Genomic DNA, 72,089 nt, shown 5'->3' with positions numbered 1-72,089 from the left:
GATGCTGAGTTACCCCAGCTTTTTGTGTCTATCTATGGAGTCTGCACTGACCAGCGATTCCCGTACACCAGTATTATCCTACACACTAGGGACAATAGACAATAGGTGCAGGAGTAGGCCATTTGGCCCTTCAAGCCAGCACCGCCATTCATTGTGATCATGGCTGATCATCCCCAATCAGTACCCCGTTCCTGCCTTCTCCCCATATCCCCTGACTCTGCTATTTTTAAGAGCCCTGTCTAGCTCTCTCTTGAAAGCATCCAGAGAACCTGCCTCCACCGTTATCTGAGGCAGAGAATTCCACAGACTCATCACTCACTGTGAGAAAAAGTTTTTCCTCATCTCCGTTCTAAATGGCTTACTCCTTATTCTTAAGGACATTTTACAATCTTTACTGAAGCCAATTAACCTACAAACCTGTACGTCTTTGGAGTGCAGGACGAAACCAGACCACCCAGGAAAAACCCACCTGATAATGGGGAGAGCATACAAACTCCGTACAGACAGCATCAGTAGTCAGGATCGAACCCAGGTCTCTGGCGCTAAAAACCAACAACTCTACCACTGCCCCACCCTGCCGTGCTTGTTCATGTATTTACATGTCTCCACCTGTGTTGAGGATACATCGATCAACACTATGCGGATTTGCACATTCAGTGTCGGCATCTTCACTGAAACATATGAGAGGACACCTTTGGATTAAATATCTGAAATGTAAGAATCATCTATCTGCCGTTGTCCACCAATACTGCTCCAGACAATTAATATCCATAATATGATGTAACGGTGGAACCACTTGTCAGATTATTTGAGGCTTTGTAACTATTTACGATATGATACGATATGACAGAACTTTATTCATCTCAGGAGGGAAATTGATCTGCCAACAGTCATAAAAGGGAATTAAAAATTACTAATATGAAGACAGGCATTTATGACAAAATGTACCATCAGTAACCAGCACAACCCTTGGCTCAATTAGGAAAAATGTGTTCAATGGCCTAGACCTCAAATGTCCAATTTAATAGTCTACCACGTATCAATGATCCAGGTTCTGGTGACATGCACAGTTTAGAACAGATGCCTCAAAAAAACTAGAGAAATACCATTAAGGCAGCAGCGGCAAAATCCACAGATTGGTTGGGTAAACCAAAGTCAACATTCTCTCCCAGGTCAACATTTCCACCATGGAGGTACCATATGCACCTAACGGCGGGACCTAATCAGTCGGTCATACCATCCCCATGACTGGCCTCAGACCCACAAAGTAAGCACTCTGCTCCAAGCTCAAAGAAAATGCCTCAAAGTCCCATTGAAAAAATATCATGTTTTTGTGTGAATCCTGGCGTGTGACTGTACACAATGGAGAAGGAATGTACCTCGGATCTGTATGAGAGGAAGCTGTGTGCAAACGGTGGAAGGAGCGCTCAATGTCCTAAAACAGAGGTCATCTACCCCATCAAGGACCAACTACCCACACGTGGCCTTATCTACAGATTCCAGCCCTCTAAAAAGTCACAGAACCACTGATTGCCACACCTCCTCCTCCCAAGACTGAGCTGCCGGGACAAGCCCGAGATCGCCAGCAGCTCCCAAGTGGCCCTGGACTTTATTACCACTGCCATTAAAATAAATCATGTGAGTTCATCCTGTATCGGTGTCGGTGTGGTCACTGCCGAAGCCGGTGTCGTCCCCGAGGCCACAGTATAGGGGGGTTGCACGGAAGGTCACTGGGTCATAGGGTTCGACGCAAGGAGCCGCTAAATCCAACTGGAAGACATCCGTCACTTCCGGTATATGTTATTAATGCTAGAAACGCGTACTTTCCTACCTGTTAAAAACCGCCAAAATTTTGACTTTTGGCTGTTGTTGTCCCTTCAGCTCTTGTTTCTATCTACCGTCATTTCTCCTCACTTTTGGAATTCTGAAGTATGCTAAATGTCTCTCACGCTTATCCCGATTTCCATAATTATTTGGGTCGTGACCCGACTGCCGTGAAACCTCCCTATATAGATGTGATTGTGTCTGTATCTGTGAATACAGTGTATGCGCATTTTCCTCTGTGTAAGTGTGGAATTGAGATTGTCTTTATCTATGTTATCCTGATTATATGTATATGTGTAGATGAGATTGTGCGTGTGTGTGTGTATAGGGAGGTTTCACGGCAGTCGGGTCACGACCCATGACCCGTACTGTTGCTACGCTACTCCAAATGGATTACACGCGATGTACTGCAGGTAGGCACTTCCCATTGTTTCCAGCGTAGCGGGCCCGTTAAAACCCGCTGAAATTGTCAATTTTTGCGCTGTAAATAATTATGGAAATCGGTTTGCTCACTGCATTTCATCAAGTAAGGCATTATTTGTGTTTTTTCTTGATTCCTTTGACATCTAAAAAGTTTCAGAAGTGATAAATCTGGCTGTAATTTTTTTAATCGCCCATGGTTCTCGTGGGTTTTTAAATACAAAATGAAAACGCATCTGAAGAAAAATTTACAGGCAGATTTATCGCTTCTGAGAATTTTTAGATGCCAAAGGGATCAAGAAAAAACACAAATAATGCCTTGCTTGATGAAATGCAGTGAGCAAACGCGATAATTCCCAATATTTTCAATGTTTACCAAGCACTTTAGCTGCTGTAGTCCCTTCAGTTCTCGCTTCTCTATACCTTCATTTCACTTCACGTTTGGAATTCTAAAGTTGGGTACATCTCTCTCACACTTACCCCGACTCCCACAATTTTTTTTCAGCGCAACAATTCAACATTTTGGCGGTTTTTAACAGGTAGGAAAGTACGCGTTTCTAGCATTAATAACATATACCGGAAGTGACGGATGTCTTCCAGTTGGATTTAGCGGCTCCGTGCGTCGAGCCCTATGACCCAGTGACCTTCCGTGCAACCCCCCTATAGATCTCCCTGTGAAATTGTGTATCTCTGCCTGATATTGTAGATGTATCTCTTCAGGTGTATCGAGTTAATGTGTCCCTGTGTGGCTCTGGCTATGTGAGATTGTGTACCAACCTTTTGGAGTTTATTTGTTCGTGTGCGTCTATGTAAGATTATGTATCTGCCGTTTGTATGTATCCACATTTATTTATCACTGTCAATGTGTACCTCTGTCCATGGGAAAGTGTGAATGTACTTATTTATGTGTGTCCAAACCTGTGTGTGATTCGCTGTTTGTGTCAACCTGTGGATAAACCTCTTTGTGTATGTGAGATTGTGTCTGTGTTCATGTTTTACTGAGTTTATGTGTGCAGTTTGTGTGCATGTGTGTACCTGTGTGGCTGTGTATGTGTGTGCATGTATGTACCTGTGTGGCCGTATGTGACCGTGTATGTGAATATGTGTGTACCTGTGTGGCCGTGTATGTGTGTACCTGTGTATGTGAGTATGCGTGTGCATGTGTGTGGCTGTGTATGTGAGTATGCGTGTGCATGTGTTGGTCGGGCTGCTTGCCTGGGTGTGTGACTGACGGCAGGCAGACAGGCTGTGGCGCTGGGCTGGCTTCATCTCAGCAGCGACTGAGCCCGGGCGTGGCTGTGGTGAATCGGCCGGGGACAGGCTGCAGGGAACAAGTGCGTGAGCAACTGAAGGGAATACCGTGGGCGGGGGGAGATTAAAAAAAACATGGGGAAGGAAGCGGGACCAGGAGAACGCGGAGTCCAGTATGAAACTGGGGATCTTCTGAGATCCGCCAAGTTGTTGCCCGGCGGGGGAGAGGAGGAGCCGGAGCAGAGAGAGCAGCACAGGAGAGACCCCGGCGGACTCAACACTCACATCAAGGTGAGACAGCAGGCACTGGGCTACGGGGGGGTCCCCACCGGCTCGCAGTGTTCCCAGTCTAGCGTGGCATGGTGGCGGAGTTGCTGCCTCACAGCGCCAGAGACCCGGGTTCAATCCTGCCCACGGCCACTCTGTGTGTACATACTTTATACATTCTCTTTGTGATCTGCGTGGGTTTACTCCGAGATCTTCGGTTTCTCCCACACTCCAAAGGCGTACAGGTTTGTAGACGAATTGGCTTGGTGTAAATGAGTGTAGGATGGTGTTAATGTGCACAGATCGCTGGTCGGTACGGACCCGGTGGGCCGAAGGGCCAGTTTCCGCGCTGTATCTCTAAACTAAACTAAGTGGCCAGTGTGGGTCGGCAGCATTGTCAAGGGACGGCAGTGCAGGGTGAGCCGTGTACATGTCACTGGCGTGAAACATACAACAAGGTGAGTGAAGCAGTGACAATGCGGTGTATGTATCCCGGGCTGCCGGGGAGGTGGACGGATCTAGTGAAAGCCCTGATGTGCCTGTCTGTTTGTGTTCGCTCTCTCTCTCGCCATAGGTTTCCTTCGAGGATGTGATCGCCGAACCTGCTGCCACGCAAAGTTTCGACGGCATCTGGATTTGTAGCATCGCCTCGTTTGAAGTCAGCAAATTCCTGCTGTACAAAGTCCTCACTCTCTTCCTGGCCATCCCGCTGGCCTTCATCATTGGCATTCTCTTTGCCGTCATATCTTACGTTCACATTTGGTAAGCGCCTGGCTGTTCCCAATCTCGAGTTGGCAGTCTGTGTTTTTGCTTTTCCTGTCTTGCAACCACGATTACCATACATTGCATGCAGGGCATAAGGCAATACTTGGTTAATCTCCGAGATAAATCGGATAGTGACATTTTTTTAAATCCTTTCCTGCTCAAACAAAAAGCATTCAGGTTGCCAACACAAACTAAATGTTCAATTAGACGCTTTGTTAGGACAGAAAACATTGGCCTTGAGTTTCCTACATCAATGCCATTTCCACACCCATTTTCCTAATCTGTGCCCATCTAAGGAGAATGGATTGCAAGTGCAAATCAACAAAGCTCTGAACAAGTGCTACACTCGGATGGAGCTGTTGCCTCACAGTGCCAGGGACCCTGGTTCAGTGGGTGCTGTCTGTGTGGAGTTTGCACCGTTAACCTGACACCAAGTGGGTTTCCTCCTACATCCCAAAGACGTGCAGGTGTGTGGGTTAATTGGCTTCTACAAATTTTCCCCGTGTGCAGGGAGTGGGTGAGCAAGTGGGATAACATTAGAACAGGTGATCGAAGATGGCTTTTTTTCAATGCTATAGCTCCAAACTAAACTAAAGTAAACCAAACTCTGACATTTGTTGGTGTGAAACACCCTCTGATATCCCTGCCCTCTTGAACATTTGCCATCATAATTCAGCTCAAAACTACCATTTAGCCGCCCACGGTATGCATGCGATCCAATCAGTTCAAATAATATTATACGTAAATACAATCAAGCCAAACTGTGTGGGAAGAGAAAAAGAGTTAATGTTTTGGGCCAAAAACTGCATCTGTGGGAATAGAGACAGAGTTAACTTTTCACCCATGTCTTTCCCTGCAGATGCAGCCTGACCTGCAGGGTAATTTCCAGTATTTTATGGTTTATTTTAGATTTCCTACATCTGCAAGTTTCTTGTTAATTTTTTAATGTAGGTAGTTCTGCTATAACTTGACAGTTGTGTTGCTAAGAAAAGTTGAATTGTAGAAACATGCTTAATAATGACCATTGTGTCAATGGGGAGAAAGGGGTTAAAGGTTAGAAAATTTCAGACACAATAGATAATTTATTTTTCCCACAGGATTTACAAAATTAAAGGCCATTTCAATAGCAATAAGTTTAATTGTGTTACTGTAAGCTAAAAATACTAAAGGCTGCATAGTACATTGTTTAATTGTATAATTCCAATAAGAATCGACAGAGGCAATTGCTTTTTCAAGTTGATGTTGGTCACAGCAGCTGTGTTCTTGAGATAACATGGTGTCTGATCATTGTGTGGAGGTTAGATAGAAACAGTTTTCTCCCCCTACACTGAAAACATTCAAGACAGCTTTTTTTATAAGTTTATAAGTTATATTTTTTCTGCTTGTCAATGCAAGTTATATAATGACCAATTCAGCCATTGTTATGTAAATAGTGTTCCCTAATTTATCGCCCGTGATATATACAATTTGTGTTGTGGAACCACATATTGTATCAAAACTATCTGCGTGCTTATTTTTAATTTTTAAATCTCTACTATCAACTTGTTCACTGTTCGTAAGAATGTCTGCAGTTTAACATTCCTTTTTTGGGCTGAAGTGATCATTGGCATTGCAGGAATTTAAATCACCTGATTAAAAAGACATGCTGTTAAATACAAGCTTTTTCTGCCACAGGTTTAATAGTCTCTGCAATTAGAAGCAACAACCTAAAGCTCAAAGCATAGTTTGGGGGGAAGGATACCGTTTCCATTAGGTTATAGAGAGTGTGGCGTTGAGAAGGACAGAACAAAAGTGAACATTATTTTCCTCACCCAAATGATCATAAATATTGGGAGTGTAGGTTTAATTTGAAGACTCACAAAATGCTGGAGTAACTCAGCGGGTCAGGCAGCATCTCTAGAGCAAAGGAATGGGTAACACAAAATGTTGGAGTCACTTTTTGAATATTAAATATTATTCAATAAATTGAATAGTAAATGAATATTGGGAGTTTGGGGTCTGGACCAAAGAGGGTTGTGGCAGCTCAGTTCTCTTCAGTATATCTAAGTCACGTTGATTAGATTTTTAGATATTAAGATGTATGAGATTCATGCAGGAAGTTGATATTGAGATAAAAGATGATCTTATTGAGTGGTGAAACAGGGACTTGGGCTGAGCAACCTACCCCCTTACTGCCATATTCATTCTTTGTCCTTGCTGCAACTTACTGAAAGAGTTATATATTTTACACATTTGAAGTTCAGTTTTGGTCAGCTAACTATAGGAAAGATGCTATTAAGCTGGGGATCTTGTAGAGAAGATTTACAAGGTTGTTGACAGGACTTGAGGTTCTGTGCTACAGGGAGAGGTTGGACAGACAAGGACTTTATTCCTTGGAGCGCAGGATGCTAAGGGATGAAGATATAGAGCAGGGCTCTCACTTAACTTTTTTCCCCTGTTGCCAGCCGGGCAACCTTGGCAGCTTTTTAGGTTGCCAAATGACAGTTTAGGTGGTCATTTAAGATGGCTTGCTTGACGCGTGCTCGGACGAAGTGCGTAGTTACCAGTCGGAATTATGCTCAATGAAGCATTCACATATTATTTCTGCTTCAAATAAAGTCACAAACTAACATATTCACCAATCAAGACATGATATATACCGCAATGACATGCAGCAAAATTATAATACGGTATCTCAACTCTTTACACATTGCAATTAATGCAATTTTTATTATTTCTTTCCACTTCCAAACAAAAACGTGGTTGGATTATTTAGCGTATGATGAACTTGTGTCAATAAATCCTGGACCATGATAACATATATGCTTAACCATGCACACTACAGATTGATGCAAGCATGTTTTCTGTGAAGGACTGAAAATTATCATGATATGGCCATAGCATGGGTCGTTATTGCTGTTGGTACAGAAACACTCTCGCTTCCCACATAATTTATCCACAACAAAATATACAAGTTGCAAGGAATTTTCTAAAGGCATTTTATGATAATAGCTGTTAAAACTGACTATACCCATCTGACTGGTTAAACATTACACTAACTGACAAGAGATGGCCAAAGGACATAAATGCAGCAAATGTTCTTTTGGTAATATATTTAAAGGTGTCAAGACGCCACATTACCGGACATTCAGATTAGATGTATGTGGCAATGAAGATACCCAATTTGTAAGCAACAATTTTTAAAAAAATTGTTGATCAATGCTTTTTCCATCATTCCCACCATCATTCCCACCAGAATTAACGTTAAAATTTCAACTGAAATATCTCCTGACCAAATTTGTGATGTATATGACTGACTGTAGAAGTAAAACCTGGATAAATCCAACGTATAGTTGAGAATGTTGCTCATTAAATAACTACAGTACTGATACTCCTTATATAGAGCATTGATTTGTCGTTAAAATGAATTCTGTAATAACGTGTCAGTGACAATCGAACACTGCAGTTTTAATGTTTCACGTGTTCACAATTTAATTAATCCATCTTTATGGATTAAAACAAATAATAACATTGCGAATTAAAACATATTTGATTGCATTCCGTTATCAAACATAGTCAATGTTAGCTCTGAAGACATTTCCAGCACAATAGGGTCGGGAAGGGGGTGGGGGGGTGTATGTATCAGTGCAGGATGGATAGATGGTGGTGGTGGGGGGGAGGGGGAGGGCTTGAGAAGGCAATCGGTGCGGATTGGATGGATTGAGGCAGGGGAATTAGTGCGTGTTGGTTGGAGTAGGTAAAATTGTGAGGGGAGAGCACGGGGGATGTCAGTGGGGTTGAATGGGGGTATCGGTGCAGGATGGATGGGGGGAGCAGTGCAGGATGGATGGGAAGGGGGGTCAGTACAGGATGAATTGGGGGACCAGTGTAGGATTGATGGGGAGTTGCAGGAGAATCAATGCGAGATGGATAGGGAGATCAGTACAGGGGTGAATAAATGGGGGGGGGGGGGGGGGTAGATGAGATGGGGAGGGGATAAGGGGAGGGGAGGGGGGCGTACAAGAGAGAGAGGGAGAGGAAGTGGGAAGGAAGGCCAGCGCTCCTCAGACAACACCTGTCAGGCACGGAAATCGCAATCAAAATATGGAGGGGACCGCGGACAGAATATCTTGGCGGCCGCGCACGCACGCGCACACACACACGCACGCGAGGCTTCGGAGGCTCAATCCAGCGCTAAATGCAGCTCAGCTGCCTGTCTAGCCCAAAGATACTAGAGGAGCTCCTCTATAATCTCTGGTCTCGCCTACTGCCCCGTCTCAATCCAGACAGGGACAGGCAGAGTTGAGCAGCGCTGCTTCTCTGCGCTAGCTGCGGGCCTGGGGGCACCGCGCCCGTCTGACTCCCGACGCCTCTGGCCACCCGTGGGCGTGGGGACGGGGATGGTCCAGTGGCGGTTCGGCAGCGATTGCAGCGCCGGAGACCGGGATCTATCCTGGCTGCGGCGCAGGTCTGCCGAGAATGTTTTGGCACGTCTCCCTCCTCCAATCACTGCGCTCTCTCCTCAGCCCTCCCGCCCTACTCTACTTCCACCACTGACCAACACCACCCTCCTCCAAGGGTTTGTTTTGAAAGCGCCGTTGGCGGAGTGGCAGCAGCGGCCGTTATCGGGCCGGGCGGGGTGCGGGCGGCCCGTCATTTGCTCCGACCCTCCGTCACGCCGCACTTAGCATCTTTCCCACAACCATCGCCGACACAAAACGTCATGTTCCTTTTCTCCAGAGATGCTGCCGGACCCGTGGAGTTACTCCAGTTTTTTGTATCTATCGTCGGTATAAACCAAGTTGCCAAGCCGGGCAAAATGACTCGCCGCTTAGGTTGCCCGGCGGCGCTTTGAGTGGTCAATGGCACCCGGGCAACTGTTAATTTCGAGCCCTGTAGAGGTATAGAAAATCGCGAGGAGCCTAAAGAAGGTGTATGTACATGATTGGTTTCCCAGGATTTGGGTAATCAAAAACTAGAGGACATTGGTTTAAGGTGAAGGGGGAAAGATTTGACGGAAATCTGAGGGGCAACATTTTCATACAGAAGGTGGTGGATCAAACAACTAAACTGGTTGATGCAAATAAATAACATTTAAATAACATTTGTACAGATATGTAGGATGGTTTTAAAGGGATATTGGCCTAATGCAGGAACATAGCATCAGTTTGATCAGCATCTTGGTTTGCATGGATGAGTTAGGCCACAGATGCAGGATCTCTGCTGTATAAGTCCATGACACCATTAATGTGTCAATTTTAATGGGCAGTGAACTGTGGGCCATTAGATTTTTCATGTTAAAGTTTCAAATCATACCGTAAATATAAGTTCATAAGTCATCGGAGTAGAATTAGGCCTTTTGGCCCATAAAATCATGGCTGCTCTACCTTTTCCGCTCAACCCCATTCTCCTGCTTTCTCTCCATAACATTTGACACCACTATTAATCAAGAACGTATCAATCTCTGCTTTAAAAATATCCAAAGACTTGGCCTCCAAAGCCATCTGTGGCAATTAATTCCATCTATTCACTATGCTCTGGCTAAAGAAGTTCCTACTCATCTCCTTTCTATAGGTACGTCCTTTTATTCTGAGGCTGTGTCCTCTGGCCCTAGACTCACCCACTAGTAGAAACATCCAGTCCACACCCACTCTATTTAGGCTTTTCATTATTCGGTAAGATTCAATGCGGTCCCCCCCATCCCTTCATCCTTCTAGATTCCAGCGAGTACAGGCCCAGAGTCAGCAACTGCTTATCGTACGTTAATATAATCATCCCCAGCATCATTCTTGTAAACCCCCTCTGGACCTCTCCAATGCTGGCACATCCCTCCTCGGATAAGGAGCCCAAAACTGCTCACAATGTGGTCTGCCCAGTGCCTCAGCATTCCGTGATCGCAGCGTATTAAATGCGTTTTCAACTTGTGATATATTCGATTTAAGGGCCTGTCCCACTGTACGAGGTAATTCAAGAACTCTCCCGAGTTTAAAAAAAAATTTGAACTCGTGCTAAGCACGTAGAATGTACGTAGCGTGTACGTCGGAGCTTGGGGACGTCTCTTAGCGGCTAGTAACGCTAACGGCAGGTACTCGGGAAATGCGGTAAGCTCGTGAAGACTCGTGAAGATTTTTGAACATGTTGAAAAATGTCCACGAGAGCCCCGAGTACCTACGAGCTGCCATTACCGTAAATCTCCAAGTTCGAATTAGGGGAAACTCGGGAGAACTCTTGAATTACCTCATACGGTGGGACATGCCTTTTACGATGGGTTTATGGGAACGTAACCCCGTCGTAGGTCGAGGAGAAGCTGTAGATACAAAGTTGAGAATGTAGTTATCAGCAATGTAGTGCACCAGTTCCAAAGATAAAGTCCAATGTCTGGAATGGTTTCCTTCGTTTGTCTCTTATTGTTATGAATCTGTGTGATGTTTGTGACTAATTAAGTCCACACTTTAACTTCAGGTTCCTGATGCCCGTTGTGAAGACCTTAATGATGATTCTGCCCCCCATTAAGATCATCTGGAAAAGTATTATGGACATGTTTGTTTCTCCTCTGTTCGAGAGTAAGGGCCGGTGCTTCTCTGCATTCAATATCCGCTTCTCTGAAAAATAAAGAAGAAAGCAAATGGTGGCATTCACAGCGAACAATCTGAACCCAAAAGGATTCCAGACTTTATGAAATAAGTAGCATTACCTATGCTTAAACTTTTCATTCCAAATGCACTTTGAGAAAGTATCTGACAGTTTTTAAGTATCTACACATTTTTGCATAAAGTCCATTTAGAAATAGGCATACATATAATTGATTTATTTTTATTACAAGTCAGTAAGCATCCTGGTGTTGATTAAGAAAGTTTGCACCAAGATATTGCCATGCAATAATTAAATCCTGTTTAATATTTTGACAAATATTCATAAGAATTATGTGGCACTATGAGGCCATTCGGTCCATCAAGTCTATACCATCTTGCATTGCATTCCAATCAACCACATTCCCCTCCTGTCTCCCTTTAACACTCTCTCAAGGGCCTATTCATTTATTTTTTGAAGGCACTCGTATTTCTTCCAGCTTGATCAATTGAATTTCAGATCCTTGCTATTCTAAGGGGGTTGACCCCAATCCCCTCTGTGCCTAACATTTTAAATGCATGTCCTCTGCTTCTTGAACTAGTAGCTAAAAGGAACAATTTTCCTTTATTTACCCTCCCTGAAGATGTCATGACCTTTTCATGAAATGCTCATACCTTTAACTCCTGTAGATATATCTGCATTTTGAGGGACCTTCACATCCTTCCTTAACCTTCTGACCAAAATTGAAAACAATTTCTGACGCCCAGCAGTGTTCAGTGCCATTTCACTCCTTTTGTAACTGAGCTTCTCCTAATGAATTCTCACATCCCACTTGTGTAGGGAGGAACTGCAGATGCTGGTTTACACTGATGATAGACACAAAATGCTGGAGTAACTCAGCGGGACAGGCAGCATCTCTGGAGAGAAGGAATGGGCGGCGTTTCAGGTCGAGACGTCACCCATTCCTTCTCTCCAGAGATGCTGCCTGTCCCGTTGAGTTACCCCAGCATTTTTTGCCTATCTTCTAGCATCCCACATATTTTACTAAACACTCTCTCTACCTGCTGTCTACATTCATGGATTATTATACACGCGTGTCCTGCACAACATTCGAAACTGTACCACTTAAGTTATATTGTCTCCCCTTATTTATCCTTCTCTGTATTGAGAGATATCATGTGCCGTGTACCTCGCCATTCAGATAATCTCTCCATGGCTTTATTAGTTCTCCTCACTGTTTACTACATTGCCACACTTTGTGTCACCCACAAATTCAGAAACATAACATTGCACAACAATGTCTAGGAATTTAATAAGCATTAAAATACAATGACCACAGCACAGGGAACAACATTCTCCATCATCCTCCATTCTGAAAAGAAAACATTTAATAATCACTACCCTGCTTTCAGCCTATAAGCTAATTTCCAAGCATGTTGATAGTGGTCCTTTCGTTCCACGGAATTCAATTTTACCAACCAACCTTTGTGTGGGACTTTATCAAGCAAATCACTGCATTCCCTTCATTTATCTTTATCACTTCAGCAAAATATTTAGTTGAGTTAATCAAATTCAAAGCTCTCTTTTATCCACTCTAAATTGCTCACATGGTTATTAATATTTTCCCTTATTATGTCACAGTGATAGAGATATTCGGCTCGTCGGCCCAACTTGCTCACACTGGTCAACATGTCCCCGATACACTAGTCCTACCTGCCTGCGTTTGGCCCATATACCTCAAAAGCTTTCCAAAGGTTTCCCCTCAACCAAGATGAACTTGACTGGCCTGTAGTTGCATGGCATGTCCTAGCACTGCTATGTGAAACAAGGGATGTTGCATTTGCCATTTTACAGTTCTCCAGTAACTCCCCATTATCTAGGGAGAATTGGAAGATTATGACAGGAACCTTAACTCCATCAATAGAAAAGGATGCATCCCATCCAGACATGGTTAATTGGTTTACCTCAATCATGTAGGGTTCTGCTGAATCCATAGAATGTAGAAATAGTACAGCACAGGAAGAGGCCCTTCGGCCCACAATGTCTGTGCTGAACATGATGACAAGGCCAACTTAACTGTCTGATATCTCTCCATTCCCTGCATAATCCATATCCCTCCTTTCCCTTCATATCCAAGATCCTTCATATGGAATATTGAATAGACATCGGGTCCATCTTCTAACAAAGGATATCCTTGTGATAGAGGAAATCTGATGAAGGTGTTGATCCCTGGGATGATGGATTTGTTACAGGCAGGATGGTGCAATTAGCCTCCTGTGCATCTACCTTAAGCAAAGCTAATCTACCTAGTAATTCTGATTTTATGAAATGTTCACTTTTGTGATCTTGAATTGGCACCATGCCTTCTTTTACTACCTACATTCTATTTACATACAGATATGGCACATTGATGCAGGAAAGTTGAAGTTTAAGTTATGATTTAAGAAGAAACAATTCTGAAGAAATGATGGGCTTTCAGAATTGAAACTACAGTATGTTAGGTTCAGTTATCAGAAACCAATGGCAAGCAAAATCAAATAAATTGCATTAAAAGCAAACAATGTCTTCACAATTGGCAGCAATTACAGGATATATGTAACAATATGAAAGTAATATCCAACCATAAATAACAATTTACATAGTGCATTTTCACAACTTGGATCTAATTGACTAAATTATGGACTAGTTTCAGCAAATCTTCCAATATATTTCTAACAGTCTCCCACTGTCTATGTATTCCATCATTATTGCGCTTGCTGAGCTGCATTGGCTCCCAATCTCCTAATTCGTTCAGTTTAACATTATTTGTCTTTCTATCATTCCCCAATCTTTCATCCGTACAATACAATACGGTTTTATTCGTCACATTGCACATAAAGTGCAAGTGAAATGAATTTGTCAGCAGCGGTACAATGATAAAGAACACACAATACATAATAAAAATGTAACACAAACATCCACCACAGCATTCATCACTGTGGTGGAAGGCACAAAAATTGGCCAGCCCTCCATTTTAGGATTCCCGGTTTTATAATTCCTTGAGCATCTTTGATCCTCCAGGTCGAGCCATTCCATCCTCAACTTCCAAACCATTTGAGGCAGAACATTCAGTCACCTTCATTTGACTCTATAAACTGCTCTCTCCATCTAATTTTGCTGATTTTATGAAATGGTCACATTTTTCCAAACTGTCAAAATCCATCCTTTCAATTGAGCTTTCATTCAAATCGTCTTTCATGGGTTAAAGTCCAATGTTTATCACTTTTATTTTTGCTGCTTTACCATAAAGTATGTTGTGCATGTGACTGATGCTAAGGGGTTTATTTAGATTCATGTTATAAGTTGCTATTGAATCCTCAATCATTAATATTAGGATTTTAATTGATAAAATGAGAATCAATAAGTTCTGAACTGTCTTAAATTATTGGGTTCTACTTTAACTTTTCATTATGGATATCAATGATTCAAGATCAAAATATATACACACTGATATAAGACTATGTTGTGACTTTGGAGTCAAGAAAAGTGTTCTTGTATTAACATACTGTGGACTTGCAAGTTTTTTGATGCTCAATATTGTAACACTTGAAACACTTGTGCACTGCACTGATGTGATGGATTCTTATATTACTCTGGTTGTATAATGTTTGCACACAAATGTATGCTTTGGTAGGCTGAGGTACTATTACAAAGTTATAAATAAGAAAAAGTTAATGCCTGTATTTTTTTTTTTTTTTCCTTTCATTATTTTGTCCAATATTAACATTAAACTCACACTCTGATAAGAATTTAAGCAGTAAAACTCTAATGATCTGGAAACTTTGGGACTTTGGTGCTGAATAGGTTGATCCTCTGCACTATTAAATGTTATTTCTATCTCCATCCCAATGTATTTTTAGTTCACATTTATGTTTGGATGTTAGACAATTTCATGATAATTTTTCCAGTGAACCAGGTACTGCCCCATAGGGAAGATTGACACAAAATGCTTAAGTAACTCTGGCATCTCTGGAGAGAAGGAATGGATGAAGCTGTGGGTCGAGACTCTTCTTCAGGCTCCAGACCTTTCTTCAGGTAAACCAGCATCTGCACTTCCTTCCCACACATTAAGTTTAAAAAGATTCAGGAAGTGGGGCCCCAATGAGTGAGATGAGGATGTAGGAACCGAATGCCAATGAGGTGCGATGAGGCATTTCGTTGTCTCTGTACTGTACACTGACAATGACAATTAAAATTGAATCTGAATCTGGAAGGTAGGATGACAAAACATCAGCTGATGAGCCACGTGACAAATATCAGGATTTCCATACAGTTGGATAGTGGATTTGCAGAGATTTACTGTCGTGTCAGTTTACAGTGAAGACTGTGCACTTTGAAAATACAGCAACTGCTGACCCATCTTTTCTTTTGTGTTTGTGAGTTTTCAAAGCAGCCACTCTGATCTCTCTAACTGGGTGAAAGAACCATCCATAGTATAAAACAAAAACTCAAAGACTCAAACTAATTTCTTTCTGCAATGAGTTAACTGACCACAGAAAAGGCTATACTTAAACTGACACGATTGATGTTGATCCACTTGAGCATGGGAGAACTCACTCCTGACACCTAGAATTTTGCAGTAAAGTCAATCTGCTGGAAAGGCTGGCTTGGTACATGTAATGTATTCATACATATTCGTGTATATGTTAATGAGTTGGTGTTCAATATAAGCAGGGAATGTTGGGTAATAAATCTCTCGTGATCCAGGCAACCTGTGTGTAAGTTGTTATTCATTCTGCCGTCTGGAATATTACAGTACATAAAGCTGACATACTGAGGAGCACAAACTGAAAGTGCAGCCTTGTTAAAATGTATCATGATGTGGGACTTTGAACTTTGCATTATCCAGCAAACAAGACGAACTGATGGTGGTTGAGATACTGCACTATGTAGTTATGCCGATCTTGATTCACAATCATCTGATTATGAAGCTCAACACAGTTTGTAACAAAGCACATCTAAATTATTAATTATAAACTCAATCCTTGAAACTAACTTCACTCCTAAAAGTCAAAATTAAAACGTTCTTGTGCAAATCTAAATATCCCGTGTAATGACGATATTTAATCTTATGGCGATCATGCCAAGTTAAATTGAACAATTAAAAAATATAAACATTGGGTTGATATCAAAGCAGGAAATAATTTGCAAAGGAAAACAAATCACAGTATCTCTAGAAATCAACATCAGCTGCTGGTAACAATTCAACTTTAATTAGCCTGCCTAGACCCCTTGTAAGATAGATACAAAAAGCTGGAGTAACTCAGCGGCACAGACAGCTTCAAGGATGCTGAAACTACTTACATAGATACATAGAAAATAGGTGCAGGAGTAGGCCATTCGGCCCTTCGAGCCTGCACCGCCATTCAATATGATCATGGCTGATCATCCAACTCAGTATCCCGTACCTGCCTTCTCTCCATACCCCCTGATCCCTTTAGCCACAAGGGCCACATCTAACTCCCTCTTAAATATAGCCAATGAACTGGCCTCAACTACCCTCTGTGGCAGAGAGTTCCAGAGATTCACCACTCTCTGTGTGAAAAAGTTTCTTCTCATCTCGGTCCTAAAGGATTTCCCCCTTATCCTTAAGCTGTGACCCCTTGTCCTGGACTTCCCCAACATCGGGAACAATCTTCCTGCATCTAGCCTGTCCAACCCCTTAAGAATTTTGTACGTTTCTATAAGATCCCCTCTCAATCTCCTAAATTCTAGCGAGTATAAGCCAAGTCTATCCAGTCTTTCTTCATATGAAAGTCCTGACATCCTAGGAATCAGTCTGGTGAACCTTCTCTGCACTCCCTCTATGGCTATAATGTCCTTCCTCAGATTTGGAGACCAAAACTGTACGCAATACTCCAGGTGTGGTCTCACCAAGACCCTGTACAACTGCAGTAGAACCTCCCTGCTCCTATACTCAAATCCTTTTGCTATGAAAGCTAACATACCATTCGCTTTCTTCACTGCCTGCTGCACCTGCATGCCTACTTTCAATGACTGGTGTACCATGACACCCAGGTCTCGCTGCATCTCCCCTTTTCCTAATCGGCCACCATTTAGATAATAGTCTGCTTTCCTGTTTTTGCCACCAAAGTGGATAACCTCACATTTATCCACATTATACTGCATCTGCCAAACATTTGCCCACTCACCCAGCCTATCCAAGTCACCTTGCAGTCTCCTAGCATCCTCCTCACAGCTAACACTGCCCCCCAGCTTAGTGTCATCCGCAAACTTGGAGATGTTGCCTTCAATTCCCTCATCCAGATCATTAATATAAATTGTAAATAGCTGGGGTCCCAGCACTGAGCCTTGCGGTACCCCACTAGTCACTGCCTGCCATTGTGAAAAGGACCCGTTTACTCCTACTCTTTGCTTCCTGTTTGTCAGCCAGTTCTCTATCCACATCAATACTGAACCCCCAATACCGTGTGCTTTAAGTACTTCAAACATACAAGACGATGAATTTTACTTTTGAAATCATGGTATTTTCCCTTTTGGACCCTGAAGCTTTGTCCCACCATCGCCACAGAAATCAACGAATCTTGGATGCTGGCAGGTTTGCCCTGCAGTGCTCGGTGCAATGATATCCCAGCCTAGTGCCGGCCAGTCCCGGCAACACTGAGCTTCCCATTCTCGCAGCTTGCCCGGCAAGAGTCCGCGACTCCCTGCACAACCGGCGGCTGCATGCAATTTATTCCAATCCGATCTGCCGCGACAAGCCAACACGTTGCGGCCTGGACAGCTGAGACGGGGACTGGGTAGGGACTGAATGGATCAAGAAGATGCTGTCTCAATATTTAGCTGCAGGAAACGAAGACTCGCCCGGGCTTGTTAATCGGAGAGGCGGCTTCAGAGCGCAGAGGCAGTTGAGGGGTTAAGTCCTCAGGTTGTTACAACGTGCTCTGTGGGGCGGTCCGTGTCTGCATATAATATTGTCAAAAGGCAGAGCTACAGAGACGATACGATAGAACTTTATTGATCCCAGGAGAGAAATTCGTCTTCCAATAATCATAAATCACAAGACATGAAACATGAAATTAAAGTGAAGAGTGGAAAGGATTGGGGGATGTGCAAAGATTGGGGGGGGGTCAGTCTACCCCTTGACAGAAAGGGGGAGGAGTTGAACAGTTTATTAGCCACAGGGAAAATGGATCTCCTGTTGCGTTTACTCCTCAGGTTGACCAGTGTGTCATGGAGGGGGTGGGCTGTATTGTCCAAGATGCTCTGTAGTTTGAGGAGCATCCTCCCCTCCAAGACCATCTGCAGTGAGTCCAACTCCGCCCCCAGGATGGGGCCAACTTTCCTGATGAGTTTGTTGTTTAAGAAAGAACTGCAGATGCTGGAAAAATTGGAGGTAGACAAAAAATGCTGGAGAAACTCTGAGGGTGAGGCAGCATCTATGGAGAGAAGGAATAGGAGACGTTTCGGGTCGAGACCCTTCTGGGTTTTTGTCTACGTATTGTTGATCCTGTTGGTGTCTGCGGCCTTCGCCCTATTGACCCAGCACACGATAGCGAATAAGATGGCACTGTCTACCAAATGTCTACCACCGATTGGTAGAATATCTGCAGCGTCTTACTGCAGACGTTGAAGGAGTCTCAAAACGCATCTTATAGCAGGACATTGAAGGAGCGAGGCCTTCTCAAAGAGTACAGCCGGCTCTGTCCCTTTTTGTACAGGGCCTCGGTACAGGGCCTCGGTTTACTGTCCAGGTACATACCAAGGTATTTGGAGACTGCATCTGTCCACTGTGACAGTGGTTGTGGAGACATTGGCAAAAATTTTACTTCGGAGTCACGTGAATGACTACGTGAAGAAGAACCCCGCCACGATGCATGTGTGTCATATCGCTTCACGCTTGTGAAACGTCAGGCGGGGGGAAGCGTTCCCCCGCAGCGGTAAGTTTGAAACCGCGACCTGCAGGTATGAAATTTACTCTGCGGTAGTTTTGTTCCCCGTGCTGTTTTTTCACAGGGGGGGAAGCTGGACAAAATAGTGTCCACAAGTGCTGCGAGTGAAGCTGGCTGGGGAGGACCGCGAAGTTGCGGGAGCCAGCAGCAGCTGAAGGCACAAGCACCGTAAGGGATCAGCTGTGCCGACTTTTGGTCCCGCGCCGGCCAGAACACCACGGTCGGGTGGGAGACTATTCAGAATGGGGCCGTCGACTTTTGGACAAGTCAATAACGGCAGCAGACGGGGTGGAACGACGTTCACCCATAGCGACAATTTAAACCTGGACCTGCAGGTAATAGCTGTGGTCTTTTTGTGTTTTTACCATGCTGATTACAGGTGGAGAAACCGAGGGGTCCGCAGAAGGAAAGACAAGTGTGCAAGGGGTGCAGGAACATGATAACCTACTGGGACCCACTACAGCCAAAGACAGCACCCCCACGCACCCACCAGCAGAACTGGTGAAAGCTCGAAGGCCCGGTACTCAAAACATGAGTCTTTTTTAGGCCATGGCCCAGTCCGGCCTTCTTGGAAGATGCGGGGACCTCCAACGCCAACCAAACCGAAAATCCAGACACCAGCGCAACAACAGCAGCGAAGAACCTACAAAAAGAAGTAAACCTGCCACTGGTAACTATGGAGGTAGGTGGGTCTGGTTCCCTACAAAATACAGGGAGCATGGAGGTTGGGTGGAGATTTCGCTCTTTTCTGAAGGCATGGAGCATGTTAACAACCGATACTTACATCTTGAGCAGTATCCAGGGATATACAATAGAGTTTATACACAAGTACAGCCCTCCAGTTCAACATATACTGAACCGAATGTTCGTGCCTCTGATAAAGAAAAATCAAAAGCGCAAGCTGAACTGGAGCGGCTTTACATAAAAGGTGTAATTGAGAAAACTCAACACGAACCATTAGAATTCGTGTCCAATATATTTATCAAAAACAAAAAAGATGGTGGTTGTCGCATCATCATAGATCTGACAAAATGGATACTTTTGTTACTGCTAAACAATTAATTTCCAAAGGTTACTTCATGGCCAGCATCGATTTAAAAGATGCTTACTATTCAGTGCCTATACGAGGTGACCACAGATGTTACTTAAAATTCAACTGGATGGGACAACACTAGCAGTATAAAGCACTGCCAAATGGGTTATCATCAGCCCCAGGCTGTTCACAAAAATTTTGAAACCAGCCCTAGCGTCTCTACGGAAACGTAAACACATGGTCATGGCATATTTAGATGACATACTCATTGTGGGCAAAACTTTGGAATTGGCCAAACAAACTGTAACAGCCACAAAACAGTTATTTGAAAAACTGGGATTTATTATCCATCCAGTTAAATCTAAACTAACGCCTTCCACTACTATGGACTATTTGGGGTTTCACCATTGACTCAGTTCACATGTCGGTGACTCTGCCTAAGGGAAAGGCTAGAGATTTATGCAATAACCTCATTGACATCAGCAAACCATCCATCAGATTGATAGCAAAAGTAATTGGCAAAATGGTGGCTGCCTTTCCAGCCACACAATTTGGACCTCTACATTACCTAAACTTACAGAGAGCAAAAATACAAGCACTCTAAATTAATGCAGGTCACTTTGACAGACCTATGAAACTACCAATCAAGCTAAAATGGAACTAAAATGGTGGATAGATAACATCTGGCTTTGTTCCAATCCAATCATTGTCAGTAACCCTTCCATGGTACTACAAACTGATGCCAGTGCACTTGGGTGGGGAGCCACCAATACCATCACCAGCTGTGGAGGTAGATGGATTGCTCAGGAGGCATCATTATTACTCACACTGGGCATAAACTACCTGGAAATGCTGGGTGCATTACATGGCTTAAAGTCATATTGTACTGGGTCATATCACCAGCATGTTAGACTACAGATAGACAATACCACCGTGGTAGCATACATTAACCACATGGGTGGAAACAAATCGACATCATGTGACAATCTGGCTAATACAATTTGGCAATGGTGTATCCAGAGAGATATTTGGATATCAGCCACTTACCTACCAGGAAGACTAAATTTAGTGGCAGACACCAGGTCACGCAAATTTAATAAAAACACCGAATGGATGTTGAATAAAAAAGTATTTGCTGATATTACAGCAAAATATGGAACACCAGATATCGATCTATTCGCATCCAGACTTAACCACCAGTTATCAAATTATGTTTCATGGGAACCAGACCCTGGGGCAGCGGCGACAGATGCATTTTCACTGCATTGGGGGGGGGGGGGGGATTGTTTATTTACGCATTCCCTCCTTTCTGCCTCATCAATCGGGTATTAAGGAAAATACACAAGACTCTGCGTCTGGTATTGGTAGTACCCGATTGGCCTACTCAACCATGGTTCCCAGTGGTATTAAACATGGTATTAGAACCATGTATCACCATCCCACATAGACCAGATTTATTGCTACATCCCGTAACAAGGGATAGCCACCCATGCCATAAACATTTGAACTTATTAATTTGTAGAGTTATAAAAACACCTCTACTACAACTGGGACTGACGGACCGAACAGTGAACATGATCTCGGCGGCCCAAAGACAGTCAACCAAAAAACAGTATCTGGTCTATATCAGGAAGTGGGCGATGCACTGCCATAAAAACAACATCACCTACAGAGACATGAACATCCTGTCTGTTCTGGAATATCTGGCAGGCCTCCACTATGATGAGGGGCTCAGTTACAGTGCCATCAACTGCGCCAGAAGTGCCCTATCGACTTACCTATGGCAGGGGACAGAGCGTTACTCTGTTGGGACTCACCCACTGGTAACAAAACTTATGAGGGGAATTTTTAATACTAATCCCCCAAGAATCAGGTACTCCCAAATATGGGATGTAATTATTATCCTGAAGATGCTCAGGAATTGGTCTCCAGCAACAGCTCTGTCCCTACACAGACTGACATTAAAAATAGTCATGCTAATGGCATTGGTCACGGCACAAAGGGTACAGTCACTGCATAAACTAAGACTGGACAACATGACTTCCTCAACAGAAAATATTACGTTTCATATCTATGAGTTAGTAAGCAGAACAGACAGGGATCAGCAGGCCTCAATATACAATTTAGGTCATACCCAACAGATGACCGTCTGTGTATAGTAAGACATCTGTCGTTATACATGGAGAAAACGAAAGTCCTAAGAGGCAATGAGAAGGCACTTTTTGGTCAGCCACTAGCAACCACACAAAAGAGTGACGGTCCAGACCATCTCAAGATGGCTGAAACAGGTGCTAACACAGGCTGGGGTGGATATTAATATTTTAAATCTCATTCCACCAGGGCTGCAGCTACATCGGCAGCGATACAGTTGGATGTACCAATGGACCAAATCCTCAAGGCAGCAGGATGGTCTGGGGGGAAAAAAAACAAAAACATTCCAATTATTTTACAATAAACCAGTAATGAAACCTGGAACGTTTGCAGAAACAATTTTAAGTTCTGTAAATTAATTTAAACCCATAAAAAGGGGTTATAAATTTGTGTTAATAAATTTTATGATTTCAATGTCGAATTCATGTCCAAATTATGTTAACACAATTCCTCCTACAGTCATCAAGGCAGACGTGATGCATGGACTCGTTTCCACGGCATGAAATCACAGAGCTTTAAAATCTTCACGTAGTCACTCACGTGACTCCGAAGTAAAATAGTAAGATTAAGCGAGAACTTACCAGTTTGAAGTTTGATCTGTATTTTATGAGGAGTTACGATGAGGGATTACGTGCTATCCGCTCCCACCCTTGATCATATGCTTAACTGGTATCTCTTCTCTAATCTTACTATGTTTAGTCATTACAGTTATCTGTGATTTCACACCGCTGCTTTGAAGAATGATACGCATGCGTCCTGGCGGGGTTCTTCACGTAATCCCTCATCGTAACTCCTCATAAAATACAGATCAAACTTCAAACTGGTAAGTTCTCGTTTAATCTTACTATTAAACCACCTTGCCTCCAGTCACAGAGAACTCGGTGGTAATGGGCGGGTGTCTTATCCACGCTACTGGGGGAGGTTTTAACCCTATGAGCGGATCACTTTATTCCATAATGTCTATTCTGGTTTGGGGCATCACGCTTTTATCCCCCAAGCCGGTACAAAACCAAGGGGGCAGCAAAGATTCAGGTAAAGACCTTTTATTGACGGAGTCATTCATGCAACTGACAATCCCACGAGATGTATGGAGTTATACAGCACGGAAACAGGCCCTTCGGCCCAACTTGCCCATGCCCACATCCTTCACCACACAATCTCCACCTTAAAAATGTGAACAAACTTCCACTTCCAGATGTGGGGAGGAACTGCAGATGCTGGTTCTCACGTAGGATAGACACAAAATGCTGGAATAACTCAGCGGGACAGGCAGCATCTCTGGGGAGACGGAATGAAGAAGGGTCTCGATCCGAAACGTCACCCATTCCTTCTCTCCAGAGATGCTGCCTGTCCCGCTGAGTTACTCCAGCATGTTGTGTCTATATTCGACTTCCACTACCTAGCTGCAAATCTCCTTGACATGAAATATATTTCACCGTACAGGTGACAGTTCCCCTATCCACTCATACATTCGTCTCTATATCTGCTGAGTACCGCTCGCTGCTTTCCCGGAGTTACCTCAGCTCCGAAGCTAGACACAAAAAGCTGGAGTAACTCAGCGGGACAAGCATCTGAAGGAAGGGTCTCGACCCGAAGCGTCGCCCATTCCTTCTATCCAGAGATGCTGCCTGTCCCGCTGAGTTACTCCAGCTTTTCGTGTCTATCTTCGGTTTAAATCGGCATCTGCAGTTCTTTCTTCAGCTCCGTCAGACACGTTTCGCCTCTCGCACACTCTCTATCTGGCTGCCTGTTTAACCCCTGCAGGCTGCAGCTTCTCTCCGATGTGTCTCGCTTTATGCCATGGGTCGCTCTCACTGCCTCGCGTAGGTTGTACCTTCCCCTCACATCCTTGGCAGCAGACCCTGCCATTGGCCCGAACCAGCAGCTCTAAAGCGTCTATGATTCATTGGATATGAATGCGCGCTTCCCGTCGTAACTGGAAACTTCAAACCGTCTGCATGAAGACTGAAATCTCCAAACACAGCCCAGAGTCATTGGCTCCCCCCCACTAAACCCAGCGATCACAATCTCCTTCAGAATTACCTTCCTCCCACAGGCTCCCACTTTAACCCGCCAGTCTCTGGAATATCCAGCTGTTTGGAGAAGTTATGTCTGGTGAGAAGAGTGGAGACTTTGAGGTAAGAGAGAGGATGCATCCGCCTTCACTGCTAGAGATACCGGCCCGGTGCTAGCAGGTTTAACGTGTCGCTCCTAAAGCAATAGTCGCGGGTCAAGATTGCGGGAACGGTCCAGGCTTGGCTGGAGAACGGTGCGCATTTGGCAGGGGACGCGGGGTCTTTATCTGCGGCGGCCAATGCGAGCCGATCACCCGGCGATAGCGGGAACACAATGCGGGATAACTCAGCCAACTCCAACTCAGAGACGAAATGGCCTCTACCTAAAGGTTGCCATTTCAATGCATTCCCTAAATTCACAGAATGTGCCGTAAAGCTATCGCCTGAAAATGAAAGGCTTCTCTCCAGAGATGCTGCCCGACCCGCTGAGTTACTCCAGCATTTTGTGTTTATCTTCGGTGTAAAGCAGCATCTGCAGTTCCTTCCTACACAATGAAGGACTGAGGGCTGAAACTCTTCAAATATGCGATTCACGATTCTCCCGAGCGGTTCATGGGTGAACATCTGTAATGATGTTGGCTCCTTTTACTGATTGAATCCCAAACATATCTTTTTCTATATATCCTGCATTTATTTTGTTCGAAACTAGAGTTGCTGGGAGAAAGGAAACGTGGAGTGTGTGAGGATCCCGAGGCAGATGCTAGAAGATCTCACCGCAATAGATTGTTTGGGAGTGTACTGGACTGGTTCTGTACTCGTCCCAATATAACCATATAACCATATAACAATTACAGCACGGAAACAGGCCATCTCGGCCCTTCTAGTCCGTGCCGAACACTTACTCTCACCTAGTCCCATTACCCGCACTCAGACCATGTGTGGCGAGTCCAGAACCAGGGGCCACAGCCTTAGCATAAAGGAGAGGGCATTTAAGACTGAGGTGAGAACAAACTTTTTCACCCAGAGAGTTGTGAATTTGTGGATTCCCTGCCACAGAGGGCAGTGGAGGCCAAATCACTGGATGGATTTAAGAGAGAGTTAGATAGAGCTCTAGGGGCTAGTGGAATCAAGGGATATGGGGAGAAGGCAGGCACGGGTTATTGATTGGGGACGATCAGCCATGATCACAATGAATGTCGGTGCTGGTTCGAAGAGCCGAATGGCCTCCTCCTGCACCTATTTTCTATGTTTCTGTGAGCAACCAGGCTGCTGGAGTCTCCCAGTAGATCACACCACTGAATGGAGGTTTCACAGTATGTGGCCCGGAGCAGCGCAATGTATCCCGCGGTTCCACATTTCCCCTGAGATTGTTGGAAGCACTGTGCTGGTCTTTGCTGGGAGAGTTCCCAGCTGATGTTCACAGCGCTCGTTGGCTCTGGCGGGCGATTTCCCTGTGTTTGCTGGATCACTCGGGACCCTGCTGGGAGATTTCCCATCAGACGTTCAGCGTTTTCTGGATTAACTGAGGGCCCTGGTGGGAGGTCTCCCAGCAGAGTTCAGTGGGGTTGCTGGTTTCAATGAGGACTCTGGTGCGCGATTTACAAGCAGATGTTCATGGGGTTGTTGGTATCGTTGAGGACTCTGGTGGGACATTTCCCAGCAGATGTTGGAGCACTTGCTGGATTCACTGGAATCTCCCATCAGATGTCCACACGGTTGCTGGTTCACCGAGGACTCTGGTGGGACATTTCCCAGCAGATGTCCACACGGTTGCTGGATTCACCGACATCTCTGGTGGGACAATTCCCAGCAGATGTTGGAAAGTTTGCTGGATCAACGAGGACTCTGGTTGGAGACCTCCCAGTGAATTTTCAGTGTTTTCTGGATTCACTAAGGGGTCTGGTGGGGGATCTCCCATCAGGTGTCCACGCGGTTGCTGGATCAACCAGAACTCTGGTGGGACATTCCCCAGCAGATGTGGGAGCGCTTGCTGGAGGAGCTGAGTGATCCGTGCTGCCCCCTGGTGCCCGCTCGGCCACTGCCGCTGCCGCCGGGGTGTGGTTGGTGCTCTCCCAGTGTCTCCTTTAAATGCGTTCAGCCGTCCACAACTTCTCCTTCGGCATCCGACGGCGGCAGCCTTCAGCGCGTTGCACCGGCTCGGCTCGAAGCTCTCCTTAAAGCCATCCCTGTCACCTTCCGCAGGAACTTCTATACCCGTCGCTCATCCGAGACCACGGGAATATTTACAAACCCAAAAATAAAATGGAAGATGAGAAGATGAAAGAGGAATTTGTGCAAGATTGTCACACGAAGGAGATCGACCTGATAAACAGGGACCCGAAGCACCTGAACGAGTATGTGGTGAAGGTAAGGACCGGCTGTGACTGTTGGGGGAAAGTTGGGGGATTGTGCAGAAATAGAGCAGAATGCAAAACAACAACTTTCAGTGCAAGTCCACGGTGGATTGGTAAAAGTTGTAAAGTGTGTTGGTGTCAAATTCCCTGTCGCCCTGTCTCCCAGTGAAGGTGACAATCGGCAGCGACCCCTCCTCTCCCAGAGCCGTCACTGGGCGCTGAGGGGGGAAATAAACATGGAAATACTTCAGCAGCAGCAACAGTTCATCCGTGAAAGTCGGGCGATCCCAGCGCCGGCAAGAACTGGCACTTGGCAGCAGTTGTTGTAAAAACTCAAGCGCCCACCGCTCTGTTCTAAGGGGTCGTTGAGATGAGCATTTAGTGATTAGAAGGGGGTTACAAGCCGAACCCACTCCGCCCCCCCCCTGCCTCAAACCCTCCCCAGTTTAATCCCACACTTTGCCGAATGCAAGGCAATCCCCTCCCCCTGAACACTCCTCCCAGTACCACACCCGCCAAATTCACCAGGCGACCCCCGCCATGCTGCACTTGGTAGCCTGTCCACCCCCCGCCCCCACAACCCTCACTGCACGAAATATCTCCTCGAAATAACTCGTAAAACCCCGCCCTTATTCCACCCGAGTTGTGAATGCCCTTGCAACCTAGAGCCAACACTCCTTCCACTTGCTCACCCAGCACTGCATAAAATAATCTCCTGCACCGGACTCCCAGCCAATCCCACCCAGAATGTGTCCCCAAAGCTCTCGCCCAACTGCACCTGCCGCTCCATCTACCTGGCCCAAAGCAACCCGACCAGGCCCAGCACCACTCCAAGCAAATCACCCAAAACATGCCACCTCTTCCCTATTGTGCATGGGGTTCAGCCCACCCTGCCCAAAATACCCCACCCAAATCCACCTGACCAGCCCAGCACACATGCAATACCCGAGCACATCCAGTAAAATACCCCACCCTCTCCATCCGACTCAAGGTCAAAGATAGACACAAAATGTTGTAGTAACTCAGCAGGACAGGCAGCATTTCTGGAGAGAAGGAATGTGTGACATTTTCTCCAGAGATGCTGCCTGACCTGCTGAGTTACTCCAGCATTTTGTGCCTGTCTTTGGTCTAAGCCAGCATCTGCAGTTCCTTCCTACACTGCTCAACATCAAGTTTGGTCCACCCAGCCAAACCCTGTAATATTTCACCTACCATATGTTCATTCCATTCTGATCTTACCTCACTAAACAAGTAAACAAACCTGACTCCACCACACCCAGACTCTCACTCTATCCAAACAGCATCAAGCCCATTCTACCCAACACTTTCCACCAAATCATCCACGATCCACTAACCACAAGCCCACGCTACTAGCCTACGTCATGGGCACTCACCCAATACCACTCCTTGAAAATAACTCTGCCAATCCATCATACCCACAAATACAACATTTACAATTTTGATAGATTTTAGTATTGTTGCCTTAAAAGGATAATGAGATCTTGATAAAGTGTTAATCAAAATATATATATGAATATGTGCAAGACAAAGTCAACATCATAGAACTGCCACAACATTTGCTTTATTATATTTTATTGAAGGAGGAATTACAGAAGTACGCGTTCAGATTCTCTGCCATTTTAACTCTGAAAATTTTCCCACCCATCCCAAGAAAGGAAAAACATGCCTCTTCAGTTCTGAGGATAATGATTTAGTAATTAGACATTAGTAATTAACAAATCTTTTAAATTAACCATCACAGGAAAATACAAATTGATAACACAGCACAGTATGTTGCATAATAATTCATTGGAGCATTGGAATGCCAAATAGGAAGATTTTAATAGGTCCGCCAAGTACTACTTTATTTATAAAGATCACAATAAATGGTATTCAAAGGGGTCGATGCTTAATAAGCAAATGTGTCCTGCCTTGTATATGCGTTTTATTCTTCAACTACTTTTCTGTCAAAAGTATAACTTTCATTTATAAGTCCACTGATAACAACATTTCTATTTTTTATATACGAGTGAAATAATATTTAAGTTGCTAGCCATTTGGTTAGCAAATGTGAATAACACCAATCTCCTTGTTCTTAAATATCATGCCTGTAGAAATTTGAGCAGCAAAGATCACAATTTGAAAGTTGTCAAACCAGTTTTACTTTTAAGGAGAATGTCAAACCAGTTTTACTTTTAAGGAGAATGTCAAACCAGTTTTAGTTTTAAGGAGAATGTCAAATTAATATTTTTCAGGGCAGCACAGTGGCAGAGCAGTAGAGTTGCTGTCTTACTGTGCCAGAGAACTGGGGTTGATTCTGACTCCAGGTGCACATTCTCCCTGTTTTCTCTCCCGGTGCTCCGGTTTCTTCCCACATTTCAAAGCCATGCGGGTTTCGAGGGTAATTTGCTTTTGGAAATTGTCCCTCGTGCATAGGATAGAACTAGTATACATGGTGATTGTTGGTCGGCATGGACTGGGAGGGCCTGGTATCCACGCTGTACCTCTAAACTAAACTAGAAATTGTAGACAAATGTAGTTGTGAAATAGTTCCCTGAAGTAAAACTCAACTAAACTGAATGAAATAAATGAGTGGGGGCTTCCACACTGGATCTACTATTAATGGTATTGTAGTTGTGGTAATTGTTTTCTGAAATCACTAATAGCTAAATAACGCTTATACCAATGCTTTAGAGAAAACAGTTGAGCCTAATTTTTTTATTTTTTTTGCAAACCAAACACAACAATTAAACAGTGTGTTTTTTCATAATCTAATACAGAGTAATTGAGATCTTGGGATTTTCATTTTCTCTGGCTAGAATACTGCCAACTGGTGGCCAAAAAGAAAGATTCTCAATTTTCCTGATCTGTTCGACTCACTGGCTTGGGGTTTAATTTGAACTGAACTACCAATTGTTGAACAGTTTTGTACTCGGCAGCAACCACCACAAAAGAGAGCTCAGAAAGTCTATCTGAGCGATGAACCGAGAGAATGAATAGCTCTTTTGTTTCCTCCTCCACCCTGTGAATTACATGACATTTGAGCACATGGCTGGAATTGTGCCTCACGGAACCATGTTGAAGGGAAGTGATTTGATCTTTAACTGCCTGCAGACTTAACGCCAATTTTTTGTTACCCAGATCCTGTTTGGCGGCTGGTAAATCTGTTGGCAAGTTGCAGGAAGCTTTATTGCCTGGGGATAATCAACACTTAAACCAGGCACAAATCACACAATGCAGGAGAAAACAAACTCACTCACTAGTTCTCTTAATGAAACTCTATATAATTAATGTTTAGGGTTTACAGACATGCGACTAATTTACACTAGAGCTGCATTATACAAAAAGACAGCTCAGTGTTTTATACAACACGAACATGACGGTGAAACAAGGAACTGCAGATGCTGGTTCACATCTAAAGTGCTAGAATAACTCGATGGATCAGGCAGCATCTCTGGAGAAAAGGAATTGGTGACTTTTCAGGTCGAGACCCTTCTTTAGACCGTCTGAAGAAGGGTCTCGCCCCCAAAAGTCCGAGTCTGAAGAAGGACCTCGACCTGAAACGTCTTCTATTCCTTTTCTCTAGAGATGCTGTCTAACCTGTTGAGTTACTCCAGATTTTTGTATCTATCTTTGGTTTAAACCAGCATCTGCAGCTCCTTCCTACACATAAGTAGATGATGTTTTGGGTCAGGACCACACTTTACAGATTCCCTTCTGGCTTTTTGATGCATAATGAATGAGCACAAGTAGCTGTCATTAGGGTGGGTGGTGCAGGATGTGGGCGAGGGGAGTGGGAGAGAAACCATGTCTATATCCTGATTGTGCTTGATACAAACACATTTAGACAGAACGTCCACAATAAGAAGAACCAACATGAGTAAATTTCAAAGAAAATTGTGTCGGATAATGATACAATACGATAGAACTTTATTTATCCCAGGAGGGAAATGGATCTGCCAGCAGTCATAAAAACACAAAATACATGACATTAAAATGGGGACTGGAAAGGATTGGGGTTGTGCAAAGATTGGGGAGGGGGGGAGAGAGTCAGTCTCAGTCTACCCCACGACAGGAGGGGAAGGGGGAGGGTGAGTTGTACAGTTTATGATGGGGGGGGGTTGTACAGTAATGTAACCAAAAGCACAGTAATAGAAAATGAAAAGGGTTGTTACTTTGGATAAATCTACAAAGTGTCTGGTTTACTATGAAAGGCCTTGTACAATATCAGGAGAATGGAAGTAGGTTAAGCAACCAGCAGGCAGATGTCATGAAAATCAGTGAAGGGAAATGTATTTTAGAGGCATCAGTGGGATTAATATAACTTAAATGAAGCAGAGAACCAAAATCACATGAGATGCTGTGCTTCATAAACAAACCAAATATAAGTGGAGTAATCTACATTTGACATCTTTAGAATTTGTAAAACATTCAGTTACAATAAGTATATTTGGAATTGCAGATGATGGAATCTTGAGCAAATCACAAAGTACTGGAGTAACTCACCAGGTCAGCCAGCATTATGGAGGGAATGGAAAGCCTCCATTTTGGGCTGGGTCCCTTCCTGAGTCTGAAGAAGTGTCCCAACTCAAAACATTGCCTCTCCATTTCCCCACAGATGCTGCCTGTCCCACTGAGTCACTCCAGTACTTCGTTTTTTGCTCAGTTACAATGAATTACTTTTGAAGTGTATTTAATAAATAGAGCAAAAATACATTTTCCCACAAACAGTTTTGCAATGTAATAAATAAATAATGTAACGAAATGCAACTGGTTCCAATTGAACAGCCAGATGGACTGTTTACTGTTTTAAACATTGGTGTCCAAGAGGTTAGTCATCACCATTTATTGCTAATTCAGTTTCCAAATATAACTAATGTATTACTGATTATTCTGAAGAAGTCTGAAGAAAGGTCTGGACGCAAAATGCCACCCATTCCTTCTCTCCAGAGATGCTGCCTGTCCGGCTGTGTTACTCCAGCATTTTGTGTCTTATCTTTGCTGTAAACCAGCATCTGCAGTTCCTTCTTACACTATTACTGATTATTATTAAGTTCTTGATTATTAGTCAAATTTATCAGGCATTTCTCTAACCCCAGGATACAATTATTAGCAAAATGAAAAAACTATTAAATTGCCTGTTTTTCTATATTGGCTAAGTAATGACTGTTCAGTAAATTTCCTTGTACAATTGGCTCCAATTCAAATGATTCTGAATTCAATTCCAATTTCAGTCATTTCAATTTACTATCAATGCTGAGAATTCAAAGCACAGCTAACTTTGAAACTGCATTGGAATCTAGCGTTTTTCCATAGAAACTGCTCACTGGCCACAGATATTATCATAAGGCAATTGTATGTCTAAATACTCTAAACATTGATTATATATGGGTTTCATCAAGAGAACTTGAGAGTTTATGTTCCCTGCATTGTGTGAACTTGAGACCACCACTAAAAACAATGAAGCAAGGGATGAGAATGTCTCTAGAATGTGTGGGTGAAACACAGATTTCCCAACTGTAGACATGTTACCATGAGGCCTTGATCCAATAGAATTAAATCCAAGCCAGTTGGAAACCAGGCTCTGCATCCAATATTGCAGCATTTCAATAGACGGGGAAAAGCATAACTGGTTTAACATTGAATTATCCAGTTTGTGTAACTAACCAGAAACACCCGCTCACTTTGACCCATTCCCTCTTCTGTGCCCCACCTGGATCCTCACCTGTCACTTAGAAATATAAAAAAACTGCAGATGCTGGTTTACAAAGAAAAGATCCAATGTGCTGGAGTAACTCAGCAAAATGTCATCTATCCATGTTTCCCCAGAGTCACTGCCTGATCCACTGAGTTACTCCAGCACTTGTTGTCTTTTTTTTGCAATCCAACACCTGCAGTTTCTTGTTTCTACATGTTTCTGCTCTATTGTGAAATCTATTCAAGGTATGCCAACTTTGAAGAAGTTCTGAAAAGGGGTCACAAACCAAAGCATCATCTATCCATGTTCCCTAGAGATGCTGCTTGACCTGCTGAGTTACCCCAGCCCCTTTGTGTTTTTTTTATTCCAATGCTCTGGTGCCCACTTTCCCACCTTGCACCCTCAATAAAATTCACTCCTCATCCAGAAATATTGCATAAAGCTCACAAATAAATACATAATCAGAATTTGTATGAGCTAAGCACCAAAGGTTAAATATGCTACCCTCTGCCAAGAATTAATGAAATCTCATGTCCAAGGTGTAAAGGTGAAGGGCCAGGTAAATAGTGAATGTCAGGTAGGGATGGAACAAGAGGTCAGATCCATTTGCATCTGACCTCCAGTGTCTTCCATCGCAAGTGTTCAATGAAACAGTTGCCTTGTCTATTCCTGGCCTCGCCAATGTAAAGGAGGCCACATCAGTAGCCCTGGATGCAATTGTTGAGGTTGGAGGAGGTGCATGTGAACCCCTCTCTCACTTGGGGGTACTACAGGGATCCCTGGACGGAAGTGAGAGGAGTTGTCTGGACCTTCCAGATGAGTCAGAGGTTCATGTACAATTCCAACCTCGATTCATGCATTTGGTGCTGCTGATGTTCAGTCTGCCCAAGCCTGCTGGAGCTCGTGGTTGTAGAGTCTTGCTCCACCCACACCTATCTCCCCCCCCCCCTCCCCCATGCCCAACCCCCCGACACTCCATCAGAAGGAGGGTCACGCCCTGAAACTTTGTTTGTCCTTTCCCTCCACAGATGCTGCCAGACCCGCTGAATTACTCCAGCTAAGATAAACATAAAAAGCTGGAGTAACTCAGCGGGTCAGGCAGCATCTCTGGAGAGAAGGAATGGGTGACGTTTCGGGTCGAGACCCTTCTTCAGATCTCTTATGTCAGGTCTGAAGAAGGGTCTCGACCTGAAATGTTACCCATTCCTTCCCTCCACAGATGCTGCCTGTCCCGCTGAGTTAATCCAGCATTTTGTGTCTATCTTCGGTGTAAACCAGCATCTGCAGTTACTTCCCACACATTTCAATTACCCCAGCACTTTGTTTCTGCTCACCATTCCAGTATCTGTAGTTTCTCATGTCCCTAAAGTCAAATCAGAGTTATTTTATCTCCTGGCATCCTGAAGACATTAACAACTTTAGAGAACTCTAGAATGGAGTAAATAGTTAGGGTTAATTAAAAACCAAATTAGAAGCTACTCGCTGTAGTTGATGATTCCTTTGAATGTTCTGGCGGCCGTTTCTCCCGCTGTAAGTTGCTAAGTTGTTCAGTGAAAAATGTTAGAGGCGGAAACACAACCATTTGACGATCGTCATGCCAACTAGCCGACAAAGCTGATGTCGGTCAGCATGAAATGGCTGTAACTTAGCAACTTACAAATTGCATATCCTCACCAAAGTGGGAGCCAGCATCAATATAAGTGGATTTCAAATGCCAACACTCATGTCCTGGTCAAAAATAGATGTGCCATAGAGTGCTTGTGTAGAAAACGCTGGTTTAAACCAAAGATAGACACAAAAAGCTGGAGTAACTCAGCGAGTCAGGCAGCACCTCTGGCGAGAAGGAATGGGTGACGTTTCGGGTCGAGACCCTTCTTCAGACTGAGTAGCGTGGGTGGTCAGGGAGTGTTTTATTTTCATTTATGATTCTACTTCAGTGGCGTCTGGAATATCATGAACAAACTGAAATCTTTCTTGAGTTCCCACATTATATTAATGTTTGGATGACTGAGCCTGTATTCACTGGAGTTTACAAGAACGAGGCGTAAACCCATAGAAATGTACAAAGTCTGACAGGATTCAGAATTTTTTCAGCCACAGATTTGTGAATCTGAAATTCTCTGCCACAAAAGGCAGTGGAGGCCAATTCATTGGATGTTTTCAAGAGAGAGTTAGATTTAGCTCTTAAGGCTAAAGGAATCAAGGGATATTGGGGAAAAGCAAGAACGGGGTACAGATTTTGGATGATCAGCCATGAGCATATTGAATGACAGTGCTGGCTCGAAGGGCCAATTGGCCTACTACTGTGCCTATTTTCTATGATTCAACAGGCTGGATGTGGGGGGGGGGATGTTTCCCCTGGCTAAAGAACACCCAGAACCAAGGGTGACATTCTCAGGATAAACATAAAGATATTTGGTGTAGGAAGGAACTGCAGATGTTGGTTTAAACCGATATTTGGGCAGAGGTGAGGAAAAATGTCTTCACTCCGAAGCTGGTGAATTTGTGGAATTCTCCACCACAGATACTTGTAAAATTAGGCAAAATTAGTATATTACTAAAGAAGGAGATAGATAGATTTCTAAAAAAACATTGCGTGGCTTAGCGAGAGAGCAAGAATATGATGTTGTTAATAACATGTGGTAGGGAATCAACAATGAGCATTTTCAATGGTGGGGAAGGATTGAAGAGGCAAAGGGCCAACTCCTGTTTCCACTTTATATATTCTACATTTCATAGAGTTTCACTGTTTATATTAGTAACCCATGGAGAATATGTGTAAAACTTTTGGAAGTTACCATATATAGAAAAATGTCCCTATTGACTATTTACTGGAAAATAACAGACAGTGTATATGTAAGAAGGCACTGCAGATGCTGGTTTCAGCCAAAGAGGTTAAGTAGGCTGGGTCTCCATTCCTTGGAGTGCAGGAGGATGAGTGGAGATCTTATCGAGGTGAACAAAATCATGAGAGGAATAGATCGCGAAGATGCACAGTCTATTGCCCAGAGTAGGGGAATCGAGGACCAGAGGACATAGGTTCAAGGTGAAGGGGAAAAGATTTAATAGGAATCCGAGGGGTAACTTTTTCACACAAAGGGCGGTGGGTGTATGGAACAAGCTGCCAGAGGAGGTAGTTGAGGCTGGGACTATCCTATCGTTTAAGAAACAGTTGGACATTTACAGGTTTGGAGGGATATGGGCCAAGCGCAGGCAGGTGGAACTAGTGTAGCTGGGACATGTTGGCCGGTGTGGGCAAGTTTCCACACTGTATCACTCTATGACTCCATAGGCACTAAAATTTAGAGTAACTCAGCGGGTTAGACAGCATCTCTGGAGAAAAGGAAGCTTTGGATTGAGTCCCTTCTTCAGACTGATTCAGGGAAAAGGGAAACGAGAGCTATAGACGGTGATATAGAGAGAAGGTAGACACAAAATGCTGCAGGAACTCAGCGAGACAGGCAGCATCTCTGGAGAGAAGGAATGATGTAGAGAGATATATAGAGATATATGTCTTTGATAGAATTTTCAAATCTTAATGCAGAGGTCCCAAGTGTTCCTTTTTAATGAAAAAATAATAATTTCATTTGTCCAGTGGATTCACATTCTCTGGGATGTATCTGTGGCATTTGACCTCCGATACCATGAGCATTGTTGGGACATTTCAGGGAGATGCATTAATGCCCTGCGTAAACCATAACATCTCTCCCATGCCTCTGTATTAGCACTTCACTAACACTATCACTACATCTTGGTCTCGGCCTAGCATTGCACAATATCATTCACCTCAAAATGGAAAAGTGAAAACTAGCAATGACTAATAACGTTAACGCAAACTTTTCTGCTCATAGTATAAACTACTAAATCTGACGATTTAATGCTGGTAGGTTAATTTTTCATATTGAACCTTAATATTTCAAGTACAGGGATGTCACAAGATTTGAGTGAAAAGATTATCTAAGTAGCAAGATATGTATGTGTCATCGCACACAAACTATTCTAGGATAATTTGTCCAAATTGCTCTGAGAACTCTGTGTTGGTAATTAAATGCACAGAGAGATGTCGTCAGACTGGTTAGAACTGATAACTGATGTTTAAATGAAACTGATGTTTTCTCTTCTCATCATATAATGCTGGATGCATTAGGTGATAAAATACAGAAAAGCAGAGCATATCCAACTGTTACATATAAGGTGCACAGATTTTACATAGGCATCTGACCACAATAATGGGTAAAAACCTTTCAAGTTAGTCTTCAGTTTGTCAACTGTCTTTTCGCATTTGGCATTGGAAAGGTCTTAGAAATGCAAGGCGCAAGCGGTCCAAGGTGAGCTGGCTAATGTGGCTTGGTGGTGGGAGGCAGAGGTAGTGGAAGGAAAGATGCATTTTCCATTGAAAGTCCATGACCAGTGGTGTACAGCAGGTATAGGTGATGGGAACGTTGATGTTTTTCTGATTCCTGGGATGTCAGGACTTTCATATGAAGAAAGACTGGATAGACTTGGCTTGTACTCGCTAGAATTTAGAAGATTGAGGGGGGATCTTATAGAAACTTACAAAATTCTTAAGGGGTTGGACAGGCTAGATGCAGGAAGATTGTTCCCGATGTTGGAGAAGTCCAGAACAAGGGGTCACAGTTTAAGGATAAGGGGGAAATCTTTTAGGACCGAGATGAGAAAAACATTTTTCACACAGAGTGTGGTGAATCTCTGGAATTCTCTGCCACAGAAGGTAGTTGAGGCCAGTTCATTGGCTATATTTAAGAGGGAGTTAGATGTGGCCCTTGTGGCTAAAGGGATCAGGGGGTATGGAGAGAAGGCAAGTACAGGATACTGAGTTGGATGATCAGCCATGATCATATTGAATGGCGGTGCAGGCTCGAAGAGCCGAATGGCCGACTCCTGCACCTATTTTCTATGTTTTAATGTTTCTATGTTTTGATAACTATGAACAACTAGGATGCGAATGTGGGAAGTATAATTAACTAGTTGGCGAAAGACACTAACATTGGTGGTGATGTGGATAGCCAAGATATAGATTGGCTGGAAGGATGGGCAGAGCCTTGTCAGATGGACTTTGATACTGACAAATGCGAGGTGATATATTTTGGGAAGTCAAACAGTAAGAGGCCACATGCAGATAGAACCCTTAGGAATGTTGATGAACAGAGGGAATTTTATGGTTTCTTCAAGTGGCAACAGAGATAGGTTGGGTGGTGAAGAAAGCACATGCTTGCCTTCATATGTCGGGGCAGAGAATACAAAAGTTGGGATGTCATGTGACAACTTTACTAAACACTGGTTAGACTGCACTTGTCTTAAGGTCATAAGTGATAGGAGCAGAATAAGTCCATTCGGCCCATCAACTCTACTCTGTCATTCAATCATGGCTGATCTATCTCTCCCTCCTAACCCCATTCTTCTGCTTTCTCCCCGTAACCCCCGACACCCATACTAATCAAGAATCTATCCCCACCGTAAAAATATCCATTGACTGAGCCTCCAAAGCCTTTCGTGGCAAAGAATTCCACAGATTCACCACCCTCTGACTAAAGAAATTCCCCCTCACTCCTTAAAGGATCGTCCTTTAATTCGGAGGCTATGACCTCTAGTCCTAGACTCTCCCACTAGTGTAAACATCCTCTCCACATCAACTCTATCCAAGCCTTTCACTATTCGGTAAGTTTCAATGAGGTCCCCCTCATCCTTCTAAACTCCAGCGAGTACAGGCCCAGTGCCGTCGAACGCTCATCCTATGTTAACCCACTAATTTGTGGGATAATTCTTGTAAACCTCCTCTGGACCCTCTCCAGAGCCAGCACATCCTTCCCCACGAATGGAGTAGTATATGGAGTCATATATGTAGTAACGTATGCAACTAGACTCATCACATTATGTGAAGGATGCAGCTGTGCTGGAGGGAGTGCAGAGGAGATTCACCATTATATTTCCCGGGTTAAAGAATTTTAGTTATGGGGAGAGAGCGGAGAGGCTGAGTTTGTTTTCTCTGGAGTGAAAGAGGCTTAAGGGCCTGTCCCACGTGGGAATTTTTTCGGCGACTGTCGGCATCATTAACTGACGTATCGTGTCACTGAAAAATACGTGGCATGACGACGCATGACGCGGCGTGATGATGTATGACGTGCGGTGTTTTTTCGAGTGTCGCACCCACTTTTTTGTCGCCGCTGGATTTTTAAATGTTCAAAATCTTGTTAAATGTTCAAACACTGATATGACACTGGCGAAATCGCCAAGTGGGACAGGCCCGTTCGAGGTACATGCAACTAACTACCAGAGGAATGGATAAGGTAGATAGTCAATCTTGCTCCATGTCGGGGTAGCAAAGACAGGAGAGCATAAGTTTAAAATGAGAGTAAGTAGTTTAAAAATGGATTTGAAGGGATATTTTTTACACAGTGATTGTTATCTGGAATTCGCTGTCAGAGGAGATGGTGGAGTCAAATACAATTACTTCATTACGAGACATTTAGGCGGACATTTAAATAGACAAGGCAGAGAAACAGATGGGCCTACAGTGGGAAAATAGGATTAGTTGCGTGGGCAAAAAGGTCAGTGTGGAGCATAGTGGGCCCAGGGGCCTTTTTATATGCAGTATCACTCTGACATGCACATTTATTCTGAATATTAGTTAGATTAATGAATATGAAGATACATAAATCTTTGTACCTCCAGCTGGGGTTGCGAGTTGCTGTTTTGTGTCAGTTTATAAGCGTGACAGTTGATTACATACTGTAATAATACTACATACCAGTGCTATTAGCTCTCGATCAAGGGCTTGAGCATTAGCATGAAAAAATCTGAATGTTTCTGCCACCCATGTGCAAAATTAATTAGCTACAGGATCCCAAAATACATTTGTCAACGCCCTCAACTTGTGAAATGTATCTGCTGCATTTGACCACAGAACTGTCACTGCACCTCAGATAAGAGGAGTATTTTATTTGTAACATGGATAAACACATCCATGGCTTCCATACTTTAAGATGCATCACAAAATCTCAACCAGTTTCTCGGCCCTGTTTTGACTAGGAAGCTGGAGGGGTATCTTGAGGAAAAGATGAAAGATTTTTTGTCTTTACTGCCACAAAGATGCTTAGTACATACAATGAGCACACCCTGTTTTTGATAGTGTAAAGCCAGGGCTAAAACTGCAACCAAAGGAAATATATATATTAGAAGGATGAGGGGAGATCTTATAGAAACATATAAAATTATATAAAGGACTGGTCAAGCTAGAGGCAGGAAAAAGTTTCCCAATGTTGGGCGAGTCCAGAACCAAGGGCCACAGTCTTAGAATAAAGGGGGGGTCATTTAAGACTGAGGTGAGAAAAAACTTTTTCACCCAGAGAGTTGTGAATGTATGGAATTCCCTGCCACAGAGGGCAGTGGAGGCCAAATCACTGGATGGATTTAAGAGAGAGTTAGATAGAGCTCTAGGAGTTAGAGTCAAGGGATATGGGGAGAAGGCAGGCACGGGTTATTGATAAGGGACGATCAGCCATGATCACAATGAATGGTGGTGCTGGCTCGAAGGGCCAAATGGCCTCCTCCTGCACCTATTTTCTATGTTTCTATATACATATACATAGGAAACATATATACCGCAGTTTGAAATGGCAGAACAGAAACTTGGACATTAAAAGTTAAAGAAATTAAGAAACTTAGAAATGTCCACTAAACGATTGATCAATAGAGGAAGCCAGAGAACAAGACTGCAGGGTAGATTACGAGGTTCGAGAGTGTGGTTATGTTGCTGAGTGAAGAGGTGAAACATTGGTGCCATATTCCACCTGCAAATCAGATCTGCGAAGTTAGTGAATGCAACATATTTATTGGATAGTGGGTCAATAGTCACGGATGCAACCGCACAGTGAAATTATTTTTGCATATATTACACAAGCGGGCGCTGCCATTATTGGCGCCATCATTCAACGTCCAAAGTCCGTTCGGCCCGCACGCTCGATGTACTAGAGCGGTTCCTGCGAAGCAACGTCCATCTTCTCTCCTCGCCCGGCCATCTTTGTGTCCCGGAGGCGCCTCCTGCAGCCGGCCTTTAAGGTGCTGGAGGCATCACCCCGGTTCACCCTTGCTCTCGCGTCCGATGTCTCCAGCGGCCTCCCGGTTCCCCCGTCCGACGAGCCATCGTGCGGGTTACCGGCCCCGCCAACCGACCAGTCATAGATCGGGTTCCCGATCCCGCTGACCGACGGCAGTGATGATTCATCCAGCCAATGCTTTTGGCAGGTTAAATAGCGCAGTCTCGTGTCTGCCCGAAACATTTAGAGTTTTAAGTTGTGTAAAATGAATGAATAGAATTTATAGCGGAAGTAATCAGACTGCTTGTGTATTTCTCTTGCCACAGATGGATTTTGAAGATGTGATTGCTGAACCAGAGGGAACTCACAGCTTCGATGGCATTTGGAAGGCCAGCTTTACTGTCTTCACTGTGACCAAATACTGGTGCTACCGCCTGCTCTCCGGGATCTTCGGGATACCTTTAGCAATTATTTGGGGAATTTACTTTGCCATCTTATCTTTCTTCCACATCTGGGCAGTGATGCCGTGCATTAAGAGCTATATGATCGAGATCCAGTGTGTCAGCAGAGTATATTCCATCTGCATTCACACCTTCTGTGACCCTTTCTATGAATCCTTGGGTAAAATGTTCAGCAGCGTTCGAGTGTCAATGCTGAAAGAAGTGTAAACAGAAACGTGGTGAAAGTTTTTGATTAAGTTGTCACGTTGCTTCCTACCAAATGGAAGCTCAGTTTCTTCATCACAGAAACATGTTGGTGCCTTTTCTAATAGCACTGATATAGGAACAAAATGGTTGCATGCTCTTTCATTACTTATCCCTGGCATGTTCTGTTATCCTTTTATGGTACTCTGCATTTCAACACTGATCTTTGCTTTTAACAGCTACATTCCTTTACTGTTATACACCACATGACAAATTTTGTAAACAAAATGAGTCATAGCCTTTGTTTAGCAATTGAGGCTGCCCGCTACTTGATTCTATTGTTTCCCAAGCCAGAGGCCGTTTCACAGTACTGTACTTAACCAGAATGGAAAAGAGAAAGGATTAAACTCCGAGCATAGGATTGTAATACTATTTAAAAAGTTGAGGTTTGCTGCAAAATGTGGATTATTTTGCAGTGAAGTTATAATGATGCCATTTTTGAAAATATTATGCAAAAATATATTTCTTTGTTGAGATTATCAGGATTTTTGAAAATGTTAAATAGAATTTACACATCTGGAATGTCAGCCTGTTAGAGCCGTGACTGACACCACCCAGATTCTTGTTACATAGTTCATCATTATTGGAAACTAAATAGCTGTATGTGAGTTATATTGTGCCTTGATGCCAAGAGGGTCGACTCCTTGCCTCTGCCATTCTGAAATATGCAATGTTCTCTATGACTTCTCTTCTTTGGTAATCATTTTAACTTTTTCTTAACCTTGTGCATGTCTGACATTAAACTCTAACGTGCGCTAGCGGCCAGACCATCAGGGGGACAATGGTTAAACAATGTTCTTAACGCTTGCAACTTTGAGAAACGGTGTGAAATGAAAGTACTCACTGCACTGTAAGATAACCATGTTAAATTGCTGAATGTAACTCAGATTTTCCACATTTAAAATTGCAACGTATCAACGAGCTTTATCGAAATATGCAACCCAAATGCAGTTAATCTCCGGGATTTTCCTGCTTAGCCAATTGCAGCAGAAGTCGGGCGCAGACCGCAACGCTGAAGCACACTGATGGCCAGAGGCACCCGTGGTCAGTGGGTCTTGTACTCCTCCATCCTCCATCATCTTCAAGCCTCAAAACACACCCGGAGCCTCAATCTTCTTTCCTGCCAAGTTCTATTGCCACTTTAAACATGTGTAACAGAAGGAGTTGCTCTTACTGCTGTTTTAAAGAATCTCTGATGGAATATTATTTTTGAGGGTTGTGTATATAGTTCGAATATAGATTAGTCACCTACAAAACAAACAGATATGAAACAGATTTTTAGATTTTTGCAGAAGCTATTTTATACAGATGCATTCATATTACTTATTAACCATAAAATATATAAAATTGAGCTTTTATTTTTTACTACCACTTTTAATTGTATTGCAAATTATTTGAACCATGATTGATTTCTTCCAAGTGATGTTAAAGCTTGCTATTGCAGAAGATGTTCAGGCATTTAAATATGTTAGCATGTAAGAGCTGAAACTATTTGAAATAAATAAAGAACCAAATGTTTACACAACTTGGTTTGAGTTATATTCCTTCATATAATTGTCATCTTAATAATAATACCTGTTCTAGTATAATGAGAACCAGTTTCATTTGGATGTAAACAAATCCATAAAGCCCCTGTCCCACTTTCCCGAGTTACTCACAAATTCTCCCGAGTTTTCCCCTTGATTCAAACTTGGAGATGCCAGTCGTAGGTACTCGAGGCCATTTTATTTTACTCGTGGACATTTGTCAACATGCTGAAAAAACGTCCCGACTTACCTGATGCCCTGAGTTCCTAGGGCTGGCATTACGAGCCGCTACGAGATATCTACGGCCTCCTACGGACATTCCCCGAGTTTGAATCAAGGGGAAAACTCGGGAGAACTTGTGAGTAACTCGGGATAGCGGGACAGGGGTGTAACTCTGCAGAGATCATTTCAGCCTAAAGGGCCGGTCCCACCAGCATGCGATTGCATGCATCTAGCGCGACCAAACGTGATCGCTTGATGCGTACGGCCGCGCGGGGCCGGTCCCAATTCCAACTGCGGAGACGTATGGAGTTGTGCGGGGCTGGTCCCGACATCATACTCACCAATCAGCTGGGCAGGAGACGGGCCGACTGAATTTGGACGTCGCACGGTGTCGGGCGGTGACGTCATCAGGCAACGGCATGCCGGGTGGTGACGTCATCGTGCAACGCCACACGCTAGGCGTACGGCGTCAAGATGCTGCGTACGCCCGTCGAGGTGCTGCGTACGCCCTCAATGCGCCTGCGGGCCGACAGGCAGTTGTCACGCGGGATTTTCGGACAATGCAAGATTTTTGGAGTCCCGCGCGATGTCGGGACCAGCCCCGCGCAACTCCATACGCCTCCGGTGATTGAAGTGGGACCGACCCACGAGGCCATACGTCTCAAGCGACCACGTTTGGTCACGCTACACGCATGCAATCGCATGCTGGTAGGACAGGTCCTTAACTCTTGTAACTAATGATTGGAATTTGCATACTAACAAGAGCCATTATATAATTATATAATTCCTAAGATTTGTATTTTTATTGTCCAGAGCACTTCAACGATTGAAGTCGCAAAATTAAACGGTTACAGTAAACACTGGTTTTTACGGACTTCATTATAACAGATTTTGGTTATAGTGGACTGACCGACAGACATTTATACTGCCTCTATGGCCAGTCCCACCTCTGAAACCACCCCGGCCACTCTCCACCACTGGTTCCACCGCGACCACTCGCATGCACGCCTATCACTGCCGCCACCATAACCACCGCCAATACTGCCGCCACTTTCCGCCACCACCACCATCTCCACCACCGTCTCCACTGCCAACGTCACCACTGCTGCCACCACCACGGTCAGCACAACCACCACCGCCACTACCGACACCACCGCTGCCCCGACCGCTGCTGCCACCACCTCTGCAGCCGCACCCCCACCACCACCACCACCGCTGTCGCCATTGCCACCGATGCCAGCACCACAGTTGCAGTCACGCTTGTGCCGCCACCTCCACCGCAATGACCACCCCCACCAACACCACCGCAGTCACCACTGCCACCACTGCTGCCCCTGCCGCCACCACTGCATCCACACCACCGTCACCACCACCACAATAAGCACCGCAGTTGGTACTACCAGCATCACCACTGCTGCAGTTGCCATTGCCACCACCACCACTGCCACCATCACCACCTCCGCAAGACAAAAGAGATACTGAACGACTTTGGGCAGCGAAGAGATGCACGTTGCATTGATGGTGCCAAAGTCGAGATGGTTGAAAGCTTCAAATTCCTAGGAGTCAACATCACCAACAACTTCTCCTGGACCACCCATATTGAAGCAATGACCAAGAACGCACACCAATGCCTCTACTTCCTTACAAGGTTGGGGAAGTTTGGCATGTCCCCACAACTCTCACCAACTTCTACACATGCATCATAGACAGCATTTTATCAGGATGCATCACAGCACAGTTTGGGAACAGCTCCACCCAAGACCGCAAGAAATTGTAGCAAATTGCAGACACATCGCAGACCATCACACAAACCAACCTCCCTCCTATTGACTCCATTTATACTTCACGCTGTCGCGGCAAGGCCAGCAGCATAATCAAGGATGAGTCGCACCCTGGCCACTCCCTCCTCCCCTCTCCCATCAGGCAAAGGTATAGAAGTGTGAAAACACACACCTCCAGATTCAAGGACAGTTTCTTCCCAGCTGTTGTCAGGCAACTGAACCATCCCACCACAACCAGAGAGCAGTACTGATCTACTATCTGCCTCATTGGGGACCCTCAGACTATCTTTGATCAGCCTTTACTGGCTTTATCTCGCACTAGATGCAATTCATGTTATTCCCTTTATCATGCATCTGGCGCACTGTAAATGGCGTGAATGTAATCATGTATTGTCTTTCCATAACTGGTTAACACGCAACAAAAGCTTTTCACTGGACCTCGCTTGGTACATGTGACAATAAACTAAACTGTACTGACCTAAGCAGTTGCTGCCACCATCACCACTGCTGCAGTCACCGCCACCACCACTCCAGACGCCCCCAGGCGGTGACCCATCACTGCGTTGATCCTCGCCCCCAGCAATCAACCCACCTGGATTCCAGTCCAGTTCCAGACCGAGAATCTGAAAAAGGGTCTGGACCTGAGATGTCACCTATCCATGTTCTCCAGAGATGTTGCCTGTCCCGCTGAGCTACTCCAGCACTTTTCGTTCCTTTTGTGTATTAACCAGCAACTGTGGTTGTTTGATTCTACCATGTATACAATCATAATCCCTTACTTGGTTATAGCAGACAACTGGTAATAATGGACACTACCTGGTCTGTTATCATGAGGGTTTACTGCATTTAGTAATGAAGGCTCAGATTCTAATTAGTTGATTGTCATGTAAACAAAGGCAATGCCTTGTTCACATGAAGCTCATGCAGTATATGCACATTAATGATATATACAACAATAAATATGTCAACAAGTGCAGAACAATGGAATGGTGCAAGATCGTAGTGCAACCCAAATAGGCAAATCAAATATTAAATCACAACATGAACAGCCAAGCAGTGGGGTGGAAGGTGTTGTGATGCCCAGATACTAAAGTTCCTCTCCCTCTGTGCAACAAGTTTTAAATAACTGTGGAGTTATTTAACATTATTTCCTTCATAATATAAAAGGAATTAGGACATAATTTATGCCAAGAAATGCCCATTTTCATATGTACTTGATTAAATAATTGACAATTGACAGGTGTCTCCACTCCTTTCCCTCCTTCTCCCCTCTTCCCTCTTTTAAAGGACTTACCATACACTGTGCTAGCCGTCTTAATTACAGCGCCAACCTTCCTGTTCATTGCGGTGTGTGTCTGTATCACCTTGGCTTCGCACCGTGTGAATTTCAGACAGCGCTCCCCCCCCGCTTGCCCTGGCCCATGCCTTTACGATGTGTGTGTGTGTGTGTGTGTGTGTGTGTGTGTGTGTGTGTGTGTGTGTGACTGTGTGTGTGTGTGTGTGTGTGTGTGTGTGTGTGTGTGTGTGTGTGTGTGTGTGTGTGTGTGTGTGTGTGTGTGTGTGAGTGTGTGTGTGTGTGTTCCTCTCTGACAGTCGCCGTTCCAGTTCCCGGTTTTTCAGGCGACTGCCGGTAACTTGACAGTCGTCGGCAGATCCCTGAAAAATCGCCTAAGTGGGACAGACCCATAACACTTCCTCAAGATGAATCCACTCGAGCAGATTTAAGTGTTCAAGAAGGAACTGCAGATGCTGGAAGCTCGAAGGTACACAAAATTGCTGGAGAAACTCAGCGGGTGCAGCAGCATCTATGGAGCGAAGGAAATAGGCGACGTTTCGGGCCGAAACCCTTCTTCAGACTGATGGTGGGTGGGGAGGAGAAGGAAGGAAAATTCCGCCTGGGGACCTTGCGTCCGGATGGCATTAACATTGAATTCTCCCAATTTTGCTAGCCCTTGCTGTCTCCTCCCCTTCCTTAACCCTCTAGCTGTCTCCTCCCACCCTCCCATCCACCCGCCCTCGGGCTCCTCCTCCTCCCCTTTTTCCTTCCTTCTCCCCCCCACCCCCCATCAGTCTGAAGAACGTCGCCTATTTCCTTCGCTCCATAGATGCTGCTGCACCCGCTGAGTTTCTCCAGCAATTTTGTGTACCTTCGAGCAGATTTAATGTTGGCAACTTGATTTCCAAGAAGTGTGTAGGAAGGAACTGCAGATGCTGGTTTAAACTGAAGGGCCTCGACCCGAAACACCACCCATTCCTTCTCTTCAGAGATGCTGCCTGTCCCGCTGAGTTACTCCAGCATTTTGTGTCTATCTTGAATTCTAAGAACATCTCTAAACTGACCAAAAGGCACCTCTAGCCATAAATCCGACAAAAAAATGTTGGCAGCTGGTAAGTCCAGCTATCTAGCTGACCAGCTGTCAAATAACTCAAATGCTCATCTATATCTCTAAAACAGTCAAGAAAAATAGGAAAATAAACATACAACTAAAATAGTATAATGATACATTTATAAATAAAAATGTTAAACTCCTGCCAATTAAATACATTTCTAAAATGACTTTAAATCAAGATACATAAATCCCGAGCATCTTGTCTCTCTGCTTCAAAACCATTCTTCTCCATTGAAATGGATGGAAATGTAAATCTGTGTCGAGCCTTAGTTGGAGAAATTTAACAAGGCATATTTCCAACTGTGACTGCTGGAAATTGTTTGCATCTGTTGGTCTCCTGGAGAAGTCTGGCATCCGAACACAGTCAGAATGACAGCAGCAAGCTGCTTGGCAGAAGTTACAGAGGTAATAGTTGGAAGTTCTGTTTGAAACTGCAGCCTTTTATGAAGAGTTGTTGTTCATCATAGATTCTACACGCTGAGATGAAACAATACCACGTTTTATCCCAGATTCGCCACACAGCCACGTGTACTTGCCTGCACCTCCGTCTTGTACATCGGGGATTCCAGCTCCGGTTTCAGGCATCCCAGTTCGGACCCAACCTGGATTACAGGTACCGACAGTTGATCTGCCCCTCTTCACAACAGTTCTCCTTCCGTGCCCTTCATTCTACACTGGCTGCGACTCGCCGGCACCAGCAGGCCCTTGCTCTGACTGTCCCGCAGCTCCGGGCCTCACTCACTGACACCTGACATGGACCCCCCAGTCTGAAGAAGGGTCTCCACCCGAAACATCCCTTTTCTCCAGAGAGCATCCAGAGATGTTGCCTGACCCGCTAAGTTACTCCAGCTTTTTGTGTCTATAGACAATAGACAATAGGTGCAGGAGTAGGCCATTCGGCCCTTCGAGCCAGCACCGCCATTCAATGTGATCATGGCTGATCATCCCCAATCAGTACCCCGTTCCTGATAGACAATAGATATATTCTGGTACGTTGGTAAATGTAGCTTGTTAAATATACAACTTTTAAAGTGGCACATTGTTAACCAGAATTTAATTGTGCTCGTTTTTAAATGATTTCAAAGTATTGGAAGCATTGTAATATTAAAACTGGAAAATATCCCCATCTTCAAATGGTGCACTAATTCCAGTTTAACAAGAGGTGAAAAGTCAGCTCTTGAGGTTCATGGAACCATTCCATCACATAAGATATCCACCTGGCCAGTTAATTCTCTGATGGGAAAAACTGGTATTTGTGGTAATATCAGATCTTGGTTGAAGGCATCTTAAAATATTGTGCTTCAAGTACTGAAAAGCCACGGCCAGAGTTATGATATTTACCTGAAACCCGGCCTCTCAGCTCAGATTTGGACTTAACAGTTATTTGTCTGGGGTTTTTTTTTTTACTTGGGAAAGTTGGCAGCTAAAGAGAAGCAAGAACTGCAAGATCCTGCTGAGGTGTGTTTTTCCAGCACTAGTTACGGACCACGAGAAACAGAACGCTTTTAATTAAAGCAAAATTATGTAATTCTGCTCTCGCCCCACCATCAGTCAAACCTTCATACGAGACGATACGATATGCTAGAAATTTATTGATCCCAGGAGGGAAATTGATCTGCCAACAGTCATAAAAAACACATGAAACATGAAGTTAAAGTGATGATTGGGGATGTGCAAAGATTGGGGAGAGGGGGGGAGGAGTCAGTCTCAGTCTACCCCACGACAGAAGGGGGAGGAGTTTTACAGTTTGATAGCCACAGGGAAGAAGGATCTCCTGTGGCGTTCTGTGCTGCATCTTGGTGGAACCAGTCTGTTGCTGAAGGTACTCCCCAGGTTGACCAGTGTGTCATGGAGGGGGTGAGCTGTATTGTCCGGGATGCTCCGCAGTTTGAGGAGCATCCTTCCCTCCAAGACCAACCTCCCAAGAATCCAACTCCGCCCCCAGGACAGAGCCAGCCTTCCTGATGAGTTTGTTGATCCTATTTGTGTCCACAACCTTCGCCCTGCTGCCCCAGCACACAGCAGCGAAAAAGATGGCACTGGCTACCACCGATTGGTAGAATATCTGCAGCATCTCACTGTTCCAACCATCCTACCCAATCTGACAACGTCTGGGGCCTCCACTCCCGTCCATCCCATTTTACCATCACTGCCCTTCCTCACTGCATTCTCACCTCTAACCTTTGGTTGTAATGACCCATACTCAGTTTGCTGTCTTGCAACAGTCTTTCCACCACAGCAACTACTCAATCTGGCTATCCTGTTGAAAGTGGAGTAAAACCATCCAGTTGAGGTTCTGCTATGCAATTTAGCAGGGACTACTGTACATACACTTTGAATTTCAAAATCCCACTCTACAACCCAGCAAGTGATCATGCTCCTGACTGCCTTCCTGTAAACATCAGGTCCCTGGACTTCAATGGACAATTAGACAATAGACAATCGACAATAGGTGCAGGATTAGGCCCTTCGGCCCTTCGAGCCAGCACCCCCATTCAATAGACAATAGACAATAGACTATAGGTGCAGGAGTAGGCCATTCGGCCCTTTGAGCCAGCACCGCCATTCAATGTGAACATGGCTGATCATCCCTAATAAGTACCCCGTTCCTGCCTTCTCCCCATATCCCCTGACTCCGCTATTCTTAAGAGCCCTATCTAGCTATCTCTTGAAAGCATCCAGAGAACCGGCCTCCACCACCCTCTGAGGCAGATAATTCCACAGTCTCACCATTCTCTGTGAGAAAAAGTGTTTCCTCGTCTCCGTTCTAAATGGCTTACTCCTTATTCTTAAGCTGTGGCCCCTGGTTCTGGACTCCTCCAACATCGGGAACATGTTTCCTGCCTCTAGCGTTTCCAAGCCCTTAACAATCTTATATGTTTCAATGAGATCCCCTCCCATCCTTCTAAACTCCAGAGTGTAAAAGCCCAGCTGCTCCATTCCCTCAGCATATGACAGTCTCGCCATCCCGGGAATTAACCTTGTAAATCTACGCTGCATTCCCTCAATAGCAAGAATGTCCTTCCTCAAATTAGGGGACCAAAACCGCATACAATACTCCAGGTGTGGTCTCACTAGGGCTCTGTACAACTGCAGAGGGACCTCTTTGCTCCTATATTCGATTCCTCTTGTTATAAAGGCCAACATGCCATTCGTTTTCTTCACTGCCTGCTGTACCTGCATGCTTACTTTCATAGACTGATGTACAAGGACCCCCAGATCCCGCTGTACTTCCCCTTTTACCAACTTGACACCATTTAGATAGTAATCTGCCTTCCGGTTTTTTATATCAAAGTGGATAAACTCACATTTAGCCGCATTAAACTTCATCTGCCATGCATCTGCCCATTCCCCAACCTGTCCAAGTCACCTGCATTCTCATAGCATCCTCCTCACAGTTCACACTGCCACCTAGCTTTGTGTCATCTGCAAATTTGCTAATGTTACTTTGAATCCCTTCATCCAAATCATTGATGTATATTGTAAATAGCTGCGCTCCCAGCACCGAGCCTTGCGGTACCCCACTAGTCACTGCCTGCCATTCTGAGAAGGACCCGTTAATCCCTACTCTTTGTTTCCTGTCTGCCAACCACTTCTCTACCCATGTCAGCACTCTACCCCCAATACCATGTGCTCTAATTTTGCCCACTAATCTCCTATGTGGGACCTTATCAAATGCTTTCTGAAAGTCCAGGTACACTACATCCATTGGCTCTCCCTTGTCCATTTTCCTCGTTACATCTTCAAAAAATTCCAGAAGATTAGTCAAGCATGATTTCCCCTTCGTAAATCCATGCTGACTCTGACCGATCCTGTTACTGCTATCCAAATGTGCGGCTATTTCATCTTTTATAATTGACTCCAGCATCTTCCCCACCACCGATGTCAGGCTAACTGGTCTATAATTCCCCGTTTTCTCTCTCCCGCCTTTCTTAAAAAGTGCAATAACATTAGCTACCCTCCAATCCACAGGAACTGATCCTGAGTCTATAGAACATTGGAAAATTATCACCAATGCATCCACGATTTCTAGAGCCACTTCCTTAAGTACCCTGGGATGCAGACCATCAGGCCCTGGGGATTTATCAGCCTTCAGTCCCATCAGTCTACCCAACACCATTTCCTGCCTAACGTGGATTTCCTTCAGTTCCTCCGTCACCCCAGATCCTCTGGCCACTACTATATCAGGAAGATTATTTATGTCCTCCTTAGTGAAGACAGATCCAAAGTACCTGTTCAACTCATCTGCCAGAAGACACAAAGTGTTGGAGTATCTCAACGGATCAGGTCTGAGTTACTCCAGCACATTGTGCCTTTAAAGATTCACTACATTTTTATAAAGCTCCTATGATTTCATTTCTGTGAGATTCACAAATGGGAAATGTATTCTTAGTTTTCATGGGGACTCTAGGACAATCTAGGTTGGCATGGTGGCAAGACCACTGAGGCAAAGGCCGCACATCTCTGGCAATCAATCCTGACCTCAGGTACTGACTATGTGGAGCTTGCACATTCTCCCGGTGAAAATAGGTGACTGGTGGTGAGCACAGACTCGATGGGCCAAAGGGCCTGTTTTCATGCTGTATGACTCTGGAGAGAAGGAATGGGTGATGTTTTGGGTTGATACCCTTCTTGAGTGTGGACTGGAACCTTCACCAGAGAGTGTCTTGCTCATGTGATGGGTGTTTCTCTACCACTTCACCAGGTAATGGGGTGGACCATGCGAGCTTGCCCACTTCAGGGCATTGGTTAGAGCATCATGCTGTGGCTGCAACACGAGAACTATTTCTCCTCTGACAATTGGACCAATCCTCTGGGTCTATTTCCTATCGCTGCAGGTTATTTATCCCTAGGTACCCAGCCAGTTTTCTCCTGCAAGCCTAAATTGATTCTCTTTCTACCACTCTTATTGGCACTGAGTTGCAGGTCATTACTCACTAGGCAAAAAAATATTTTCCTCACATCGCCATCATATTTTTTGTGCAAAATCTAGAACTGAAATCAAAGCCGAATTCATACCAGAGATTCTTGGCAAGTTGTGAGTTCTTTAGAAGCCTCCGTGGCCCAATCCTGTTAGAACATTCCATGTTCTGCCAGTGGAGATGTGATGTGACTTTAGTTTAGTTTAGTTTACACAGCATGGATACAGGCCATTCGGCCCAGCGAGTCCACGCTGACCATCAATCACCCGTTCACAACAGTTCACAACAGTTCTATGTCACCCCACTTTCTATCCACACCCTACTGGGATATGGGAGGATATGGGTAGAAACTGGAGTACCTGGAGAAAACCAACACATTCACAGGGATAACGCTGAAACTCCACACAGGCAGCACCCGAGGTTGATATCAAACCCAGCTCTCTGGCATTGTGAGACAGCAGCTCCATCAGTTGACCCACTGTGCTGAGTTCAAGAGAAGGGGGAAGCAACACAGCATGAGAGGCAGAAATGGCAGTGCAGCAGTTGGGAGAGGATGGTATGAGAAGTACAAAAGGATTCTTACCCTATAGAGAAGTAGGAGACCTAGAGTTCCTCTCCATCTTGACAAAGGAACCGAGCCCCAGGTTTGTCTGGTGATCAAGGGAGGGAGTGACAGAGCTCTGGCTCCTAGTCCTTGGGAGATAGGGATTTGAAACAGGCCCATCAGCCTAATGCATTCTTAATGACCAAACTGCCCCATCTTAGCTACTCCCATTTGCCTGCAGTTGACCCATATCCCTCTAAACATTTCCTATATGTTCAAATGTCTTTAATGTTCTTTTACAAGTTCGTTTCCAGCACCCTCGGTTCCAGAGCCTTTCTGGATTATCCATTTTTCTGGCCCAACAGAGGTCACGTGATAATGAAATGACAATTATCGGAACCACTGACTTCCGACCCCACTCCCGATTCACAAAGTGCACCAGCGAGGCCTTCTTGACCCATCGCAGGTACCGGTCACACGGCTGTTGTTGTGACTCTGGGGACAGCACTTTCTTCAGGCCACCGCCCGCTCCTCCCTATTTTCCTATTAAATCTTTCCCCTCTCACCATAAGCCTATGATTAAATGATTCTCCTACCGTGAGTAAAAGACTTTACTATTTCTCTCATGATTTTATTCATCTCTATAAGATCACCCTTTAGCCTCCTGCACTGCAAGGAACAGGGCCCTCGCCTGGCCAACATTTCCCTATAGCTCAGGCATGTGTGAGAAAACCCAAGCTGCAAGTGTCCAGGGTGATAAAGGGCTGGAGAATGGGATTACTCTACTGGGAACAAGCATACTTGGAACAAAATGTAGAATGTCATAAACTATTCCCCAAAAAAGCAAATATTTAAAAAATCAAATAATTGTATTCCTCATTGAGGCTTTTTGTATCATTCACACATTGCAAATCATTAAATCATCAAGATTTACTTGTGGTCAACTTGAGTATACAAGTTAATGCTGCTTACTGTATAGTATAGTGCCTTCTTGCCAATAGTTGGATTATGCTAACTGCAAAAATCTACTGCAAAAATGATCTAATGATAATTAATTTGGCAGCTATGATTTGAATCTGTCCAGCTCTTTATATTATATCCTGCCAATCCTGTAAGTAGCCTAAGTAAAATATATTTGAGTAGTTCAGCCTGGTTTCAAAGATTTTGGAAATATCTTGCACAAAGGTCCCCTCAATGAGGCTCTGAAGAAGGGTTTCGGCCCGAAACGTCGCCTATTTCCTTCGCTCCATAGATGCTGCTGCACCCGCTGAGTTTCCCCAGCAATTTTGTGTACCTTCGATATTCCAGCATCTGCAGTTCCCTTTTGAACACTGAATTTAATATGTCAGACAGACCATGAGCGCAGGAGTGTGAAAAATGGAAACCTTTAAAATACAATGGAAGAGATGGGTTGTAGTCGAGGTGCATTGTGAAGCAGCGTGGGGAGCGGTGCTCATTATAGAATCATAGTTGGGTGGCACGGTGGCGCAGCGGTAGAGTTGCTGCCATACAGCGCCAGAGACCAGAAATCATGACTACAGATGCTTGTCTGTACGCAATTTGTACGTTCTCCCCGTGGCCTGCGTGGGTTTTCTCCAGTGCTCCAGTTTCCTCCCACACTCCAAAGACATGCAGTTTTGTAGGTTAATAGGCTTGGTGAAATTCTAAATTGTCCCCATTGTGGATAGGATAGTGTTGGTGTATGGGGATCACAGGTCGGCGTGGACTCGGTGGGAGAAGGGCCTGGAGTGAGCACTAACTGAGTCTAAACTAAAACTAAACTAAACTAAACTAAAGATACAGGATGGAAACATCGGGGTCATTGCTCTAGTGAGTTGCTGTCATCTCTGCGGTGGGTAGCAGTTTAGGGACAGGTGCACTTACTTCACCTCTCCAGCCCCATTAGTCCACTGTAGAGAATGCCCTCTGTACCCATCACCAGTAGCGGACTGGGTCTAAAAATATTGGTTTCCAGAAGACAAAGGGGGCCCACTTCATCAGGGGCCCATTTGATATAGGGGGCCCACTTCATCAGGGGCCCACTTGCCATCGGGCAAGCTGACACCCTGGCCAGTCCGCCACTGCCCATCACCCACATACTGGCCATAAACTGTCAACCCCCAGGCAACAGTGGGCATCCAGAATGTAGAATGCAGGAGGTTTCCCCACGAGAAACGTTGGTGGGGCGTGTAAAAAACCACAGGCCAAGGATGGTGCAGTTGTTGGAAGGAAAATGGTGGTGGGAAGAGGGTGCTCAATGGTCAAGGAGCAACCTCATTCCAGGAGTGAGCACGTGGTCGATAACTGGATAATGGTGGCAGAGTGGGGGCAGGGGAGGGTAGAGTGAAGTTGGGTGGGGTAGGCAAGGTGAAGGTGCAGAGTGGAGGGCACTGTAGGCAGAATGGAGGGAGAGAGGGAAAGATTGGGTAGACGGAGCTGGATGCCTTTGGAGTGTGGGAGGAAACTGAAGATCTCGGAGAAAACCCACGTGGTCATGGGGAGAACGTACAAACTCCGTACAGACAGCACCCGTAGTCAGGATCGAACCCACGTCTCCGGCGGTGCAAGGCGGCAACCCTACCACTGCTCCACCGTGCCTGGTAGTGTGCTGGGTCAGAGTCCATCATATGTAGGGAACACCTATGCCATTGCCCTGATAACACAATTTAAATAATGCGGCGTCACCTGGTGGTTAGGCCAGTTATAGATCGAACCCTCATTAGTAGAACTGGATCAGGCACGTGACTGCGTTTGATAGGAAGATATCATCACGAGTCACGGGTGTGTCCCACTGCAACTGCTGGGACTCAGTGCTCACTCTCAGCGCGCATGTGTCTGACTCTATCTGCTAATAAAGATCACTTTGTTCTCAAACGTATATGTCTCGCCATAATAACATTTATTTTTCCAGTATTTTTATTTTCAAAGTCCAGGTTTCTACCAACTCACAACGTCTGTAGATTGTTATTCAAATGCAATTATTTCAAACTAAATTGATCGAACCCGGGACTCTGGCAACTCTACCGCTGCCACCCCTAAATTACTCCACAAAAACCCACTGATGTCGAGTATATCTGCAATTTTAATTGTTCTGTTTTTAATTAAACTGAAAAGTTTTAAATGTTCCTGAATGTCCAAAAAGAGTTATAAAAAGTTATTTATTTTCTCTAAAGTTCGAATCAGTCAAAGAAGATGATTATGTTCCCATCACACTGTGCCTGCTGTACCCTATTTAGTACTCAATATGGCAACATTGCAATTTAAAACAAATCTCACTCTTGTTGTCAACTTCTTTTGTAGCTTTCACTATCTCTATAACTTTCACAAACCACACATGCATGTTTATTGCTCAGGTTATGGCCATGGTGCAATGCTGTATCAGTATTCCTCCACAGGCAGCTAGTTTAGTTTAGTTTAGAATTGTCACACGGACAGAGGTACAGTGAAAAGCTTTTGTTTGTGTGCTATCCAGATAAGAAAAGACTATGCACGAGGCACTCTGTGAAAGAGTTTCCCCTCAGGTGCCTTTTGACTCTTTCCCCTCTCACCTTAAACCAATATCCTCTTGTCTCGCCTTGTAATGTCAGGTTTCTGCAAACATTTTTTAATGAATTTCACAACCTGCACTGCCGAATTCAACAACTATGCAATGACACAGTTGGATATCTTAGTTCTTATATCCCATTGAGAATGGGCCCTTTAGTTGCTTCTTCTCATTCCTTCTATCAAAATGTGATGGTTTAGGTTTATTATTGCCGTGTGAACCAAGATACTGTGAAAAGCTTTGAAAAAGTATCAGATGTCCCAAACCTAAATACAATCAAGTCAAACTCAAGAGAGAGCAAAGGGGAGCCTCTTGAAAGTCGCCTATTCCTTCGCTCCATAGATGCTGCCTCGCCTGCTGAGTTTCTCCAGCTTTTTTGTCTACCTGCAAAGGGGAAGGAGATAAGGAGTAGAGATTATAGCTCTCATCATTGTATAGAGAATCAGGCCCTTCGGCCCACCGATTCCATGCCGCCCGACAATCACCCCTACACCAGCACTATCCTACACACTAGGGACAAATTACAATTTAGAGAATCCAATCAACCTGCAAACCTGTACATCTTTGGAGTGTGGGAGGAAACCGGAGCACCCGGAGAAAACCCACGTGCTCACAGGGAACACATGCAAACTCCATACAGACAGCACCCGCAGTCAGGATCGAACCTGGGTCTCTGGCACTGTAAGGCAGCGATTCTACCACTGCGCCACCAGCCCGCCCACTGTAATGTAAATATTAGGAGAGTGAGCTGACGTGTTTTTTTTCCTGTGAGCGTCTACACGTTAGACACCCAGCATTCTTTCATGCTCGGGCAACTCATGTCATTTTCTGTCTGATACCACCAAATAACTCAGGACAAAACTCAGCTGTGATCAGTTTCATGAAGCAGGCAAGGGTGAACCTTTATTGCAGTCACCCTAATAGAAGTGATAGTGTCCAGGAAGATTTAGTGATAAATGATTTATTCTAACTATTGTAAATTAAAAAGTGTCCATCTTAAATCAAGATGGCTGACAGATACAGCTGCCTATGAACAGAGGTGAATTACATTAAAAGCAACGATGGCGTGGTGGCGCAGTGGTAGAGTTGCTGTCTTAGAGCACTTACAGCGCCAGGGACCCGGGCTCCATCCTGGCTAGGGGTGCTTGTCTGTACGGAGTTTGTACGTTCTCCCCGTGACCTGCGTGGGTTTTCTCTGAGAATTTTGGATTCCTCCCACACTCCAAAGACGTGCAGGTTTGTAGGTTAATTGGCTTGGTATAAATGTAAAAATTCTCCGTAGTGTAGGACAGTGTTAATGTGCGGGGATCGGCGGTCGGTGCGGACTCGGGGCCTGTTTTGGTGCTGTATCTCTCAACTAAACTATAAACTAAGCAACCAGCACTGGGAAATGACCAATATTGCATGCCCAACACACTACACAAATGCGAGCTGTAGCAATGACACAGTTGCAAACGTGGGCACGTTGTCAGTGAGCTGAATATCGTGAGTAAACTCTCCCGCGGCCACAGCTGTCAGCAGCTGAGAGAGATTCCAATATTTGAACTCAAACGCACCAACCACATGGAAGCTGCAACAATCTTGAGCACTTTGTCAGCAAGCTGCAGATCATTAGGAACACTACCAGAGTCGTGGCTTCTCTTGTGCGTATGAGTCATTGGAAAACTGCAACAAAGCTGCCAACATTTCTTTCACATAGCCAGCAGGCGGAAAGAAATCCCCCACTCCCTTTTATTGTTAAAAATAGCACTGAAGATAATGGCCTGATCTTTTCCATTAATCACAACTCAGAACAACCTCTCATATTTTGTGATGTGGAAACATTGTGCACCCTCTCCTCCTCGCCCCTTAAATACTCCCCTACATTCTATCACATTTTTATGTATTCATCATTCTTGTAGCTCACAATTGTTCAATTCAAATTGCATGCTCAAAGAATCCCAAGCAGTTCTCCCAGTTTACTTGCGTAGGAAGGAACTGCAGATGCTGGTTTACACCGAAGATAGACACAAACATGCTGGAGTAACTCAGCGGGACAGGCAGCATCTCTGGAGAGATGTTTTGGGTCAAGACCCTTCGTCGATCCGAAATGCCACCTTCTCTCCAGAGATGCTGCCTGTCCCGTTGAGTTACTCCAGCATTTTGTGTCTATCGCTCCGTTTACTTTTTCTTTCGTTTCTTGTGTTTACCTACACTCTAGGGACAAATCACAATTTACTGAAGCCAAACAACCTGCAAACCTGCACGTCTTTGGAGTGTGAGAGGAAACCGGAGCACCCGGAGAAAGCCCACGTGATCACAGGGAGTACCTGCAGATTCCATACAGACAGCACCCTTCCTCTTCGTAGGAGTTCACAATCCTAGCACTGAATCAGCAGATCCAATCTGATTCATGCATGTTTGGAGTTGTATTTAGAATATAAACTGCAAAATAAACAGATTTTGATTGAAGGGCAACAGGAGCTGACCGCAACACAAGTTAAATGGAGCTAGATATTGATCGGTCATGTGTGATTTAACTGATTATCATCAGATAGTTAATGACGTATTTGTTTTACCGTATTCCAAACAATATCTGTGCCGACCTTGATGCCAAGACCAACTCTTATCTGCATATGCATGAATCCCTCAATTCCCTGCAAATCCATGTGCCTATTCAAAAATTAAATGCCACTCCCATACCCGTTTCCACCACCACCCCCAGCAGCATATTTCAGGCACACATCACCCTCTGTGTACAAAACCTGCCCCACATATCACCAATATTCCTTGCCCTTCTCACCTTAAAGCTATGCCTTCTCGTGTTTGATATTCCCATCAATATTTAAAGGTTCCAACTGTCTACTTATCTATGCCTCTCACAATGTCATCAGTTCACCGCACAACCGCCGGCGTTCCAAAGAAAACAACGCAAATCTGTCCAACCTTGCCCGGTAGCTATGCCCACTAATCCAGGCATCATTCTGGTAAAAGTTGGATGATCAGCCATGATCATATTGAATGGCAGTGCAGGCTCGAAGGGCCGAATGGCCTACTCCTGCACCTATTTTCTAAGTTTCTAAGTTTCTAAAAATTATTCTGGTCTTCCTAGTCATAGAGTAATACAGTATGAAGCAGGCCTTTCAGCCCAACTTGCCCATGCCGACCAAAATTCCCCATCTAAGTTTGTCCTCAATTTTGCCACATCTGGCCGATATCCCTCTCAACACTCCCTGTCCAAGTGTCTTTTTAATGTTGTTATTGTACCTGTCACAACTATTTCCCATGGCAGCTTGTTCTGTATGCCCACCATATGTCTTGTGGATCATAGTTAAAATGTAGAGTTCCTCCAACAATCTGTTCAGAAACCACATGGCACAGGCCGATTGCCCATCGATTACTGGAAAGCAAGTCAGTGTATTGAACAGAAGACTCCGTCAATTGCCACAATGTTTTTCTGCATGCAGGCAAAATGCCTGTGTTGGCTCTGACACTAACGAGATAGCGTTTAGTGGAGGGAGGGGCTCTTCCAATAATGCTGGTGTCATTTGCAGTAGTCCACGCACATTTTCCTCTCCAGCCCAAATCCAATGGTCCTGTAATTTGAGTGGTGCAACGGTAGAGTTAGTTTGCGGCGTGGTCCTGGAGTGAAAGATGAACAAGCTGAAAAGAATGATGTGGTTTACACTGGTGTCATGTTTCCTAGCTTAGGGGAAAGAAAACCCTCGCTGCCCCACCTGCTGGTTGGCTGCATTAAGGCAAGGCAAGGCAAGGCAAGGCAAGGCAAGGCAAGGCAAGGCAAGGCAAGGCAAGGCAAGGCAAGGCAAGGCAAGGCAAGGCAAGGCAAGGCAAGGCAAGGCAAGGCAAGTTTATTTGTATAGCACCTTTCAACAACAATGTAATTCAAAGTGCTTTACATAAAACATTATAAGCATTGGAAAGAAACACATATGCAATGACATTTAGATGTAAAACGATAATTAGATTATTCAGATAAAATAATGACAAAATTAAAAGCAATCAAATAAAATATTTAAAATAGAATTAAACCAGGAATAGAAGTTACAGTGCAATATAGATAATTAATAAATTGTATTGTTTACTGAAAGGCAGCGGCAAACAGAAAAGTCTTCAGTCTAGATTTAAAAGAGCTGAGAGTTGCAGCAGACCTGCAGTTTTCTGGGAGTTTGTTCCAGATATGTGGTGCATAAAAACTAAATGCTGCCTCTCCATATTTAGTTCTGACTCTGGGGACACAGAGCAGACCTGTCCCAGACGATCTGAGAGGTCTGGGTGGTTCGTAGCTAAGCAGAAGATCAGAAATGTATTTTGGCCCTAAACCATTCAGTGCTTTGTAAACCAACAGTAGTATTTTGAAATCAATTCTTTGACAGACAGGAAGCCAGTGTAAAGACCTCAGAACTGGAGTAATGTGATCTACTTTTTTGGTCTTAGTGAGGACTCGAGCAGCAGCTCGAATTAACCGCAGCTGTCTGATAGACTTTTTTGGGAGACCTGTAAAGACACTGTTACAGTAGTCGAGCCTGCTGAAGATAAATGCATGGACAAGTTTTTCCAAATCCTGTTGAGACATAAGTTCTTTAATCCTTGATATATTCTTTAGGTGATAGTACGCTGACTTTATGACTGTTTTTGTGTGGCTGTTGAAGTTCAGGTCTGAGTCCATGACTACTCCTAAGTTTCTGGCTTGGTTTGTTGTTTTTAGCATTACCATTTGAAGCTGGGTGCTAACTTTTAATCGTTCATCCTTGGCTCCAAAAACAATTATTTCAGTTTTTTCTTTGTTTAATTGGAGAAAATTCTGGTTCATCCAATCGTTGATTTGCCCAATGCATCTACTCAGTGCTTGTATTGGACTATAGTCTCCTGGTGATATTGTTATGTAGATTTGTGTGTCGTCTGCGTAACTATGGTAACATATTTTGATGTTTTTCATGATCTGAGCCAGTGGAAGCATGTAGATGTTAAACAGAAGATGCCCTAGAATGGAGCCCTGGGGAACTCCACGTGTAATTTTTGCACGCTCAGATGTGTAATTACCTATAGACACAAAGTAGTCCCTGTCCTTCAAGTAGGATTCAAACCATTTTAATGCTGTGCCCGAAAGTCCCACCCAGTTTTCCAGACGGTCTAGTAATATGCATTAAATGCGATGGCACAAACTGCAACAGAAGTGTGGTGAATTATCTGAAAGTTACGCTGCCCTCCACTGTATGTCAACATGATAAAGCGCAAAGAAGATGTATCTCTCGCTGGCTTTAAAATATAAAGTGGGGCAAGGATAGGCTTATTGCATAAATTCCCCACTTTTACAAAGCACGTCTTGTATATTTATAGTTAAATTTAAAATAGGATCATCTGGTTCATTCGAGATTCACTGCCAAATTAAGGAATATATTTTGAAAACTTCCTTTGCACTGCCACGAGTAAATCTCTTGCTTTTTATGGATGTAATGTGATTTGACTTTATCCCTCTTTCTCTTAATGTAAGCAGCTGCCAAGATCAGTGTTAATGGCCAGTGTCGTTTTTTTAGTTTTAGTTTAGGAAACAGGTCCTTTGGCCCTCCGAGTCCACGCCGACCATCGATCAGCCATACATTAGCTGTGTGCTTTCCACTTTCACACCAAACACACTAGGGGCAATTAATCTGCAAACCTGCGCATTTTTAGAAGGTGAGGGGAAACCCTTGGTCACAGGGAGAACACGCAAACTCCACATAGACAGCAACCATAGTTTGGATTGAACCCGGGCCTCTGGAGCTGTGAAGCAGCAACTCTACCATTGCACCACCGTGCCACCCTTGAGACGATAATGGTTAATTGCTATTGCAATACAAAACTTCTGTGTATTGTGATGATAATTGTGAAGATACAGACGTACGCTTAGACCTAGCTGGATATCCCTTGAATGTCCTGGTTTCCATCCCTGGCATCAGTCTAAATTGGCAGTGCATCTTCTGCCCTGGTGCCTGAGCATGAAGACATCGCCAGAACAGAGGCCCATTCACTGGATGTTCTCAAGAGAGAGCTAGATATAGCTCTTGGGGCTAACGGAATCAAGGGATATGGGGAGAAAGCAGGAATGAGGTACTGATTTTAGATAATCAGCCATGATCATATTGAATGGCGGCGCTGTTTCGAAGGGCCGAATGGCCGACTCTTGCACCTATTTTCTATGTATCTATTTTTTTTGATAGCACAATCTTTCCCAGCTTACAGGCAGCTAAACCCAGTCCTTAGCTGGTCCCAAGCTAAACTGGATCCAAACATTCCAACCTCCATTCAAATGTATTGACTGGTAAACATGCTGGCAAGACTGCTGCTGCACCCAATATAAGGAGATGACTCTGGAATGTTAGTTGCGTTGGTAAGGAATTTAAGTTACCTTCACCCTGATTATCTCCCAGGTTAAAAAAAATGTTACTTATTTAAGTTAGTCTTTTGGCTTTAGAATTGTAAAAATAAATATAACAGTTCTAAAATTGTAATTATATATTTTTTCACAAACACTGATGATTTTTTTTTCGCTGAGCTCCATCACGCTGAAACTTTGATAATCATAACTCTGGGGCAGAGTTCTGGTGCTACCTAGAATCCAGTGGGCTATTTGTGCGAAAGCATGAGACCAATCCTAAAATGGGTCAATCATCATATTCCGAACATTGTAGCCGTGGCAGAAACTGTGGGGTCCAATCTACCTCATACATCCCACACAACTTTCCGTTCATTGACTTCAATGAACCATAATGAAAAGCAAAACAGGTCAAGATGTATAATTGGTGATTGCTATCTGTTGCTCAGTTTGACTGAGCCAGAAACTATTTGTCATTTTATTCAAATCCCACAACAGCGAGTGCCAAGGGGAAGCCAGATGTTTCCTTCTAATAGCATGAGAGGCAAAACTCAGTAAGTACGTCTAACTATTTTCCAGCATCTTTTGGAGGTCATTCTCTAAATGATATTATAAGGACTTGGCTCAAGGTCACGACCCAACTGGGAACAGTCACTGTGTGGAAAATAGATGGGGAAGATAAAGGAAGGGCTTTCTATATGAAATAAAAATCGAAAAAATACCGGTAGGTTTGGAAATTACAAAGCATTGAAGTTTGTAAGAAGGAACTGCAGATGCTGGTTTAAACTGGTGCTGCCTGTCCCGTTGAGTCACCCCAGCATTTTGTGTCTATCTAAAGCATTGAAGTTGCTTCCACACCTCAAAAAAAAAATCCTTGAATCGAATCCCAGATTTCCTGGAATTTGATGATACTTCTTGAAATTTAAGCTTTAGACAAAAGACAATAGGTGCAGGAGTAGGCCATTCGACCCTTTGAGCCAGCACCGCCATTCAATGTGACCATGACTGATCATCCCCAATCCTGCCTTCTCCCCATATCCCCTGACTCCGCTATCTTTAAGAACCCTATCTAGCTCTCTCTTAAAAGTATCCAGAGAACCTGCCTCCACCGCTCTCTGAGGCAGACAATTTCACAGACTCACAACTCTGTGTGAAAAAGTGTTTCCTCGTCTCCGTTCTAAATGGCTTACCCCTTATTCTTAAACTGTGTCCCCTGGTTCTGGACTCCCCCAACATCGGGAACATGTTTCCTGCCTCTAGCGTGTCCAAACCCTTAATAATCTTATATGTTTCGATAAGATTCCCTCTCTTCCTTCTAAACTCCAAAAGTATACAAGCCTTTCCCAACTGCGCATGTGCGACTGCCGCCTCCAACTGCGCACGTGCGGATACCGGGCCCACTGCGAACGCGCGGGGAGACGGCGTTATTTTGTGTCCCTACCGCGACACTGGCGCATTTTCAATTGTGACGCAGCTGATGGGCCTCCCCCAACTGCACAGGCGCGATCATCCCACGTCTCCCTGCGCGTGTGCAGTGGGCCCCGTATCCACGCGTGTGTGCAGTGGGCCCCGTACCCACGCGTGTGTGCAGTGTGCCCGGTATTCACTCGTTCCCGAAATTATTTAATTTCCCTAAAATTACCCGAAGACAACCAGAATTTCCTGAATTTCGGGTAATTTCCTTGAAAGTGGAAACGCCGGTGCAATGTGGAGAAATGAAGAGAGTAGGACAGAATGTGCTTATTCCTGAAGAAGAAAATCTTTCTTCTCCCTTGTGTCCCTGGTCACAAGTGTGAGTTGATTGGCTACAAAATCGTAGCATTTTTTTAACGTATGTTTCTGAAAGTGAGTTTACAATGTGCCTGCCTCAATAAAAAGATCCAAGGACAATCTGTCGGATTTTCTGGGGTCATTTCTAATCAAGCATTGAGAGTCTCTTCCTGTCAAAAGTTGATAAGAAAATGGAAAACAGATTGCAATATTGTACAGCTATTCCAGTCACAAGCCACATTTAAAGTAACGTACCTCTGACAGTACAGTGTGTCCACGCTGCTGTATGATATTGACATTTTGCTGTGGAGATAAATGGTTACAAACATCATTACTTAGACACAAAATAGAAGGTAATTTGCTTTGATTTCCTACAATGTTTTGTGGACAATTGATTCAGATTCAGATTCACATTTATTGTTACATGTACCAATTAAGGAACAGTGATATTTGAGTTATCATGCAGCCATGCAAGTAAAAGAATGATAGAACTTAACATAAACATCCACCACAGTGATCACTGTGATTGTCCAGTCAGTCTTCCTCCTTTTGTTCTCCCGTGTTTGGGGCCTTGACCCTCCGCAGTCGCCGCTACAGACGGCCCGATGTACAAGCCCTCTCGTCAGAATGATCGAAGCTCTGACGTCGGGATGGATGGAACACACTCCGTGGCTTGGAGTTCCCGAATCAGCCACTTTCTGACCAGAGGCCGCGGCTTCTCGATGTTATAGGCCGCAGGCAGGCAGGCCAGCGGTCGGAGCCCTTCTTCTGGCTCCGCGATGTTAAAGTCCACGCTGCACCTGCTGCTGAAGCTTTGGGCCGGTCTCTGGGAAAGGCTGCACCAATCCAAGTTGTTAGGCCCCCCGGGGGGGGGGGGGGGGGGGGGGACGAAAATGCGACTAGCAGAAAAGTTGCATCTCCGCCAAGGTAAGTGACTGGAAACAGTTTCCCCCTATTTACCCCCCACCCCCCACCACCACCCCCACATAAAAACATACCGAGCACCATTAACACATACATTTAGACATACTAGAAAAACAAAACAAGTGGAAATGACAGACACACTGCTGGCGAGGCTGTTGGTGATAACACTGTTCAATATACTGGAGGTGTTGTGGGACAATGGCCATCACAAGTCCATGGAGTTCAAACAAGCAAAGATTCTATTCAGTAGATACAAAAAGCTGGGGTAACTCAGCGGGTTAGGCAGCATCTCTGGAGAAAAGGAATAGGTGACGTTTAAGGCCACAACCCTTCTACAGACTGGGAGTCAGTGGAAAGGCAAACGAGAGATATAGATGGTGATGTAGCGAGATATAGAACAAATGAATGAAAGATAATGATGATAAAGGAAATGGTCCATTGTTAGCTGTGGGCTAGGTGTAAACGAGTTATACAGATAATGGAACTCACCAGGATGACAGTGAAACCAGTACGACGATTAGGTTGGGGGAGGGACAGAGGGAGAGGGTGGCGAAGTTAGAAAAATCAATGTTCATACCGCTGGGTTGTAAGCTGCCCAAGCCCAGTCTGAAGAAGGGTCTCGACCCGAAACGTCGCCAATTCCTTCTCTCCATAGATGCTGCAGGGCTCTCGCTTAACTTTTTTTCCCAGTTGCCAGCCGGGCAACCTTGGCAGCTTTTTAGGTTGCCAAATGACAGTTTAGGTGGTCATTTAAGACGGCTTGCATGATGCATGTGATAATGTGCTCGGACGAAGCGCGTAGTTACCAGTCGGAATTATACTCAATGAAGCATTCACATATTATTTCTGCTTCAAATAAAGTCACAAACTAAACATATTCATCAATCAAGACATGATATATCCCACAATGACATGCAGCAATATTATAAGACAGTATCTCAACTCTTTTCACACATTGCAATTAATGCAATTTCTATTAGTTCTTTCCACTTCCAAACAAAAATGTGGTTGGATTATTCAGCGTATGATCAACCTGCGTCAATAAATCCTGGACCATGGTAACATATATGCGTACGTATAGTTGTGAATGTTGCTCATTAAATAACTACAGTACTGATACTCCATATTAAGAGCATTGATTTGCCGTTAAAATGAATTCTGTAATAACGTGTCAACGGCAGCAGTGACAATCGAACACTGCGGTTTTAATGTTCCACGTGTTCACAATTTAATTAATCCATCTTTATGGATTAAAACAAATAATAACATTGGGAATTAAAACACATTTGATTGCATTCCGTTATCAAACATAGTCAATGTTCGCTCTCAAGACATTTCCAGGACAATAGGGTCAGGGAGGGGGGTGTGTGTGAATCAGTGCGGGGTGGATAGATGGCGGGAGGGTGCGAGGTTAGAAGGCAGTCGGTGCAGAATGGATGGATTGAGGCAGGTGAATTAGTACATGTTGGTTGGAGTAGGTAAAATTGTGAGGGGAGAGCACGGGGGATGTCAGTGGTGTTGAATGGGGGGGGGGTTCAGTACGGGATGGATGGGGGTAGACAAAAGTGCTGGAGAAACTCAGCGGGTGAGGCAGCATCTATGAAATAGGCAACATTTCCAGTCGAGACCCTTCTTCAGACTGTTCCCCCCATTCTTCTTGAATGGGAGGATCAGTACAGGATGGATGGGTTGGGGGGGGGAGATCAGCGCAGGATGAATGGGGGGGGTGTCAGTACAGTGTGGATCGGAGGGTCTGTGCAGGATGAATGGGAGATCACTACAGGATGAATGAGGGGAAGGTGCAGGGTAAATGGAGGGTGGGTCAGTACGGGATGAATGCATGGATTAGTACAGGATGGATGGGGATCAGTACAGGATGGATGGAGGAGAAGTGCAGGATGGATGGGAAAGGGGTAAGTACAGGGTGAATTGGGGAACCAGTGTAAGATGGATGGGGGGGGGGGGGGGTGGCAGGAGAATCAATGCGAGGTGGATAGGGTGATCAGCGCAGGATGAATAGATTGGGGAGGGGGGGGAGATGGGGAGGGGAGCACAGGGGATGTCAGTAAGGACTGAATAGAAGCGGGAATGGGGATCAGTGCTGGATGTAGAGGAGGGGTCCCAGGATAAGTGGGGGGGGGGTGGAGGGGGCGTACAAGAGAGAGAGAGAAGGGGGGCGAGGTAGGGAGGAGGGAAGGTCAACGCTCCTCGGACAACATCGCCCCGCTGCCTTGGCAGTTGGGAACTCCTCGCCACCGCCTCCCTCCTCCGCCAGCCAACAGCAAGGTGCGGGGCCGAGAGGCGCAGCTCAACGATCCTATAGCTCAAAGATCCTATAGCTTCAGAAGGGTCGGAACAAATGACGGGCCCCGCACAGCGGCAGCAGCGGCTCCATCTCCCCCTCCTCCCTGATAGCGGACGCTGCTTGCAAACCCACTAACGGCGATAACCGCTTTCAAAACAAACCCTCCTGCACGCCGAGGCCTCCCCCTCCCTCCCTCCTCCCGGCCTCGGCGTGCGGGAGGGTTTGTTTTGAAAGTGCGCCATTAGCGGGTTTGCAAGCAGCAGCCGCTATCAGGGCGGGCGGGGTGCGGGAGGAGGAGGAGGTGGAGCCGCTGTCGCTGTTCGGGGGCCTAGTATCTTTCCCACGCAATACAGTCGTCACCGCCGACACAAAATGTCGCATTCCTTTTCTCCAGAGATGCTGCCTGACCCGCGGAGTTACTCCAGTTTTTTGTGTCTATCTTCGGTACAAATCAGTATCTGGTTGCCATGCCGGGCAAAACTCGGTGTTTAGGTTGCCCGGCGGCACTTTGAGTGGTCAATGGCACCCGGGCAACCGTTAATTTCGTGCCCTGTTGCTGTCTCACCCGCTGAGTTTTGTGTCTACCAAGCGAAATATGAGGTGTACGTGTATACGCAAAGACAAAGATCTCAGCACCCTGATGATATTCCCAATGATAGAGGATTCACAATACTCATTAATGTTTCTTATCCATTTTTACATTATCCTATTTCACAAAATGATTGATATTAACCACTTTATGCAGGCATACAAATTATATCATATAAAACATTTGCATAAGGAACTCGACAGGTCAGGCAGAATCCGTGGAGGGAAATGACTAGTCGGCTTTTCATCTCACTACCCCTCTTCTGGACTGAAGGAGCGGAGGGGAGATGGTCTGTATATAAAGGTGAGAGGGCAAGGCTGGCATGCGCTAGATGAAGAGAGATAGATTGTTGGCAGAGTCAGACAGGGGAAGAAAGGGATGGAGATAACTACAGACGCTGGGATGTGGCTGGTGGAGGTAAACGGGCTGAGGATGATGGGGACCGATGTAAATGGATGGAGGAGCAAGGGACCAAATAAAGGAGGTGGGACGAGCAGATGGGAACTGTAGGGGAAGGGGACCGCAAGCGGGGAGTGCAGGGGGAGAGGCAGGGTGACAGTGGAAAAGAAAGGTATGGGTGATAGAATCTGGCTGGACTGAGGGACTGGGGGGGAGCAGATTACCTGAAATTAGAGAATTCAATGTGTATGCGGTCAGATTGTAGACTACCAAAGTGGATGACGAGGTAGAAACAAAGAATGGCAGATGCCGGTTTAATATATAAAAGGACACAAAGTTCTGGAGTAAGGTCAGGTCAGGTGCATCTCTGGAGACCATGGATGGGAGACGTTCCTTGTCGAGACCCTTCTTCAGACTCAGTCAGGGACAGGCAGGTCAGTGTAGAATGGGGAGGGAAACTGGAAGGGCTACAACCGGGAGCTCCGTGGTGGACAGAGTGGCCATGTTGCTCGGCAACACTGAGGCCTAGTTTGTGCTTCATTTCACCAATGCCTAACCTGCTGAATTGTTCCACCAGTACTCCAGTACAATTGTGCTCCAGATATTTTCAGCATCTGCTATTTTTTTGTGTCTCCAGATTATTTAATAGATTCAATGGTTGAGTGGTGCTTCATTGTCATATGGGCACTGCACAGTGCAGTGCATTTTGCACAGATCACATGTCGCTATATTTTGGCGGCATTTACAGAAATTCCAAAATGTCCGGTCCACATGCCCGATGTACTGGAGCAGCTCCCGATCCAGTTCATCTCCTCCGTCGCCCTTGACCAGCTCAGCCCGCAAACCGACTGACATCTCCTCTTCTCGCCCGACCGCCTCTGTGTCCCGCGGCAGCCTCTTGCAGCAGACCTTGAAGGCGCTGGAGGCATTACCCCAGTCCCTCTCCTACCGGCCCACTCCTCATGTCAGTCACCGCCAGCGGCTCCCTCCTCCTCGGTTCTTTGGTCTTTGGGCCCTGCCGGTCGATCACACAGCGGTGAGCCAGGCATGTCACCACGCACGGGCACGGGCGGCCCACTGGGCCTTCAAATGACCGGCTCATCCCAGGAGCCTTCTGCAGCCGCATGGAGACACCCAGGACCCTACCTATCCTATTACCGCAGAACCAGGCTCAGGCCTGCTAATTCACCAGTGAAACAACCAACCTGCTTGGCCATTAATTCCCCTTTATCTCCTCATTTTAAGAGATACAGCCCACCGAGTCCATGCCGACCAGAAACCCCCGCACATCAACACACACTAGGGACAATTTTACATTAATACCAAGCCAATTAACCTACAAACCTGTATGTCTTTGGGAAACCCACGCAGGTCACAGGGAGAACGTACAAACTCCGTACAGACAGCACCCGTAGTCAGGATTGAACCCGGGTCTCCGGTGCTGGAAGGCAGCAACGTTACCGCTGCACCACCTCATTCCTATCAAAGATGGATTTTTAAGATGAAATAGTTAATTGTAGGCCCGTGGAGCCACCATTGGAGGGTGGCACAGTCGTGCAATCAGTACCGGTGCTGTCTCTCAGTGCCAGCCATGGACCCAGGTTCAATCCTAACTCACGTGATGTTCACACATTCATCATATGACCACGTGGGTTTTCTCCCACATCCCAAAACGATGTGGGTTGAAGGGTTTACTGGCATCCGTGAATTGCTCTTAGTATTTGGTTGAATGGCAGAATCTGCTGGCAGCTGATGAGAATGTGGGGTGAATAAGATGTAATTCATGTATGATGAATGTAAATGGGTGATTGAAAGTCAGCATGTAGGCGGCGCGACTCTCGTCAGCAGCGGCCTCTGCAGTCCGTCTGCGTTTTTATTATTTTATGTCTATGTTTTTATGTAGTTTTTGTTATTTTTGTTGGGGTATGTGTGTGGGGGGGGTGGGGGTGGTGTGGGGGGGGGGGTTGGGGGTAACTTTTAAATCTCTCCCTGCACGGGAGACCCGACCTTTTCTTTGTCGGGTCTCCGTTGTCGTTGGGGCTGCAACGAGGAGCGGCCTCCAACAGGAAGACCGGGGGCTCTGGTGCCGACTACTCACCTCACCGTCGCGGAGCTGGCCGAGTCCAGAGCGGGTGGAGCTGTGGTGGACGCTGCTGCGACCCGACCTCCGGAGATTCGGTGGCTGTAACTGCGGGTTTGGCGGACGGTAACACCGGGAGCCCGCGGGTCCCTGGAGGGAGACCGCTTTTCGGGGCTTCCGCAGCGGCGACTTCTCCCGCCCGAGTTGCGGGGTTGAAGAGCACCTGGAGTGGGGCCTTACAGCACCGCCCCGCGCGGCTTGGAATGGCGGCGGGTCTCTGCGAGCGCACGCCAGGGGCTCTAACACCAAGACCCGGTGCGCGACCTTGCATCACCCGGCGTGGCTTTAATGGCCACGGGACAATCGCCATCGCCCGCCGGGGGCTTTGACTTTGACTTTGACTCTGACATCGGGGGGGAGAGTGAAGTGGAGAGAGAAGTTTTTTTGGCCTTCCATCACAGCAATGTGATGGATGTTTATGTAAATTATGTTGTGTCTTGGGTCTATTTGTTTGTAATGTATGGCTGCAGAAACGGCATTTCGTTTGGACCTCAAGGGGTCCAAATGACAATAAATTGAATTGTAATTGTAATTGTAATCAACTCAGTGGGATGATGGGCCTGTTTTCTGGCTGTTAGAGTCAATGCCATTCGGTCAAATGTTCCATCATGCCTCATCATAACTGGCACAGCTGTAGAACTACTGCCTTACAGCGCCAGAGACCCAGGTTCAATCCTGACCACGGGTGCTGTCTGTATGGAGTTTGTACGTTCTCCCCGTGATCTGCGTGGGATTTCTCTGGGATTTTCTCCCCCAATCTAAAGAGGTAAAGGTTTGTAGGTTAATTGACTTGATATAATTGTAAGTTGTCCCTAATGTGGGTAAGATCGTGTAAGTGTGCGGGGATCACTGGTCGGCGTGGACTCGGTGGGCTGAAGGGCTTGTTTCTGTGCTGTATCTCTAAACTAAACTAAACTAAACTAAAGCTTTAAATAAAGATAGCTTTTTCAAACTATCTTCATAATTCAGGCTGAGACCAGGTGTGTTCTCGGAGACCATTTGCAAAGAATAACCACCCAGCTCCTGTGATTGTTTGACAGCTCTTTGATAGTGTTAGTGTGTGGGGGTCGCTGGTCGGTGCAGACTCGGGGGGCCGAAGGGACTATTTACATGTTGCATCTCTAAACTAAACTAAAAAATGTACTTTAAGATCTAATGTTAAACCTAACAGCACAAGCTTCAAGTACTTCCATCACGAGATGTCACGACAATACACTCTGCGGTTGAATAATGTGTACCTCAATGTAAAATTATTGTGTCTGGTCAACATATAAATTAGAAGAAAATTGAACCTAAATGTCTGCTCACTTTGAGGAAATATCTGGAATATATAACGGTCCAGTAAAAACATTTTTTTAGATGTCAAAGAGTAAAACTAAAATGGAGTAGGATTTAATAATAAATGCTTAATTCACATGGAGGATTTTTTTTTCAGAGCATGGGAAATGGGGAAGGTCAGGCCATCCAACTTCTTGATACTTCCAAGATTCCTTATGAACCTTGCAAACCGGTGGACGTTCCAAATGCACCCGACAGCGAGAAGGACAGACAGCAAAAGCAAGGGAAGTACCCCCACTTGGAAATTGCCCTTCAAGCACACATCATCATGACTAGGAATCATCTTGCCATTCCCTCATTGTC

At 44.9% G+C, this 72,089-nt stretch overlaps 2 protein-coding genes across 2 annotated transcripts; both read left to right on the top strand.

Annotated features, from left to right (window-relative positions):
* The first annotated feature begins 3,474 nt into the window (after positions 1–3,474).
* Positions 3,475–11,819, top strand: cav2 (caveolin 2). The gene is made up of 3 exons (XM_033038326.1): positions 3,475–3,786; positions 4,337–4,524; positions 10,969–11,819. Exons 1-3 carry the CDS (start codon positions 3,631–3,633, stop codon positions 11,117–11,119), a joined length of 495 nt encoding a protein of 164 aa, XP_032894217.1. The 5' UTR covers positions 3,475–3,630; the 3' UTR covers positions 11,120–11,819.
* A 12,254-nt stretch (positions 11,820–24,073) lies between these two features.
* cav1 (caveolin 1) lies at positions 24,074–42,565 on the top strand. Its single transcript, XM_033038325.1, has 3 exons — positions 24,074–24,350; positions 26,430–26,594; positions 40,663–42,565. Exons 1-3 carry the CDS (start codon positions 24,321–24,323, stop codon positions 41,002–41,004), a joined length of 537 nt encoding a protein of 178 aa, XP_032894216.1. The 5' UTR covers positions 24,074–24,320; the 3' UTR covers positions 41,005–42,565.
* Positions 42,566–72,089: the final 29,524 nt, after the last annotated feature.

Source organism: Amblyraja radiata, chromosome 19 (assembly GCF_010909765.2).
Source record: "Amblyraja radiata isolate CabotCenter1 chromosome 19, sAmbRad1.1.pri, whole genome shotgun sequence".
In the NCBI taxonomy this organism is placed as follows: Eukaryota; Metazoa; Chordata; class Chondrichthyes; order Rajiformes; family Rajidae; genus Amblyraja; species Amblyraja radiata.
Note: the sequence above shows the minus strand (reverse complement) of the source record. Positions and strands in the feature narration are given on the sequence as shown.

What these genes read in the sequence shown, in the direction of transcription:
- cav2 (XM_033038326.1), top strand. Translation starts at nt 3,631, where the DNA reads ATGGGGAAGGAAGCGGGACCAGGAGAACGCGGAGTCCAGTATGAAACT. An exon ending in GACTCAACACTCACATCAAG is followed by an intron (nt 3,787 to 4,336) that starts GTGAGACAGCAG and finishes CTCTCGCCATAG; the next exon opens with GTTTCCTTCGAGGATGTGAT. An exon ending in ATATCTTACGTTCACATTTG is followed by an intron (nt 4,525 to 10,968) that starts GTAAGCGCCTGG and finishes CTTTAACTTCAG; the next exon opens with GTTCCTGATGCCCGTTGTGA.
- cav1 (XM_033038325.1), top strand. Translation starts at nt 24,321, where the DNA reads ATGTCTGGTGAGAAGAGTGGAGACTTTGAG. An exon ending in AGAAGAGTGGAGACTTTGAG is followed by an intron (nt 24,351 to 26,429) that starts GTAAGAGAGAGG and finishes CACCTTCCGCAG; the next exon opens with GAACTTCTATACCCGTCGCT. An exon ending in TGAACGAGTATGTGGTGAAG is followed by an intron (nt 26,595 to 40,662) that starts GTAAGGACCGGC and finishes CTCTTGCCACAG; the next exon opens with ATGGATTTTGAAGATGTGAT.